Source organism: Dermacentor silvarum, chromosome 5 (genome assembly GCF_013339745.2).
Source record: "Dermacentor silvarum isolate Dsil-2018 chromosome 5, BIME_Dsil_1.4, whole genome shotgun sequence".
Lineage (NCBI taxonomy): Eukaryota > Metazoa > Arthropoda > Arachnida > Ixodida > Ixodidae > Dermacentor > Dermacentor silvarum.
Window position 1 is genome coordinate 176,871,421 of NC_051158.1, and position 72,089 is coordinate 176,943,509.

The window sequence follows — 72,089 nt, forward strand, 5'->3', positions numbered from 1 at the left end:
GACCAAGTTCCACATGTTGCAGACAGTTTCTTCGTCAGATGAAGAGACGGCGCTGCGCTGTACTGACTTGGGTGTGCAGTGGTGCGAGTCGTCAACTGCATGCACACGAACCTGCTTGTTAGCATTATTTTTCTTGAACTGTTGAGTGGACGCTCGGTGGTTCCTGCCAGCCTCTCTCGACTGACACACCTTTGCTAGGTGACCGACCCTTCTGCAGTAACTGCAAATTTTGCGAATGTGCGGACATTACGTGGCATAGTGGGCGTCGCCGCACCGATAGCAGCTCACATGTTTTTTATCCGACGTCACGAGCACATTTACATTCTCAGAAACAGTCGCTTCAGTTACGCAGAGCTCTGATGCGTCGTGCTTGGCAGACTCTATGGCGAGAGCAGTCGACACCGCGGTTTAGATTGTGAGGTTCGGCTGTTCTAGCAGGCGCGTCTGCATCTGCGTGTTCCTTATGCCGCATACGATACGGTCACGAAGCAGGTCCTTCAGAAATGTGCCGAACTCGCAGTGTTCTGAGAGCTTCTTGAGGGCGGCAACGAACTCGCTCACTGATTCACCCTCTTCCCGAACGCGACTATTGAACTTGAATCGACTCACCACTATCGACGGCTTTGGTGAGAAATGGTCGCTAAGCGTCTTCAGGCAGTTTTCAAGCGTAGTATCAGTCGGCTTATTCGGTGCAAGAAGGCTTCGCAGAATCGAGTAGGTGTGTGACCCGCAGCAACTGAGGAACACCGCGCGTTTCTTGACGTCCGGCAGCTCGTTCGCCGCGAAGAATTGCTGCATGCGTTCCAGGTACTCTTGCCAGGGACCACTGTCTGGATCGAACGGGTCAAGGGAACCGTACTTTGGCATCTTGTAATTATAGTTTTACCCTCGTCGCCAAATCTGTTACAATCTCAGCAAGAAATGAGACGCACAACCGTACTGCTGGCGTGGCGGTGAAATTCTGAGGGGCCCGCCTCGGCCCTACCTCTCTTTGTTGCGTGCACAAGGCTCGCGCTATAGGGGGGTGCCACCAATCGGTGTCCTATATGTAACACATCATCATCCTGCACTGCTTCTCGCGCGCAAAGATGGAGGCCGCCGACAACAACGACCCCACCACTCCCGGCAGTGGCCAAAGCGATTGAAATTTATTACCTTCTACCTTGATCTCCTTCTAAAAAGCACACTAATTCCCTATAAGATAAAATAAAATACGGCTCTAACATCAGTTAGTTTGATTGCATAATTTCAACCCACCTGTTTAACCGCCGGCTTCTTGGCCAATCCCCCGTGGTGGGTATGCGCCATGGCATAGGAAGCAAGCAAGCACGCAAGCAACATCGTCTCGTCCGCGGCAGCCCCGGAGGGGTCCACGCAGGACAAGAGACGCGGCCAAAAGAAACACCACAGGAAGGCGTCTGCCCACAAGGAGGAAGCACGGTGAGCCCCGCTGCGTCAGTTGGAAAGGCGCGTTGTAAAATGCTTCGATGCCTAAACACGAGAGGACCTACAAAAAGAGAGGCAGCACAAACCACACGCTTCAGTTGCGCGGTGTCCTGCACACACGGGGAGGCCTACAGCGGCCCGGAGCAGAGACCAGGCGGCTTTCCGGGGAAGGCTCAGCAAGATTCCTTTGTTTCGCCGCTTTATTAGGGGCGCGGAAGTATTTAAAAATTTCGAATATGAATCGAATGGCCTCTGAGACTACTCGATACGTATTCGCTTCAAGAATTTCCAATTCGGAATAATCCAATAGGTACTTGTTTCTTTCGGTTGTATATTGGAAGATAACATTTATTAGAGTCTCAAGGTAGAGAGAATGGCGGAACTGAGAAACGCTACATACTATTCTGCTGCAGGAAAAGTGCGGTTTCTGCGCACCTTAAAATAAATGGTCACATTAGGTCTGCTGAATAACTTCCAGTGATTCACAGTTATTAATTGTAGGTGGCTCACTCTTTTAGAAATTTGTTATCTCTATTTAATATTAGGCCAGCCTCACCATGTACACATCCCTTTAAACAGGATCCGGTGCCGTACTGCCACACTTCTCTCCTTCGACGAACACAACACTGTGAATGGATCTGGTCACGTGCTGTTCGCTTGTCACATTATTGTCATTGCCGTGGTGCCCCTGAATACTGAGAGGAGTTGTGTTTCTAATTTGCGAGCTGTTTGGCTGTCCAGACATAATGTTCCGAAAGGCATAGCATACACGCTTGAAATATTGTACTTAAGCCTCGTTTTCACACCAAACGGATTTTACGCGAGCCTCCCATTTTGCGATGCTTTAATTATAAGTAATAAATAATTGAATTTGATATTCTAAGGTACTTTTTCATGAATATTCCTATTTGATTTGATCCGGAAATTATACTATTCGAGCACCCCTAATTTTTCTCACACTATAATGAATTATAGGCGGACTCTGCAGCTGTGTATTTATCCGACTGACGAAACATGTGGGTCCATCCCGAAGGCGGCGCAGTTAACACAGTGTCTGAAAATGCTAGCTGTCATGCAGCAATATTGCGAGAAACTAGCACTTGACAAGTGAAAACCCGGGGTGTAATTTTTTTCATGTGGCACCTGACGTACGCGTGAGCCGTTTGAAACAGGCCCGTAGCCAGGTATTTTTTTCGGGGGGGGGGGACCCTATAGGTGCCCCCCCCCCTCCATTTGGCTATGGGCCAGGTTTGAAAAGGTCGACGTTGGCACGAGAGAAACACGCGTGCGATCATCGCCTATCGGCCTGCTGGAAGAGAGAAGTTCCGACGCGCGTTTCTCCACACCAGTATGGGCGCACTTCCCGCACTTTGGAGGAGTCTCACAGAAACCTCGAAAAACATTGAGCGTCGGCGAATCTGTCACAGTGCTCACGAAATCTCAAAGGAGATAGGAGGTGTATAAACATCACTTCGATAAATCAGAGTGAGCAAGATCACCGGTGACGCAGTCGCGCAACTGTTGAGACGTGACAGGGGTCGCAAATTAAGTATGCTATCGCGTATGCTGTCGCATTATGCTATGCATTGCTAAGTTTTGGACTGGTTTCTTTTTCAATATAGTGCACGGTGTCTGCCCGATGCACTCTGTATGCCTGTCATTGGCAGTGTCCCGTCGTATCTTTTGTTTCTGTTACTGCCTCTGTAGGAGCTACGTGAGACGCTCAGCAAGATTCAGGAATTCGTCCTTGTGCGCTTTCAAATAATAAAACAATTACTCACTGTCCCTCACGTCATCGATCCTCGATACAGGGACTTTTACCATCTACTTGGCACTTGTAGCGTTTTTTTTTTCAACAATGCCTGTTCACAGCTAGGCACGCTGTAGGAAGCTAACTGATCATCCACGGTTTTGTGAAAGTACACAACGTGCAGCGGTGCTTCTTTGCGGACACGTAGGTTCCGGAGAGAAGACAAACGTGACGCAGAACATTTACTTGGAAAGCAAGAAATAACGCAGCGCCGACCCGCGCAATGGCACGCCGCCAGGCATTTTTCTGCAAACCACCGCAGCAGCTTTCCGCGCGCCACAGTCGTCGCTCCTCTTCGTTCAGCGTTCGCGGCCTTTTATGGTGACATCGTTAGTGAAGCGCCAGCTGTTAACATTCCGTGAAAGCAATGCTTAGTACAACAGATGGCGTTACGCACCAGAAATTCCTACTGTAGCAAACAATCTCACATAGAAAGTGCCGACGAGAATTTCGTCACCCCCTACTAATTCGCATTCGAGTAAAAAGCAGTTGGGGTAGTCCGCTACAAACCGCCGTATGCGCTAAAATGGTTCAGTATCCTAAATCAGTAACTTTTAACTGTGTGCGTAACAGTAATTGTAGTTGGGCTAAGTGGTTCATGATATAAAGTGATATTACAAGAGCGCAACAAAAGACACGGACAAGAAGAGCACCCGCACTTGCGCTGTTCAGTCTTGTCCATAGCGTTGTGTCGCTTTTTTAATTTTGATTTACTCTATAAGCGTTTTCTTGTCCCTACAGAAGCTCGAAATTTGCAGAATAAATAAATAAATAAATAAATAAATAAATAAATAAATAAATAAATAAATAAATAAATAAATAAATAAATAAATTTTATAACATAAATGCGTTCACAATTACACAGATCAAGGTGAAACATTTTCAGCAGGAGGCCAAAAAGTTTTTTTTTTTAAAGGAGAAATGGAAATCAGAACAACTAGCAGCGTATCCTATCAGAATTGTTCATCCCGATCTGTCTGGGAACCTTCTCAAGTTTGAACACTGCGTCCAGGCCTGCAGAAAACACTGCCAACTCGGCCATCGACAAGGGAGCGCGGCGTCGAAGCGACGCAGGACCGGCCCTACCGGTGGTTCACACTTCGGGCCAGCTTCAGGATAAAACGCCTGCTGCTAAAACCTCGCTCCATACAGCGGTGAGTGTCTTTTTTTTTTGTCGCAGCCATGGTCGCGCACGATGGCCAATCAGTGCCGCTCAAATCACACGACAAACATTTCTTCTAGATGATTCGGCAACAGCTGGCTATTCTTTCTTCTTTTTTGATGTGAGAGGTGTCGTGCAACGAAAGAACGCTTGTAAAGCAACATGATTGAGCAGCTGGCCGTAAGATGTGCCATCACTCCTTGAAAAAAGAAGTTCGTGGAAATTTGGTGACGAATTCAGTTACTAACTTTATCTGCCATTGATAGTTCACTGTATCATATAACTATTTTCTACTAACTGTTAACTGCCTTCTAGAATTCAGACTAAGTAAGTGCTGTTTATACTAAGTAAGAGTTAGTGAATGATGTTTGTAAGGTGATGAACTGGGCAAGTGAGTGTTGATTTATTTCAAACTGCGCTGGAGAGACACTAATCATGGTATTTGACACAAACGTAGGAGATAGGACGAGAGAGCACAAACTGCCGGCTGATGTCGTTATTTCAGACGTCAAGTATTAAACACCCCCGTCATCTACAAGTATATGGACGCAAGCATTCCGATGCCGACAGCCTGTAAGCAAACGACACCTCCTTTAGAAAGAAATGAGTAATGTTCAAGTATATACTTTTTCGGTATTTCCGTGATGCACCTGTGCTACTATGTCAGCGATATGCTAAACCATGCTGAGAACCATCGGGAACTAACTGATCGCTTGCCGCTGAGTTGAAGTCCATATAGCGCTCTTGGGTCGGGGCTGGCACAGGTACTCCTTATTGAAAGAAGTGGCCGCTAGAATGCACTGTGGGCAATGTGCCAAGCTTGTTGGAAAGAAAAAGGTAATCCGAAAGGCTGGTGGAACAGGGACATACGGGAGGCTATCGACGAACGAAAGAAAGCATCACGAGAACACAGGCAGGCAAAAAATGCACAGTTGCTGCAGGATGAAAGAGACACAAAATGGGAGATATACCACGGGAAAAAAATTGGCCGCCATCCCGCCCTGCGAACGTGATTGTCAAGCCAAGCTTTATCAAACACGACACATGGTCGAGCATTGTATTCACGCTGTTCTTCTGGTGTCTTTAAATTGCGTGGTGACGTCATTAGTATATATATATATATATATATATATATATACATATATTGTGAAGAAGAAGACGTGCCTCCGTCCAGCGGCATCGCCAACGCTCGCCCCGCACGGCTCGCGCTGCTGGTGGCTGGTGTCTTTGGAGACGGTGCCCCCTCGCAGCCTCGCCATTCCTTGAACTCGTAGCGTCCTTGAGGGACACCACCAATAAACCTCTTCTCAATTGGTGGAGGTTGCTGGAATTCCCCCGTCGCTTTTGCACCCTGAAGCTTCGAACCCGAACGCTTCCGCCCATCACGGCCGACAACACAGACCCGCCTGCGCCTGCGCCCCAGTCCGGCATTTGCACCGGGGTGCCTCGGCAACGTGATCTGAAGGACTTCAGTGGTACAGATGGCACCGTTGGGGAGGACTGGTATACGTCATATGACCGGGTGGGCGCGTATGACAAGTGGGACGACGCCGCGAAGTTAACCAACGTCATATTTTATCTTACTGGCGTTGCCCAACTGTGGTTCCATAACCACGAAGTCTACATCCCGACAAGGTCAACTTTCAAGACGTTCCACTCAAGTGTTTGGTCGACCTGCTGTCTAGAAACTACGCGCTGAACAGCGCTTGCCAGCCCGTGCAGAGCAGACTGATGAAAATTTCACGAGCTACATTGAAGACGTCGTCGACCTTTGTAAACGTGTCAACGCCGCCATGCCCGAAGCTGATAAACCAGCACATCCTCAAAGGAATCGATGACGGTGCATTCCAGATGCTTTTGGCCAGGAATCCGTGCACCGTTTCTGAAGTGGTCACGTTATGTCAGAGCTACGAAGAGTTGAAGCAACGCACCCTGACTCGGCAGCCTCTGTTGATCGCCGACGCGCTATCGAGTCTCGTTGCCGCTTCCGACCACTCTCCACTGCTTCAGCAGATTCAAGACTTCGTTCGCGAGGAGGTTGCCCGTCAACTTTCCTTGGTCCTCTTCCCTCAGGAGCCGCCCTGTCGTCTGCCTTCAATGCTCCGCACTGTCATTGCCGAAGAGGTCGCTCAAGCTGTTCCCTTCGCTCACCACCAGCCACCTGTGGCCGCGCCTCTTACGTATTAAATTACGTATGCGCCGGCAATGCCGCCTGTTGCCGAGCCTCATACCTATGCGCAGGTAGTGCGTAGGCCTCCCCAGCCAGCTTTCTTCGATCTTGTAAGTCTGCACCACTCGTCGCTCCTACTGCTTCTTCGGCCGGGTCGAGAGTAAGCAATCCATGGCAGACGCCTGGCAATTGTCCCATTTGTTACGCCTGCTGCACGCCAGGACACGTCGCTGGCTATTGCCACCGTCGCCTTCAAACTTCCGACGACGCCGCCCGGCCGTTCTAGTATGGCAGTCAGCCCACGCGCCAATCAGCCCCGGGTCCCTCCCAGCGTTATGTTCCTTCTGACCTCCCTGAATTTCCGTCGCGCCGCTCCCCATCTCCTCGTCGACGATCGCTCTCCCCCATGCGTCGCCGGCCCAGCCCCTCAGACCAGGAAAACTAAGCGCCGTAGTTCACGAGGCAAGAACTGTGTCATCGTCGAACTGCCCAAGTCCTCGCTCTTCTCCTGCTAACATGATCGCCATATCTGTGGAAGGTATTTATACTTTTGCGCTTGTGGGCACCGGCGCCGCCGTTTCTGTCATAGCCGCCAAACTCTGCCGTTCGCGGCGCAAGGTGACCACGCCGGTCTCTGGACGGTCGCTTCACACTGCAAGCGCGCAGTACGTTACCCCTCTCACAGCCTCTACTGCCCATGTGCTTTTACAAGGCATTTTGCACATTGTCTAGATTATTGTTTTTCCTGCCTGCTCCCATGACGTAATCCTTGGGTGGGGCTTCTTGTGCCGTCATAATGCCGTGATCGACTGCGCACGAGCTGAAGTTGAATTTTCGCCACTGTGTGACGCACCATCCTACGACGCTCTTGATCAGCTGCCTAAACTGGTCGTGCGTTAGGACACCGACATTCAGCCTGGCTCTTTTGCCCTTGTCCCAGTCGTCTGCTGTGCCGTCACCGATGCTATGGTCTTCCTCACACCATCTGACATCTTGAGAGTCGCAAAGCCGCTACACTGCCTTTTGCAACGCTTGACATCGCCGCCGGAATCAGCAATATTTTTGTGTACAATCCCGTTTCTGCGTCTCTTACGTTGCTTGTCGGTGAATGTCTCAGCCACGTGAAACATCTTGACTCTTCGTTCTTTGTAGCCGTGCCAGACGAATATTTCCATCTTGACTCTGACGAACTCCTCGCCCTTTCAACGCTTGAAGAGTCGTCGCCGTGACAGGTTCCTCAGTTCCATCGCCACTACACTCACCCCTGCCGAACACTCCGAGCTCCTTCAGCTTCTACACCAATTTAGAAATTCTTTCGATGTTTCTCAGCCGCAACTGGGCCGAACGTCGGAAGTGCAGCACTAGATTGATATCGGCTTACACCAGCCGTTGCGTCAACGACGGTATCGATGTCTCTGCCGACGAGCGTCGCGTCATTAATGACCACGTCGACGACATGCTACGCCGTAGCGTTATTCAACCATCCCGCATTCCCTGGGCATCTTCTGTCGTTCTCGTTCGCAAGAAGGGCGGGTCTATTCGCTTGTGCCTTGACTACCGCCGATTAAATAAGGTCACGCGCAATGACGTATATCCTTTGCCGCTCATCGACGGCGCTCTTGACAGCCTTCAGGGCGCAGAATTCTTTTCATCCCTAGACTTGCGTTCTGACTGCTGGCAGGTTCCCATAGCTGAAGCCGATCGCCAGAAAACGGTATTTATTACACCTGACGGCATATACGAATTCAACGTGATGCCCTTTGGACTTCGCAATGCGCCTGCAAGGTTTGAACGACTCATGGACAATACGCTGCGTGGCCTCAAGTGGTCTATATGTCTTTGTTACCTCGACGATGTCGTGGTTTTCTCGCCTGATTTTCCGACCCACCTACTTCGCCTTAGACATGTTTTGACGTGTCTCACCAACGCTGGCCTGCAACTCAACCTCAAAAAGTTCTGCTTTGCCATGCGGGAGCTGACCATCTTAGGCAACACCATGTCCAAGCACGGCGTTCGACTGGGCCCCGCTAAACTTCGTGCAGTCGCTGAGTTCTCAAAGCCTGCTAACATCAAAGAAGTTTGAAGTTTTGTGGGCCTGTGCTCATATTTCCGGCGCTTTGTCCGTAATTTCGCATCGATCATATCGCCCTTGACCCAGCTCCTACGCGGTGGCGCGGACCTCTCCTCCTCGTCCCCTGCATGGGACGTCGCGTTTGCTACACTGCGTCGTCTTCTTACCTCTCCACCTATTCTTCCTCATTTCGACCCGACAGCTGGAACTGAGGTATATACAGACGCCAGCGGGGTCGGTCTTGGCGCCGTCCTAGCGCAACGAAAGCCCGGCTACTCCAAATACGTGCTCGCCTATGCGAGTCGTACGCTGACAAAAGCAGAGACCAATTACAGCGTAATTGAAAAAGAGTGCTTGGCTCTAGTATGGGTGCCTAGCGAGTTCCGCACATACATATATGGCCGCCCATTTGATCTAGTAACGGATCACCACGCGCTTTGTTGGCTCGACAAGTTGAAAGATCCATCTGGCCACTTAGCACGTAGGGCACTCCGAATCGAGGAGTACGATATTCGCGTCGTCTACCGCTGCGGACGCAAGCACACTGACGCAGACGCCCTGTCCCGCTCACCTCTACCTCCAGACTCGGCCTGCGGAACCACTTGCGCACACCTCCTGTCATCTCTTGACCTTGACTCGATTGGCAACGAACAACGTCGTGACCCATGGAGCGCTTCTCTTTTCGCTTATGTTTCTGGATCATCGACCACCGCTGTATCCCGATCCCTCCGACGCCAAGCTGTTCATTTCGCCATTCAAGATCAGCTGTTCCAAAGACGCAACTATGCTCCAAAAGGCCGTAGATGGCTACTAGTCATTCCCCGCAGCTTAATATCTCAAATATGTGCCTCTTTTCACGACGATCCTCAATGTGGCCACACCGGAGTATTTAAGACTTACGAACGTATTCGCCATCGCTACTACTGGCGGGGAATGTACACTTTTGTACGAAAGTTTGTTCAGTGCTGCCCTGACTGTCAACGTCGCAAATTACCACCTTTACGCGCGTCTGGCGCTATGAAGCCGCTTCCGTGCCCTGCCAAACCCTTCGATTGCTTCGGCATTGACCTCTACGGCCCGCTTCCCATGGTAATCGGTGGATAATCGTTACTGTGGACCATTTGACACGCTACGCCGAAACTGTTGCTTTACCGAATGCTACAGCGCAGGATATAGCCTCTTTCGTCCTACATCGCTTCATCCTTTGACATGGCGCACCTCGAGAACTCCTCAGTCATAGAGGTCGCACCTTCCTCTCCGAAGTAGTAGAAGCTCTGCTTTCCAAATGCCACATTATTAATCGAACGAGCATGGCATACCATCCGCAAACTAACGGGCTCACAGAACGGTTTAACCACACTCTCGGTGATATGCTCGCGATGTGCGTGGCATCTGATCATGGGAACTGGGACCGCGTACTTCCTTTTGTAACGTTCGCATGCAACACCGCCATACAAGCTACTACGGGATTTAAACCTTTCTTCCTCCTATATGGACGGGAGCCTTTGCATACCATCAACACTTTTTACTACTTTGGAATACTTGGATTGAAAGTTTAACAATGAGTTCGAATATCTATGGGAGTACTGCCAACCGATTTTGTTCGAAGACTAAGGAAATGTCTAGAAACTGTATTACGTGTCTTTGAGGAAATTCCTTGGTAAACTCTAATCCTCCTCCATTAAGTTTAAATGGCTCACTTACTGAGGTAGCAGTGGAATCAAATTCGTCCCTATTGCAGAAAATCAGGTAATCATCAGCGTAACGAAATACTTTAATAACACAATCGCTCAAGGGCAATTGTGTTATCTCTAAGCAGCTGTCAATCTTGTTCAGGTAAATATCACTAAGAATAGGGCAACCTTTGAACCAATACAAATTACTTATTTCTGCAGAAAAACTCCATCTCTCCACCCAACCAGCGTCGACTTTAAGTACATCGAAAGAATTTCTAGAAAAACAACCGCGGAAACGCCGTATTTGTCTACAAAAACCGACTCTTGCACTTGTTCTTTAATGCACTCATTTACGGAATTTAACAACCCGTCATTCGGCAAGGAGTAATACAAGTCCTCGATATCCATACTAAAAGATCTACAATCACCGGGATTCCTGAGAATTCCGCAAGCGAAAGGGTCCGAAAAAACTAGTGAATCTAAGCAGTTCTGCAGGTAACAAGCCACACAGACCTGCAATGTCCCGTTCTCTGACACTATAGCACGAAAAGGAATCTCTTGCTTATAGGTCTTCGCAGAGAAAAACAGTTGTAAGCTGAGCAATTTTGCTTTCTTGACATTAGAGACAATCCTATCTAGATTATACCTAGACAGGAGGTCGACCGCACGTTGCTTAACTGCCGAAGGCTTGAGTTTTACTGGCTGAAAATTATTTTCTATAGCTGATCTCGCTATAACTGAAAACATGTCATCTGGAATAATTACGAAATAACCTTCCTTGTCTGATATTACTGGTCTAAGTAATATCAGACAAGGATGAAGATACGTGTCTTATGGTCGAGGCTTGGTATATCAACAATGGTGGAAGTGTGTGGGTGAATCAGCCTTCGATTACCTTACATAAGGAAGATATCAAATGCCTTAACAGTTATCTCTCACGTATACCGGCACATGTACCCTACTGCCACGTAGTGCTAACATTCCAGAGCATGCGCAGATGAGTTTTGTGTCTTCTTTCTTCTTTCGCCTCATATCTTCCTTCAGTTGATAGTCGGCGTTCGTGTTGTCCGCTTCTCTTGTGTCCGTGTCGGCACGCCTTACCTTTTTGCATTATGAATCCTTACCAACTAGCTCATCTTTCTGTCGTTCTAAACGATACCATCGTCGCCGCGCGCCGCACGCTGTATGAGCGAGTGAAAGCTTTCGAGGGTCAGCCGACGATCGCGGCTGAATATACACTGCGTATAGTTGTCTACTAATTTGCTATCGCAATGGAGTCATCGCCTTTCAAGCGACGCTGTGACTTTTTTTTGTCATACCAACAAGCCTAAACAGTCACGATCGTCTAACAAGGCCAGTCGCAGTAATCTGGCGTCGATGGAAATTGAGTGCCCAAGAAACTTTATTTTGAGGGCACTGTCATTTTTGTAAAGGAGATATAAATGCGACTCGACGATGAGTGAGCACGTAAATTCTGGTGCCGTTTGCGCTTTGTGCTGAAAAAGTTTTCAGAAGCTTAAATGCTAGCATGTTAAAGGTATGTCTGTGCTTGAGCTACTAGCATCATGCTGGCTGCTTATGTATAGTGGCACCTTTCATGCGCAGTCATATCTGTTTCCGCAGCGGTAAGAACATACGCTTTAGCAAGGTAGTGCGTTGTGCGAGTTGGTGCATAGCTAAACAAATAAGTTGTGGCGCAAGGAAAGAAGAAGGAAAACCAAGGGGAGACAGGATAGGGCGCCAAACTTTCAACTAGTTTATTCCCAGCACATCACCCAAATATATACATTTCCAAGAATGCGCACAAAGACAAGGCGCAGCATGTGTCACAGGCTACCTCACTGCGCTATCTAAAAACAGACATTCACTTTTGTAGAGGGAAACAGAAGGCACGCTGACATCACCCTTCCTCCTTACGTGACACGCCTCGAGCAGTTCACGGGCTAACACTTCTCTGCTTCTTCCTATCACGCGCGTGACAGCCATGCGAGGCACAATGGAGCGGCAGGTGTGAACCCACACCATTTTTAATTGATAAAACATGCTACCTTAGGCGGTCATTAACACAGCGGCCTGTTTGGCCTATATATGACTTGCCGCAGCTCAACGGAATTTCGTAAACGACGCCCACCATGCAACGCAGTACCGGCTTACTGGCATGCTTCTTTCCGCATGAAAGCTTGGCCTTTTGAGATGAAATGCGGGCGCATAGCTTAGACAACCTGTTAGGGGCCGAGAAAACGACTGGAACGTCATGCCTGTTAGCAACTTTTTTCAAATTGTGGGCGATTTTGTGCATGTAAGGCAAGATCAGTGGTCTCTTCTTCTGCACGGCCTCAGGCTGTCTGCTGCACCCTTTCACTTTCTGGAGCAAAGATTCAGCCACACTGGTTGTGACAACAGAAGGAAACCCGGCTGCAACCAACCTCGAAACCTGTAGCTGAAAACTGTCGTCCATTCTGTGCTCGCAAGACTTCTTTAAGGCAGACCTAAGACACAGCGTCGCGATAGCTCTTTTCACAGTCTTTGAGTGAGTCTTTGAGTGAGTGAGTCAAAGCTGTGCGCCCGCATTTCATCTCAAAAGGCCAAGCTTTCATGCGGAAAGAAGCACGCCAGTAAGCCGGTACTGCGTTGCATGGTGGGCGTCGTTTACGAAATTCCGTTGAGCTGCGGCAAGTCATATATAGGCCAAACAGGCCGCTGTGTTAATGACCGCCTAAGGTAGCATGTTTTATCAATTAAAAATGGTGTGGGTTCACACCTGCCGCTCCATTGTGCCTCGCATGGCTGTCACGCGCGTGATAGGAAGAAGCAGAGAAGTGTTAGCCCGTGAACTGCTCGAGGCGTGTCACGTAAGGAGGAAGGGTGATGTCAGCGTGCCTTCGGTTTCCCTCTACAAAAGTGAATGTCTGTTTTTAGATAGCGCAGTGAGGTAGCCTGTGACACATGCTGCGCCTTGTCTTTGTGCGCATTTTTGGAAATGTATATATTTGGGTGATGTGCTGGGAATAAACTAGTTGAAAGTTTGGCGCCCTATCCTGTCTCCCCTTGGTTTTCCTTCTTCTTTCCTTGCGCCACAACTCATTTGTTTAGTTAAGAACATACGCTGCATGTTTTTTTTTTACAATTGAGGGAAGAGTGTGCGCTTCCCCATGGTGGGCACAAATGGCGCCCTGCTAATATTACCGCATTTGATTCTAAATGTTACAGTTCTAAGTGAATGAGTGAGCTTTCTTGTTCGTTTGCCGTTGTTATACTTACCTTTATGGCACAAACTTTGCGCAATTATGCATATCAGCACAAAAAATTTGCCTTTTGAAGCGTAAAATAGCGAAAGGAGGCAGAAAATAAGTTTGAGGCATCAGGCACCGAGAAGTTATCGCGCAACAAATGATGTATACTAATTGTACGTCTTATGCGGTTGCATGATAGTGGCAGATAGTTGCAAAGATTGTCCTGTATATTGTTTAAGACATTACATGTAATAATGTTGCTTTAGGTCACGTAACGCGATGCAAATATTTTCTGCGATGACCAGTTATTGTCACTTCAACACTTTGACAATGGCCATCTCCATTGGTAAAACGTTCGTTTTCGGGGAGCTGGTTATATGCATGACGGGAGGATGAGGAATTCTTGCGGAATCACCATGTTCAGACTCAAAGAAAACGTACTTGGTGAAAAAGCTGTGTAATTTCGCCATTAAAACGAGGTTGGTCCAAACTATCGCCACTACCCTTCTTTCCAAGCACAGTTTGTTTTCTGCCACTTCAGGAAATCACAATACCAGAACTCGCGGTCGCTGAAAGTTAGGTCCAAACAGCACTGTTATGCAAAGTGGCTGAACGTTTTCTGCCAACCAGCGCCCACACCGCCGGCGTGGCGTCCCGCCGTGACGTCCCGCCGTTTGCAAACAGGGAGACCGGTCTATGGAGCCAAGCAGCCTGCCCTTGCGAGCCAAGCACGGATTAATGCTTTGTTTCAGTCTTGAGTGTCTAGTTCCTGCACAGTGATAACACGCGTGCTGTAAATGAATAGCTAGGTCATTGAGAAAGTGCTCGCCGGTTTTACGCGGCACAACTCGGCTCGACACGACTTCACAGAACTGAAGACGCCCTGTAAATAAAATGAATGAATGAACGTTTTATTCGGTGGAAATATTTGTACAATAGAGTTGGACATTTCATCTGAGCCCTTTACACGACTGCTAGTCGTGGGCTCATGTAGTTAGTGTGCAGTGTTACCCACTGTATACAAGGCGGTATACAGATATGCTCCCTGTACTGTAATTCTGGTAAGAGAAAAAGTGATTAAGTGTACGTATAGTTTTGTGTTGAATTTCAAATTTCGCTGAGGTATATTTCATGTCAATATTCTTGTGTGCAATGTGCATAATATATATATATATATATATATATATATATATCTATATATATATATATATATTGTGAGCGCTAACTGTGCAGTTAATCATCGTCTTCATGTGTATATACCCATCCTCATAATCATCATCATTTTGTCGGGTTCGTGGGCTGTCTCGCGCTGTGTGACAATAGAAGAACTCTTCCTTCGTCCCGGGCGTCGTCTCACAAGTGGTGGAGCGTGCGTTGATATCCCCGTCCTTTTGCTCTACCGGTCACCCCTGGAGCTCCGCTCTGGTCGACGGTTGTGCTCGCCAACACCAGTCATGGCACAAACCACCGCATTCACTGCTGCTACCACCTCAGCTCCGCCAGCTGGGCCTATTTGGTCCGTCACCGCACCGCAACGCGACCCTCAGGTTTTTTCTGGCCTTCGCGGCGAAAACGTGGAAGACTGGCTTGGCCAGTACGACAGGGTGAGCGCTTGCAACCATTGGGATGAGTCAAACAAGCTCCGCAACGTTGCCTTCAACCTGAGGCAGGTCGCCCAAACTTGGTTTTTCAACCATGAGCGCGACTTCCCTGATTGGCCAGCATTTACTGCGCAGCTGCGACAGATATTTGGCACATCTGCTGGGCGCTCCGAAGTAGCGAAACAGAAGCTCGCTACCCACATCCAGGGAACCGAGGAATCCTATACCTGTTACATTGAAGACGTTCTGGCTCTCTGCCGTCGCGCTCAGAGTGACATGCCCGAAGGGGAACGTATCCGCCTTATCCTGAAGGGCATCAACTCCTTGCCTTTAACGCTCTTGTAGTCCAGAGCCCCACTTCAGTTACTGACATCATCCCGACATGCCAACGCCTTGCCACGATCTGCGCCTTTCGTCTTCCACGCGCCTCCTGCGACGCTCACCTTACCGACAACGACGAGTTGCGAGCGCTCATCCGCATCATTGTTCGAGAGGAGCTTCACGGCCATGGTCCAGCCAACACCGCCATTGCGTCTCTGCGCGCTCCTCCGCCCAATTTGCGCGAGATCATCAAAGAAGAACTGGCGTCCATGCCAACTGTCACACATGCCCGGTCCCCTGCACCTGTTTGTGCACCTACTTACGCCGAGATTGCTTCGCGGCCTGCGGTCCCAGTTCCATCTGCACCTGCCACCGTTGTCTGCGACCACCTGGCCTCGATGGCAGCGAACGCCCCCGTGCAACCATGCGACTCTACCTGGCGCCCTTCCCGCCCAGTATGTTTCTATTGTGGCATACGTGGTCATATCTCTCGGTTCTGCCGCCGGCGCCAGCATGATGAACGACGTGGCTATTCCGCCAATGAGAGAGACTATGTGCCCAGATCGGACTCCTACGTTCCAGGACCCTATATATCGTCGTCACGTCGCTCGCCCTCACCTCCGTTGTCCCAAAACATGTCCCAGTCTTCTCGCTCATCCCGTCGTCGTTCCCCGTCTCCGTTCCGCCGTACTTCATCGCCCCTGCGTCCTGCCTTCACTTCTTTCGACAACCATCCGGAAAACTAGATGCTGTAGTTTTTGGAGGAGAAAGTGCTCGTGTGCGAACTGTCCCAATTCCTCCTGCTCGCCCGACTAATTTACTCGCTGTTTGTGTGGAAGTTGTTTTTGTCGACGCTCTTATTGACACTGGCGCCGCCATTTCTGTTATTCATCGCGCACTATGCTTCCGTCTACGAAAAGTGCAAACCCCATATGTTGGTCCGGTCTTATGTGGCGCCAATGACAGTCCGATTTACCCTACCGGACAGTGTACTGCTCGTGTCCTCTTCGACGGAATTCGCCATCATATACAGTTTACTGTGCTTCCGTCGTGCGCTCATCCGATCATCTTAGGCTGGGATTTCTTGTCAGCTGCATCTGCTGTCATTTCGTGCGGATAATCACTTATACATATGACGGACAGCGAGCTCTGTGACGGTGCCGATTCCTCGCCGCCCCACCTTGTCACAGCGGCAGATTTTGTTCTTCCACCTGGCCAAGCCCGGATTCTCACCATTAGATCAAGCGAAAATATCGACGGCGACGCAGTGGTTTCCCCTTCTCAGCGCTGCATTTTTCGGGGAATCGCCATCGCTTCTTGTCTAGTGCGTTTCTCACGCGGCTGCGCCAGTCTGACCGCCTACAGCACGACGTCAGAGCCACTTCTGCTACCAGAGGGGTCCACTGTTGCCATGCTTATCGACGCAGCACCAGTATGTGTCGTGACTGCTTCGCCTGTTTCCTCCTTCGCCGAGTGTACGCCCACGGACGGTTCACCCAGTGCTCTCAGGGCCACTGTGAGTTCAGATCTGAGCCCAACTCAGACTGATGCCTTGCTGACCATCTTAAGGAAACACCAACCTTGCTTTGACGTGTGTTCGGAGGGCTTGGGTAAAACAACCGTGGCCGCCCATCACATCGAAACCGACAGATCCCGCGTCATTCGTCGCCGCCCTTACCGTGTATCGTCTGCTGAACGGAAAGTTATAGAAGACCAAGTCAACGACATGCTCGCACGGAACGTTATAAGGCCTTCAGCAAGCCCTTGTTCGTCTCCTGTTGTCCTAGTTAAAAAAAGGACGGTTCGGTACGCTTTTGCGTCGATTATAGGGCACTAAACGAAGACCAATTAAAAAAAACTAGAGGTTTTACAAAAGAGAGCTGTTCGTGCTCTTGAACGCGTCCTATTCAATGATACCACATCTCCATATAAAATAAGGTATAAATTAGTTCCACCAAATCATCTCTATACAGAGAAGCTCTCGCTTTATATGTTCAGGCAAATTAAAGAAAACTGGGCAAATGTTGAGTCTATCTATCTTCAAACGACCACAGACCGCAACTTTCGAGTGATTAACTATAAACTACCTAACATTAGAACTAATTATGGGATGCAAAGCTTGAGGTATAAAATTCCTAAGCTCCTCAATGAAAACAGGGAATTGTTAGACCTAACAAAGCAATCGTCTTCAATAAAATTGTATAGAAGAAATATATGTTACCGAACATAGCTCGTTGGTGTGATGTGCGGTTTTCATGTGGATTATGTGTGTTTTTTCGCTCTAAATGTTTATTCATGCCAGTTGGAGCCCAATGAATAGTACAGCGCTTTTATATGTAAGACACAGTAATGAACTATGGCTGTTTTTGTTTCCCTGTTTCCTATATTTGTTCCCGGATGCGTACTGCAGCAAATCGTGACGTCAAGAACTGGAACAGCAGTACTACAAATATGGTTAATTACGTTTCTTATTACTCGCCCAAACTGTGTTGCTCATGCTGTTTTTTTTAATGTTTGCACATGGTTGTGCTTGTTTTTCTTAAATTGCATGTATAATTTTTTCTCGAACTTGCCTGCTTAATTTGCTTGTTCACGTTTCCCCTACTCCCTTTTCGTTTATTCTTACACTGTCCTGATTGCGTCGCTGGAGCGCAGATTGTACAGGGGTCAGGGCCTCAGTCAGGCGCTTGCTAGCGCCTTTAGTCCTGACCCTTCTGGTTTTCTGTAAGCAAACTGGAGAAATTGTGAATAAAAAAAAAATTACCCGTAAGGACGTACATCCTATGCCCCGTATTGACGATGCTTTGGATACCTTACAAGGTGCCGAATACTTTTCGAGCCTCGACTTGCGTTCTGGATATTGGCAGATCCCGATGCATGAGCCCGACCAAGAGAAGACGGCATTAGCAACACCTGATGGCCTTTTCGAATTCAACCTAATGCCTTTTGGTCTGTGCAATGCACCAGCCACATTTGAACAAATGATCGACACCGTACTACGTGGCCTCAAATGGAAAACCTTCCTATATATGTTACCTGGACGACATTGTCATCTTTTCGTCAAGCTTCTCCCAACACCTAGAACGTTTAGACGACGTTCTCACGTGTCTAGCCAAGGCCGGTCTCCAGCTCAATACTAAGAAGTGTCGAATTGCGAGCCGCAGCATCAAAGTATTAAGTGACGTGGTCAGCAAGCACGGCATTGAGCCAGATCCCGACAAGGTCGCTGCTGTACAGCATTTCCCAACACCAACCACACCTAAAGACCTTCGCAGCTTTCTCGGATTAGCGTCGTACTTCCACCGCTTTGTTCGTGGCTTCGCGACTATCGCAGCTCCTCTTCATAAACTCCTCACCACAACCATACCCTTTACGTGGACGGATGAATGTGAAGCCGCCTTTCAGACCCTCAAGCGATGCCTCACACCAGGACCAGTGCTTCGTCACTTTGATCCCACGGCCTCTACTATCTTCCACACTGACGCAAGTGGGCATGGAATAGGCGCTGTCCTGCTGCAGCGGAACCACACGTCTGAAGAGCAAGTCGGGGCCTACGCGGGTCGTACTCTTTCTCCTGCTGAGCGAGACTATACTATCGCCGAACAAGAATGCCTCGCCATCGTATGGTCCATACAAAAGTTTCGCCCCTATTTATATGGCCGCCAATTCACAATTGTGACTGACCACCATGCTCTGTGCTGGTTGTCCTCCCTGAAGAATCTGTCCGGACGTCTCGGCCGTTGGGTTCTGCGTTTGTAGGAGTACAACTGCACAGCCACATATAGGTATGGCAGGCAACATCAAGATGCTGACGCTTTATCTCGTTGCCCGCTGTCGCCAAATGCCCCTGTCTCGCCTTCCCTCCGTTCGGCACCGCCCAGCCAACCGACCACAACCATGGCCCCGGTACGGTTCGTGACCTCGGTCGACATTCTGTCCTCAGAAGACCTCGCCTCCCTCCAACGTGCAGATACGTACTGCCGCACAATTATCGACCGGCTCACTGGCTTATCCCGTCCTCCCAACAGCCGCTTAAGACGACAACTGGCACGGTTTAAACTTCATGATGGCTCACTATTGCGGCAAGTTTACCACCCTACCCGTCACCGATGGGTCCCAGTCGTCCCTCGCTCACTTCGACTGCAAGTTTTACAAGCTTTTCACGACGACGCAACGGCTGGCCACTTAGGATTTTATAAAACCTACGACCGCATTAAGACTCGCTGTTTCTGGCCTGGCCTGTCTACTAGTGTTTCCAAGTATGTCAGTTCGTGTGCGTCATGCCAACATCGAAAACGTTCGACCTCTCTTCCCGCCCGCCCTTTACAACCATTGCCGTGCCCGTCCGTTCCTTTTGAATTCGTGGGCATCGACTTATACGGACCCCTTCCGCTTACACCCGCGGGTCACCCCTGGATTGTCACCGCCGTGGACCATCTCACTCGCTACGCTGAGACGGCAGCTCTTCCTTCTAGTGCGGCCTCTGAGGTCGCCGAGTTTGTCCTGCAAGCCATTATCTTGCGTCACGGTGCGCCTCGTGTTCTTCTAAGTGACAGTGGCAAGACATTTCTTTCCCATGTTCTTGCTGAAGTCTTGCAAGCCTCAAACACCATCCACAAGACCACATGTGCGTACCATCCCCTGACCAATGGTCTTACCGAGCGTTTCCATCGAACTCTGTCCGACATGATCTCCATGTATGTGGAACCCGACCACACAAACTGGGACACTATACTTCCTTTCGTCACGTTTGCATATAATACTGCCGTTCAACGCACAACAAACTACAGCCCCTTTTTCCTCGTGTACGGCCGTGCACTGTCTTTTGTTTTGGACACCACCTTTCTTTCTACGCCTTCTGTACCATCCACATCTCTACCAGAGGAGTTCGCCGCCCGCATCGCCCACTGCTGCGAAATTGCGCGCGCCCACACCGCGACCATTCAGGACAAGAGGAAGGTCCGTTGTGATGCGACCCGTCGTGTCATTTCGTTCTGACCAGGCGACGAAGAGCTCCTGTGGACACCTGTTCGAGTGCCAGGGCTCTGTGAAAAATTTCTTCACAGGTATCGCGGCCCATATACCGTGCTTGAAAGAACATCTGCCGCGAACTATCACGTAGCTCCTGTTACCTCGGTTACTGACCGCCGTTGCCGCAGCACTGAAATCGTTCACGTCTCTCACCTGAAGCCGTATCTTCAGCGTTCCGACCGTTTCTGACTCGCTGCCTTACCGGCCGCTTTCGTGAGGGGGGGAAGTAGTGTGAGCGCTCACTGTGCAGTTCATCATCGTCTTCATGTTTATATACCCAACCTCATAATCATCATCATTTTGTCGGGTTGGTGTTCGTGGGCTGTCTCGCGCTGTGTGACAATAGAAGAGGTCTGCCTTCGTCCCGAGCGTCGTCTCACAATATATATATATATATATATATATATATATATATATATGCAGATTAGCGAGAAGAAAGGACACCGAGGGGCCCGATCTGTATTAGTCACATTATAAGAAACGAACAAACGATGACACCAAGGACAGCATAAGGGAACTTATCTATATACCCAGGTCAAATGTAAAATCTACCCTTATATCAAACGCCAATAGGAACAAGAGCCTTTTCCAGGCTACGTGACATTTAGCTCCATCTCTCCCTTCTTGTATAAGAATAGAATAAACTGAACGAGGTTACTAACTCGTAGTATGCTAAGCATACTAACTCGCTATACTTTCGTTATAAAGATATAGATTTGATAAACAAAAAATTATAAACAATATCTTCATATTCACATTCCCACTTAGACTGCGAAATGCTAATGCGAAACCAGGTGCGCTCAATGTGTGTGGTAGATTTGTTAGCTTTAATTTTTTTTGCTAAAAGTGAACATTATTTTGCTGATAAACTTTGCACATTATTCGTCAAACAGGCTGACATGGCAACGGCCGCTCCCCAGGAAGCTTCTGGCGTTCCTGTCGCCGAACAAAGAGCGCCAAAAAGGTACACGTCAGCTGGCGGTGCCGGCGATATCGTATATCAAGAACGACTGAATGAATTCCGGGGTGTTACGGTCCAAAACCACGATTTTATTATGAGGCACGCCGTAGTGGGGGACTTCGGGTTCATTTGGACCACCAGAGGATTTTTAACGCACCCCCAACGCACGGGACACGGGTGTTTTTGCCTTTGGCCCCCATCGAAATGCGGCCGGGATTTGGTTCCGCGACCTCACGCTTAGCAATGCTGCACCATAGCCGCTGAGCCCCCGCGACGGGTATCAAGAAGGATTACAGTAGCAGAACCTCCTGATGGTGAACCTGCATATAGTGAACTAACGGCTGCAGTAAAGAGAAACGCCGGTACCCGCTATACTGCCGCAGGCGTTCACGTATATTTTAAATAATAGTGTACTTGTAGTGAGGATGTGCATTTTTAAAAGAAAAAAAAAAGGATTCCTTTGCTGTATCCGGAATAACGTGAATATCTGTCATCAAAAAATAATAACGATCATAACACAAAAGACGCAAAAGCTATGACTTCCTGACGACGACGGAGTAATCAATAATCTCACTCATCATGGGTTTAGCACATCGTTTCAGTAATTACGAGAATTTGTGCGCGGACTAGCTGCCTTGAATATTTATCTGGGCGGTCTTCATGTGTTCACACTAGAGAAACCGTGACAGCATTCATAGGGGTAATGACAGCATCCTGCGAATATGCGTTTCGATAAAGAGGAAGCTTGCACTCTTTCAGATCACAAACAATCATCTGTGCTTACAAAATGTTTACGATACTTAAAGAAAGGCAAAATAGGGAACTACGATTGCAGAGAACATACTTATACAGTGAAGATTATTTCCGGTCCCTACCACTTCACGATAAGGAGGTTCTACTGTCGTACAGGACGAACTGATTTATTTCCTTTTCATCGCAGGGCCACCATGTGTAATTTTCTCGGTGCAACTAGAAGCGCTGGAAAACGTTATGTGCGTCTTTTCACGGCATCCTGAAAGAAAGAAAAACTAGCTGATTCACCAAGTTTATATTTAAAGGAAATGTTGGGCATTTTAGGGGTTGATGTCCAGACACATTTTGAAGTGTTTCGAGTTAAATAGGGGCTAAATGTAAATTGCTAAACTCTCGTTCTTTGTACGTAAGACGCTGACGAAGTTTATCAGCTGCTCGAAAGAAGGAAAAGTGGCAGAATATATGAGAATAGGGGCAATGGTATGGGCGCATGACCAATGCGTTCGAAGTAGATAGGGTCTGAAGGGCAATTTTTCCAGAGATTTACAAGCGTGTTTTACGAGCTGCAAAAGAAAAGTTTACCCAGTGTTCGGAAAGAACTCAAGGTGCACAATCTTACCATTTCATGTAAATTAGAGCAATCCTGTGCGTGAATAATGTAAATAAGGATACACTCTGAGGTTATTAAATTACTGCAGAATGGCTAAATCCCCATATGTATAAACTACTCTATTTATATATTTCTCAGGGAATATTGCAAGGCCTTAACTACAGTGCATGTTTCTGTCTATTAATGCTCATCTACACTTTTATTCGAGAAACTTTCCAGAGTGTTAGGCATATTGAGAAGGTGTCAACATATACTACCTGTCCCCCAAAAGCTTTTAGTGTACAATTCCCTTTCTTCTTCTCATCTACATTATTGCTATCTAGTTTGGTCAACAGGCCCTAAAAAATCTTTAAATGCTTTAGTCACCCTGCAAAAAAATGCATTACGGTCTATTGAAGGCGTCTCTTATGCGCACACCCCTGAACTGTTTAAGAAGTTCGGAATTTTGAGAGTTGATTATTGCTATGAATACCAGCTCTTGTCGGCTTTTAAATCTGAAATACACAGAGGCAGTACGTATATACGTAATTTGGCTGCCTTGCAACCTAATACAGCCTGTCGTCCAACTCGACATACGGAGATTTGGTATGTACCACGTACTCGAACTAACTATGGAGTTCAAGCTCTTCGTTTCTGTCTTCCAAATGTACTAAATAGGTGGAAACTAACAATTGAGAACTTGAGTACTTTATCAAAAACAGAGTTATATAAAATTGTGTGTTTATTTCAACAATTATAGAGCATCTGGTTTTCGTGTTATGTAAATGTTTTATACGCAATTTCCTGTTAAAGACCACATATGTATATGTATTTTTATGTATCGTTGTTTTCTGCTGCCTGTGCTTGTTGTTTTTGTTTTGTTTTAGGGGTGATGGGGCTCGTCAAGCTACTTCTATGCAGCTTTTTTCCCGTCAGTACCCAACCAAAAATGCACAATATTCTCATGTACCATGCGGTTGAATAAACTCAAACTCAAAAGCTGACAAGCATACTTTCGGACTTAAGAAATACTTTAAAGAAATTTCTTTTTGAATTTAACTGTTAACAACACGAGTTGCATTTTCTTGCGGATTTATCTACTGAATATCGTTGGATCTTCAAAACTGTAGCTCGAACCTATCAAAACAAGCTGCATGTGTCGTCACGGTGTTCAATGACAATAAATAGCATGTGTGGTGTTTTCCTAAACTAACGGCTTCACGAAGCTGTAGACGTATGCTTACATCAATCATTTCTTTATCGAACCGTTGTAAATTACACAGCACGAAGGGCTGCGATGGCAGTTACATGCACTGCGTTCTTGTCCATGACGTGCCTTCAAGTTTGGGCCACAGAATCAGTGAACGCGTGTAAACGTGACCACGCAGCGTCGCCATGCCCATTGTGGCCGCAGTGGCAATTGTGGGGCTCATAGTGGCTGCTGTGGTGGCCGCGCTGTTGGTCAAAGCCCACGGCACTGCACGGGGCGGCGCCTCGCTGGAACCGAGCCCTATGGACTCGAACGCGACCACGGACACTGCCACGACCACGGACATGGCAACATCAGGGTGCCCACCAATCGCGAACCTGCCTCAAGGTGCCGTCGTGGTGAGTGTATCCAGGACAAGCGCTGCGATGGGGCTAGTTGCTACGGATTCGTAGCTTCGGATGGCGCTAGTTACACGATTGATGAAGAGCCAGCGTAGAATAACTTACGGCTCGCGTTGGGGCCAGTTGGAATGTCATTTTCGGATACAGCTCTGCAGTGGTATATAATGGGCACACGACTAGAACACGAGGAGCAAGCGCTTCCTCATTCAACGTTGTGTTCAATGTGTCTCTTATACCCCTGCGGCGCCGTGTCTAAATACTATATTGCAATTGTAGCTTGTTCTGATATGCCTTTGCAGATATGCCTGTGATATTGTTGCAGATATGCCTGTGTCGTTTTATGCGTCGTTGAATAAAGCATGCGTCGTTGCATAAAGCACAGGCTAAAGGTTGCCTGTGTCGTTTTATGCATTGAAACACAGAAGTAACAGGAACGCCAATGCATTTCTCCGCAAAGCTCGGGAATTAATATCTCGAAACTGGTATTTCCCTGAGAATTCATTCAAAGTGGATCCACCTTGCGAACTCCACGGCTACAATTTGTTATTTGTAATAAGGGCCATCAGGTAATTAGCTAAAACTTAATTAGTTATTTTTTGTTAATAAGTTGATTATGCATTTCGATTTCTTGTGCAACTAATGTCCACCTCTTCGAGTAGACCAGCCCATTAACTAGAGTTGTGCTATCTGCCACATGCAACCTTTAAAAACTTTTTTAAAGTGTTCGCTGAAACACCCTGTAGATTTACTATAATGTAGACGAACGACTTACGGTGAGGCAATTTAATCATTTGTAAGCAACATATTTTAACCATGAATATGCTTAACAACGGATAAAATATCACTTAGCCATCCTTGTGCTTTTGGAAATGTACCTACTAGCTCATAGGCCGAAGTAATTGGCGAAGTTGCGTGAGGGGGGGGGGGGGGGGGGGGGGGAGGCCTCAAAAATAAAAGTGGGCATTCACGACCCTAGGGGTGCGGTGGTAACATCCTGCATAGGAAAATTGGAAAAGTGTTGGTTGTCTGGAACACGCATTGAATTTGGTTTACAGTAAGCTTTATCTGCGTCTATACTGATCACGGGGAATAGATTAGAATAGAATCTTTATTGCAATGGAAAATATTTTAAGGAGGAGTGGTCGGAGCCTCTCAGTCCAGGGCCACACTGACCTCTGCCGCCTGCCTGACCTGGCTAATTAAGGATTTTTGTCTTGCCAGGTTGGAGCGGGCGAGCTGTGCCTCCCACTGCTCCATTGTGTTACTGGTATTTGGCCTATGAGGGTGCTTAGCGTACTCCCAGGTTACATGTATGAGGGTAGGTATGCCACCGCACCAAGGACTGTTGGCCCCATAACGAGTTGGATACATGGCGTTTAGAAATTTTAAATGGGGGAATACCTCGGTCTGTATTTTATGCCAATCCGCGGCCAATTCCATGCTAAGTTGTGGGCGAGGTGGCGGGTATTTTCTGCGGACTCTGCGCTGATGAGCAAGGATGTCTTTGAATTTTAAATTGGTGGAATTTTGTGAGGGATAGTACGAGTGATTGGGGTTAGAAGATGACGCCGTCGCTCGGTTTGTAAACCCTCGAGCTAACGCGTTAGCCTTTTCGTTCCACTGTACTCCCGCGTGGCCCGGGCACCCGTATAGGCAGTGACGGTGGGTGAAGGATTTGGGGATTATCGTGAGGCTAGCCGCAGTCACGTGCCCCTTGACAAACATGCGAAATGTCCCCTGGTAGTCCGTAACCACGACCTAGTCCCTTTGCGAACGCTCCGCGTGAGCGAGTGCGACCGCCACTGCTAATATTTCGGCCGAGGTGGGGGATCCCGCCGTGGCCAATGCGGTTATTTGCTGCTGGCAGATCACGTTCACCACTGCCAGGGCGTACCTCCTTTGGTAGCGCTGCCCGGTCACTTCTGCATACACAGATGCGTCCGTGTAGTACATGTTGTACCTGTGGTTATTAGAGTACGTTGATTGAATGCGTTGTGCGCGTGATTTGCGCTTTTCTTTGTTGTACTCGGGATGCATGTTCTTGGGAATCGGGGCTACTGTTATTTTAGATCTCACCGAAGGAGAGAGAGGTACCACTTGTTCGGTGAGATAAATGGGGTATGCTGGGATATTGAGTCTAGCCGATATTGCCCTACCAATTTTTATAAAGCTGAGGCGTTCACTTTGTCGCATCAGAGTGGCCTGCTTCAGTTCGTCGAAAGTGTTGTGCACTCCTATAGCTAACATGCGCTCCGTGGAGGTACATTTAGGCAGGCCAAGAGCAGCTTTGAAATCGGTTCGGATTATTGTGTTGGCCTGTCTTTCCTCCTCCCTGTTCAGGATTTGGTACGGTAAGCCATACGTAATTCGACTAACCACTAAGGCCTGTACGAGCCTTGGAGTATCGTCTTCTCCCATTCCCACTTTTAGATACGTCACGCGACGTATCATTTGGGCTATGTTGTGGGCTTGAGGGTTTTGAGTGCTCCACAGCCAGTGTGATTCTGTCGAAAGTGAAGTGACGCAACACAGTAGCGACAAGAATATTGAACAGTTTATTGCTCTGCACTTGAGAAGTAACTGAAAAGCACCTGAGTAGCGACACCCGCTGCAGCCGAGCATATCGCTTCTTGCTGGTAGCTGATAAGGAACTCGGGCGCACAAGTGTGCTTTATCGACGACGTTGCAGAAAGACAGAATCGTTATCAGAAGGATCAGGAAATTATAATTATTTTTTGCATTTATCCCCTTCGTCCAGCGCTCGTCCTGTATCGTCTGAGCGCAGCGAAAGATGAAAGAGCGAACGTGGAGCTCTGCGGGAGATGAAAGACGGCGAGAGCGAAGAAAGCGAGGACGAAAGCAGAGGAGAGTATGGCGAAAGGGTTAGGAGGAAAGCGTAGTGCCGCACGAGACATACCCAATGGCGGCGACCAGGCATGCGGCGAGCGCTGTGGAAACAAAACGATGGCATGGGCTACTTCGCCTGCGCCGTGCCGATGGAGAATGCGCTCCGCGCGTGCCACGCGTTCTCATGTTCGCGCTTTCTTTCTGAACAATACACAGTTTTAGAATAGCGTTTGTCACCGCACGTACGTTAAACGTAAGCACCTTTGCAGGACGTTATGGTGCGCGTCCTTTCAAGGCTTTTAGTTTACCGTATGGGAACGCAAACGTATGCAAGCCATTATAAAACAGGGCGCCGTCTGGTGCCCCATGCCAAACGTATCCATGCCAAGACAATCCATTAGTAGCCATCCTGTTGTTGCTATGCGGACGCGTATAGGACACGTCTACTTAGGCATACGGGCGTCGAAATCGCTGAATAATCTGAGAAATTGGGCACGCTAGGCGCTCATAACTAACGTTTCAGGTGAGTTTAGAGAAAGCGAAAGCGTATTTCAATAGTTACTGGCCATCGACGTGAGTGCGAGCGTAACCATCATGCGAATTCACACTGAAGCGGGTGACGCCATGTTCGACAACGCTATTTCTTAGCGTCCGTATGCATTACGAACGTTAAACTGGCGAAATAACGTACGTTATCATAGCGCACGTAAACCAGAGCAACCCAATGCCGTTAGGAGCATGCGCAGTGAGGACGACGCCATTTCTTTACGTACGTAATGCTTTTACGTTTAGTTGCGAGCGCTAAACTAAGACTGTCTAATGAGTGACGCAATGGGTGGAAATGCTTCGTCTGCCGCTGCTGCTAAACGAGCTGCCCGAGCAGACGCTCAGTGCCGCCGCCGAGAGGACCCTATCGTTCACAATCAATTCTTTGCCACGATATGTCGCGAATTCAAAACACCTAAACAGCTGCGCTCAAAATTCGCTTTAGGGAGTATTGTAATCGTCGGTGAATTTTTTAGCTATGAATCAGTACCAAGTAGCTCGAGTTCGGACCCTTCTAAATCTCCTGAAGTTCTCAATAGTTATTCTTCACCTATGCTTCACCACCAGGTCTGACACGGCGGATTCCTGCTAAGGGGAGGGAAGCGATCCGGCGCGAAGCGCAGGCGGGGGGAGGGGGAGGGGTAGATGCTGCTTTAGCGGCCGCAGACCACCGAATACTGACACGTTGTTGCTGCGATTTCGTTTACGGTAAATATTCGATTGCACATTGCACTAAAGTTCTTGTTCATATGGCTGGCTAGCGCATGCGCAGATCGTGCCCATGTGGCACGTACCCTTGCCTACGACCGTGGCTGGGCGTCGAAGACTCATTGCGAAGCAGCAGCCTTATGTTACGTGTGCCGCAGTGACAAGGGCCAACCTTTGACAAGAAACTGCCGCTTCGCCATTACAGACTCTGTATCGGTCTCTATGATCCCGTTTGGACGGTAGTTCAGGCGACCGACGAGGCAAAGCGCGACGTCCTTCTAAGTATTTAGGCAAATGCACATTTTGAGGCTTAAGAGAGGCAAGATTTCCCAGCAGCTAGTCCCCACATTTCACTGTGGGAACATTTTGGGTCGGGCAAACGTGAAAAAGAAGCTATCGTGCAGGACATGACTACGTATATGCGCTGTCAAATCTCAGAGGCCCTACATTATGAATGTTTGCTTTTTTCCATGATCGATAGAATGCGCCATAACTTTTCACAGCGGTGCACAGCGCACATTTGTTTGCATTTGCCGGCACTTGTCGTTCGCTTCCAATACAGGAAAACCATGCATCGCTGACCTAAAATATTGACGAAACGCTGCAACATCGTACAGATTTGCGCATACACTCAGCGTCGCATCACAGTGAGACAAGCTCATATGAGTGGCCGGGCTCCGCAGACGGCTCTCACTGCTTATTTTGGTAGCAGATTCTGGTTTTCTTCTGTGCCGTGTCGCCGGTTCCCTTCTTGTACGTGAACTGTACAAAGTCAACTCTTACAAAAAAAAATGTCGAGAAGTTATTGAAATGTCATTTGTCAACGTCAACAAATGTCATTGAAAGTACCTTGTGGTATTGCTGAAACATCATTGAGGTATTTCATTTTGGTAAACCATTGTATTAGTGAAACCATGTCATACTTCAATATTACAAGCCCATTGACCATAGTTGATTATGTTTTGAGTCTCAGCACTGTAAGCCCATCGAAATATTGTTGGAATGCATTGCATGTCAATATTGAAAGCCCTTGAAATATTGTTGGAGCTACATTGAACAGCAACATTGGAAGGATCTTGAAAGCCTATTGAATTATGTTCCGAATGTACAGGGTGTTTCACTTAACTTGGGCCAAACTTAAGAAATATCCAAATGCTACGTAGCTGGACAGAACTAAGGTAATGTTGTTTGCCGTCGCTTGGAGATGCTCACATAATTTTTCGCATTCGGCATAATTATATATTTAGTCTTAATAATCTCAATTATTATAATTAGATGAAAAGTGTGAATGAGAAAATTCCACAGCGACATCAAAAACTCCCGATACAGCTTTTTGTTGCCTAATATGTACTACGTAAAAGTGTTTTTCCGAGCGTGAAAGAAGCCGGCGAATACGCGCAAAATTGTCGAGCGACTGGCTGCTAAAGCACTTTGCGTAGATCCGCGGGCATCTCTAACGCTCGGGAAAACGCTTTTACGTAGCACATATTGAGCAACAAAAAGCTGTATCAGGAGTTTTTCATGCTGCTCGGCAATTTTCTCATTTACACTTTTCATCTAATTACAATAATTGAGAAGTTGATTAAGACTAATAATCTAATAGTGCGGAATGCAAAAAATAATGAGCGTATCTCCGAGCGATGGCAAACATAACCTTGGTTCTGTGCAGCTACGTATAATTGGCAGATTTTTAAAGTTTGGCCCAAGTTAGGTGAAACACCCTGTTTACTGAGCAGTGTTGAAAACTGCACTTTTCTTAAAATACTGCTGAGCTATCTTGTGTCACATAGGATTACCTTCGATGTCACGTTTATTTAGTCCTTGCGTATTATATGATAGGGACAAATTTAAATACAGGCGCTTCTGTATTGCAGGCCTGGGTTACCCTGGGCTCAAAGGCATGCTCTTAGCCTGGAATAAACCACATAGTAAATCTGCTATCACAACTGCTAGGCCAGTTATCAATTCACTTAGCACAGCAAAGTCAATGCACCTTCACTAAATCAAGAGCGCAAAATTGATGCAGACCAAAAACATTTTTCTAGGTGAAGTACTTATTTGTAACCAAACAGTTATGTAAACGTACAACCATTCGTAGCCTGCGAACATCAGAAACTTGTTTTAACAAGTATTGATAGCTTTCACGTGACGTCACGCACCCACCTTATCAGCATGTTGGTGCACCAACATGGCGACTACGAGCACTTCAGTCCAATCCATCTTATTGAGAGCTTTCACGTGACGTTGCGGACCCAGCTTATCATCGTGTCGGTGCACCAACATGGCGGCTACAATGACGTCAGTGCAAGCCATCTATTGGAAAGTAGAAACTGCCTGCAGCTTGACACCATAAGTTCAATATCGACAGATGTGAAGTCTGCGTGGCTCTAAAGTGAAACACATTTCCCTATAGAAATAAATAGCAATAAATAAGTGAATGAGCAAATAAATACATAAATAAATGTGCAAGCAGACTGACAGGACACTAAACAAGAACACTTAAATAAAGTACTTGCTTTCTTTATTAGGCAGCCAGTGACAGTAACCATGGCACAAGTCGCATAAGCCCACAGCAGGCACTGATAGACGAGGTGGTCATTTTAAAGGTTTACAAAATTTTTGAAGGTCTGCGTTTGCACATAACATAATTCTAATCCTTGAGCTGGATTAGCTACGATTAGCCATGAGTTCTGTCATGATTACTAGGTTCCTGAGCAGGTCATTCCATACCAAGTGACTTATTCATTTTTACTACTTCAGATTTTTGTATGAAAAACCGTCGCTATTATGACATGCTGGAAGACCTAAAAAATTATTCCTCGTATGAGTTCCACTTCAATTTGGCTCAGTTCCGCAAAAAAAGTTGGAATGAAAGCATTCACAAGAAATATGGTTTCATACATACATGAAAGGCACATCATTGCCATTACCAGACAGCCTTTGTTGCACTTTAAATTCAAGCTAACTTATACCTCTTAATTCTTACTCATGTATCGGGGTAGTAAAATAAACAATTTTTGCGAACTTATGTACAATGCATTTTTATTGAAATGATCCACTCTGACAATGGCACACACGCACTTGCAGGTTTATGTGTGAAACCAATGTTTTCAAAAAGTTCTCACTGTACCTAGTTTTGTTTATCAAACAAATTTTAAATGGTGTATCATCCTGAACAGCTTTTCAACTGGGTTTTGAAAACGTTTGAACTGGTTTTGAAAACAGTTTTTGAAAACTGGGTTTTTTTGGCATGAAATGATCCAAGATACCTATAAATAAATAAAATGAAGCTTTGGTGGAACTATATGAAAAATTAATATAGACGCGTAGTGAAAAATTACAAAGCACGACACTTCTATGCTGCTTTGAGCCACCCAACATGTGCTTGTAAGAAGACTAGCATAATTCACTTAAATATTATTGGAATGAAGAAGAGTAGCCTGCACCTCAGCAACATCGGCACCGTCATGAGCTCGCGGTTGCTGTGCTTGGCCTAATGCTTGTGACTGCTGCCCGTTCGCGTGCGTCCGCTGCTAATACGCCTCTTAGCAAGTGGTGGAGGTGCTGGGTTTCGACCAGCCAGGAACATTGAAGTCGAACTGTAGCCCCCATTATGCCCGACGACGCCAGCAGCACACCTCCAACGGGCACCGCCCACCCTGGTTTGTGCCGGTGCCTTGTGTCAGCGAGATCCCACTATCTTCTCCAGCAGAGATGACAAAGATGTTGGAGAAGGGACCAAGTTATCCCTTTCGTGACGTATGCATACAATACTGCTGCCCAAGCAACTACTGGATTTTCCGTACTTTCTCCTATACGGACGAGAGCCATCTAATACGTTCGATACAATCCTTTCATGTAAACCTGATACGACCGAATGTACTCCGCTGTCTGAAGCTTCTCGACATGCCGAGGAATGCCGCCAGCTTTCCGACTCTTTTTCCACCGAATACCAGTGGCAGCAGCAATCCCGTCATCCTGACAACCCTTCTGCACCAACTTTCCCCCCTGGCTTTCTGGTCAGGTTTCGGGTATCCGATACAACACCCAGTCGTTCCGCAAAACTTGTCGCAAAATACCTCGGACCCTATCGCGTTCTGGAGCAAACATCCTCCATCAATTACCTCGAGGAGCCCCTCACGCCACCGACTGACCCGCACCATCGCGGCCGCGAACTTGTCCACGTCTGTCGCATTAAGCCGCACTCAACAATAGCGTCAATTCGCCTTAAGCCGCAAGGATGGCGCCTTTTTCTGCGGAGGGCAATGGTAATGCAGAAGAGTAGCCTGCGAATCAGCAGCATGAGCTCGTGGTTGCTCTGCTTGGCTGAACGCTTGTGACTCCTACCCATTCGCCTGTGTCCGCTGCTAATGAACCTCTTAGCAATATTCAAATACCATGGTCGAGACGGCGCTTTATTCCAAGAAGCAAGAATGTCACCGACGCAAAAACGAACACGAGCCGATGATTGATGATTTGTACAGATGAAGATGAAATCCGCATAAATGCTTACGCTAATTTCTCCCGTGGACGGAAGCGGCCACCCTGGCCGCACATTAGACAGTGGAACGGAGATGAAAGGGCTTCTGTTCCGCGGCAGCGTCGGTCAGTTGGGGAATCAACAGGTGCAACGCGATAGATCACCGGCGAGGTCTGCTCTATGACTTTGTAGGGGCCAATATAGCGAGACTCAAGCTTCTCACATAAACCGGGCGTTCGTGCAAGTGTTCATAGGAGCAAATCGTCACCAGGGCGGTAGGAAACGACGGCGGTGAGAGGCATGGTACCGATGTCTGCGATCGTCTTCGCTTGCTTTGGTGTTCATACGGGCGCGTCGACGACACTGGGCAAGACGAGACACAAATTGGTCGCAAATGAATGTTGACGCGTTGATGGAGCCAGAGAAGAAAGAAACGTCGAGTGATGAGGTTGGGTGGCGGCCGTATACTAAAAAAACGGAGAGTATCCGGTGGTCCGTTGAACAGACGTATTATATGCAAATGTTACAAATGGGAGAATCGCATCCCAGTTACGATGGTCAGATTGAATATACATGGATAACATGTCGCACAGCGTGCGATGAAATCGCTCTGTTAGGCCATTGATTTCAGGGTGGTAGCTAGACGTTCTGTTGTGCACGGTGTTGGACGCTTGCAGAACTTCATTAAGAGTGCTTGAATGAAATGCCTTGCCTCGGTCGCTCAAAAGAACGTTAGGCGCCCCGTGACGTAATTAGATAGCCTGCAAGAAGAGGGCCGCTACTTCTGAGGCAGCTCGTGAACGTATTGGGGCTGTTTCAGCGTACCGCGTCAAGTAGTCAACAGCAGTTACGATCCATCTGTTGCCGCCGAGACTAGTTGGGAATGACCCGAAAAGGTCAATGCGACGACAGAGAATGGTTCTGCTGGACAAGGAAGTGGTTGTAGCGTCCCGACCGGAGCAGTAGTAGGTCGCTTACGCTGTTGGCAAAGCGTACACGAAGCAACATATCTAGCTATGCTCATGGAAAGACCTGGCCAAAACAATCGGCTGCGTATACACCTGTGTGTTTTATGGTAACCCAAATGGCATGACGTAGGGTCATCGTGTGAGGCCTGCAGAACTTCAACGCGAAGAGAGCGCGGAGAACGGGAACCCATCGATGGCCTTTCGGGGGAAAAATGTAACGGTACAGCACGTCGTCTTCGAACTTGAATAGTTTGAGCTGTTTCCGTAGCCTGGCATTGGGTGGAGATGAAACACCGGTAAGGCAATTGATGATACCATGGCAATAAGAATCGGCGCGCTGGTGAGTGGAAAGTACTGAAGGGTGGTTTGATGGAGTGAAAGAGGAAATCGGTGTAAGAGACGAGGCGTCCTCCGTGCGGCCAATTTGACAAGGTGATGTGATGTGCTCCGATGATGGTGGTAATGGGCATCGTGAAAGAGCATCGGCATCTTGGTGCTTCCTTCCGGACTTGTGAATGACATCGAAATCGTATGCTTGTAATCGGAGTATCCAGCGGCCAAGACGTCCAGACCAATGTTTGATTGTCGACAACCAACTTAGGGCATGGTGGTCGGTCACAACCGTGAAATGTCGACCGTAGAGGTATGGACGAAATTTCTGAATGGACTAGACAACAGCCAAACATTCTTGCTCGGTTATCGAGTACTTCTTTTCCGCGGAAGTCAGAACGCGGCTTGCATATGAAACAACCTTTTCGCGAAATTTGTGGTCGCGCTGCAGCAGTACGGCACCAATTCCTTCACCACTAGCGTCAGTATGCAGTAATGTGGGCGTCTTGTCATCAAAATGACAAATAACAGGTGGGGATGTTAGTGCGCGCTTGAGTTCGTGGAACGCGGCTTCACACTGATCGTTCCAGTCGAGGGAACTGAACGAGCAAGGAGCTTGTGGAGGGGCGAAGCAATGCTGGCGATGTTCCGGATAAAAAGTCGAATGTATGAGGCGAGCTGCGCAGTTCTTTTGTGCGAAGTGGGCGTGGAAAGATGAGCACTGCAGAAATTTTGTCTGGATCAGGCTGGATGCCGTCTTTGCTAATGAGATGACCCAGGACTTTAATCGTTGTGCTAGCGAAACAGCTCTTCTTCGTGTTGAGTTGAAGTCCGGCATTAGAAAGGTATGTGAGCACTTCATCTAAGCGTTGCGGATGGTCAGTGAAAGTCGAAGAAAACAGGATGATGTCGCCGAGGTAACATAGACACGTTTTCCACTTGAGGCCGCGAAGAACAGTGCCGATCATTCCTTCAAATGTGGCGGGAGCATTGCATAGGCTGAAAGGCATTACGTTAAACTCGTAAAGGCCGTCCGGAGTAGGAAAGGTGGTCTTTTCTTCGTCCACTTCGTGCATTGGAATTTGCCAATATCCGGAGCGAAGATCAAGGCTAGGAAAGTATTGCGCGCCTTGCAAAGAATCAAGGGCGTCATTGATATGGGGCATTGGATATTCATCCTTAAGGGTGATCTTGTTTCGCGCATGGTAGTCAACACCAAATCGTACCGATCCAGCCTTATTCTGCACTAAAACAACGGGTGATGACCAAGAACTGGAGGAGGGACGTATGATGTTTCTTTTCAGCATATCGGCGACGTTCTCCTCGATGATTTTGTGTTCGGGACGACGGCGTACAATAGTCTGGCAATCGGTGTCGATACGATGGGAGGCAACGGAGGTCTGTCCGAGTGACGAAGTATTCATATCAAAGGACGCCTGATGCTTCGTGAGCAATTGTAGCAACGCTTCACTCTGAGCAGCAGTAAGGTCAGGACTTATCACGGAAGCAAGGGCAGATGAAGCAGACTTGCCATGTTGTGGAGGAGCTTGCGAGGCGGCAAGAGGAAGCAGGGAGACTGGCTGGGTGTCCACATAACAGATCACTGCAGATCCTTGAGGTAGGAGGAGTGTCTCAGTGGTCGTATTTAAGGCGATGATTATTGCACAGCTTTCTTTGAACCGCACCAGGCAGGAAGCGAAGACAATCCCACGATCAAGACAGCGGCCGTAAGCAGTGATGAACACGTCGCCATTGGTGATGTCCGCAGAAGAGAGAGTTATGATTTTCTCGTGGCTGGGAGGCAGTACAGAATCGACAGCACTGAGAAAACGCAGTCGTGGCTCATCGGCACTCCCGCTGAAATGAACTGTCTCGGTCATATGGACTACACGTTGACGGCAAGAGATTAAAGCGGACGCTGACGAGAGGAAGTCCCAACCTAAAATGAGTTCATGAGCGCACGGGAATAAAATCGCGAACTTAATGTGATGACGGATACCATCAATGAAGACGCGTGCTGTACATTGGGCTGATGGTCGAATGATTGCTCCATTAGCCCCAATCAAGGATGATCCAACATAAGGCGTCTTCACTTTCCTCAGACGAGAGCACAGGTCCGCACGCATAACAGATATAGCAGCTGCCGTGTCAATCAGAACCAACAAACGCACACCCTCCACAAACACCAATAACATGTTCGACGGACGTTCATGAGGACTTGTAGCACTTGGCGGCGATGCAGTTTTCCCTCCAAAAGCTGCACTTGTTAGTTTTCCGGTCACTGGACATGGCGTTGAGGGACAGGCCGATGTGGCCAAACAGAACTTCGGAACGGCGATTGGGAGCGGCGTCTCGATGCATGTGTGTTGTGGGCGGTGTTGGAGAAGGCTGGGAAGGGAGATCGGTGAGCGGGACGATTATCGTCATAAGTACGGTAGACGCGAGTAGCCTTTTTTTTTTGCAACTTCTGAACGAACCGTGGGTGTGCCAAAAATCCGCGGTAGCTGCTCCTTGAAGGATGACCAATCACGGAAGTCTCTCTCGTGATTCAGGAACCGTGTCTTGGCTACTTGAGAGATCTAAAATGGGCGTAACTACGGCGGTTTTTTAACCTCTATGTCTCGTTCCAGTTGTTGTACTCGCTGACACGATCGTAGTTGTCGAGCCAGTCTTCAACGTCCTCGCCAGGTAAGCCAGAGAAGATATCAGGATCGCGGTACCGGTTGTTGGCAAAGCTGGGAGTGGGGGTGGCTGGCACTTGAACCGAGCTGGTGGACGCCGCGGGCTAGTCTTGTGACATGGTGGCCTCTTGCCGTAAGCGGCGTCCCGAACGTAGCTCCAGGAGAGATTTTGAAGAGGATTGAGGACGAAGGGATCTTAAAGCGCCTCCACCACTTGAAATACTACGGTCGAGGCGATGCTTTATTTCAAGAAGGAAAAATGGCGCCGACGCAAAAACGAACACAAGCCGATGATTGATGATGGCTTTGTACATATGAAGGTGAAGTCCGCATAAATGCTTCCAATATTAACAAAAAATTACTAAAAATTACAAGGCATAACACTTGTATTCTGGTTTGAGCCCTCCAACACGGGCTCTTCAGGACACCAGCATCATTAACATAAATAGAATTAACATAAATACGTCAAGAGTTACAGAAGCACATCTGTAGGCTCGTTTAAGAACTCCGAATTGGGCTGTTCAGTTGGCTAACATAACAACCGTAAATTAACGTAAAAATGTCGAGATTTACACATGCACAATACTCGTGTTTTGGTTTGAGCTGTCGACATTGGGCTCTTCAGGAGGTCCCATGCGAGAAGCGAGGCCAGGGTGTTCTTTCCATAGGGCATGTTGGTGCCAGCAAATCTGCAACAGCGAAACCTGCAAATACACAAAACCATTACTTTTAACAACCAAGTTCCATATGCAAGAGTATGCCCTCGTTATAACAAAATTGATTTATTTGTGTTGCTTTATTCAAACTTCTCGCGGGTAAGACTGCAGATCATGACCAGTTCATTTTATTCAAAGTTAAGTGGCACTAGACTCCACTAAGCACAAATGTAGAAGAGGGCAAAAAGGAACAGCACACTGTGGCAGAATAACTTTATGCATATTCTCGATGTCAGAAGTCTTAACTTTGCTTGCTTAGAACCAAAATAGTGAAAAAAACTTCATGTTGTTCATGAAGGAACCTATGGGTTGACTACTGGCAACTAAAACCATTTCTTTTAACTTTCATAATTAAAATGGGCAGCACTTTATGGTGTTCTTTCATGCTCGAAATACAATACTGTCATGTCACTAAAAATGAGTGTGGCTTGATCTGAAATGGCCTCATATGCAATTGAACTGCACTTTTCGCCTTACAATGGCTGTTCTAAGGACTTTCTACTTTAAAGAACATACTACTCATAGCGAAGTGTGTTTCCTGCTTCAATGACTGTTACAACGGGGATTCTCTGTAGTTGTGCGCCAATCTGGTTACACTAACAGATGCAGAACTTGACAGCTATATGAAGAAATCCTCAGTCTTCTAAGAGCCATATGCAGTGGACCGGCTTTTTTAACCCTTTGAGGGTCACCCGCCGTAAATGAGGGTCACCCGCCGTAGATGTGTGACGGCAACGGAACATAAAAAAAAGAAACGCACCATTTCACAACGAAACGTCGCCTACCATCACGCTGGAGGTGCTGCAACCTTCTGAGACTTCTTCAAAAATCCTTACTGTGCTGTCACCCTTTGCTTTCTCCAAAACGGATTTTTCTTTTAGCTTTATGGGGCTGTCACTGCAGTAGTTGGGAGTATTCTCGATTAACCTAGTTTACTAAGATAAGCTTTGTAAATTTGATTAGTTTAAAGATAATTATGTAGCTTTATCCTGCATTCAACAATAACCCATGTGTTAAAACTGCGTATACTAACAAAGTTTTGTCGCTTTATTTTCACTTAATATGTTATTTGCCAATTTTTTCTCGAGAAGTCACTCTGAAGCACTTAAATCTGGAACAAATATATTAGTGGTGTGTGAATAATGATTTTTGAGACCGAATCGAATACGAATAGAATAATGCCCCAAGCGCATCGAATAGCTAGGAAATAGTTTTCGAATAATGAACAGCCGTCACAACAATTATTATAAAATGATGTTCCATCCTAGTGATGATGATGATATATGTTGTTCCATCCTAGTGTTCTTAAGTTTAGCAAGTTTTTGTCACTGCACATTACGTTAATAAGCGCTGTTTATTAAAAGCGCAAATGGAACAGCAAGCAAGTAGTTTCGTCACATGCACAGAACTTTTCAGTTAGCATGAATGATTGCTGTATAGCATGTAAAGTAGGGCTACCTAAGCGATGTAACCTGCTCTACTAAGCAAGTTCTCATGTGCCTGTTGGAGTGAACATTTACCGTACTTTTTCTCCAATTTTGTGTTTAATTCGGGTTTTAAAATATCTGAAAAGCATTCGAAAAGTATTTACATTTACAAATAGTGATTATTCGATTCAAAGACCAAATAGAATAGGACACAATTTAATTTGTTATTGAAAAGTTTCAAATATTCGCACACCCCTAAAAAATATATGACCAAAATTGAGTATTTCCCAAAAAATGTGATCGTCAACGGCTTGAACAAGAGCAACTTGAGAGCCCATTCATCTTTTCGACAAATTTATACCCATAGGCTACTCTTGCAAGGGTTTATAATAACCCTATAAGCAGGTAAGTGCTTCTTGAAATAAGAAAACAGGATAAACTTCCAACAATTTCAGAATAAGAGTTGTGGACATGGTCTGTAAGAAGCTTTAGACAGTAGTCGTTAAGGGCATATTCATTGGTGCTCAATTTATTTAAACATGGGGGTAAATGCCACATAAATGTATTTTTTTACCATATCTTAAAATACAAAGTGATAAAGTGCATGCTAATAAATAGGTTAGGTGCTTAGCTCTTTCCCTATCATAAGGAAAATAGGTGTTTTTTGTATGCTACGGCAGATGTTTTTTATGAAGGTACTACTGCACTAAATATTTAATGTAATGCATACACAGAAAATGAAATGAATGCACTTTTCACACATAAAAGTTTTATTAACGAGATTTACGTCGTGAAAATGATATAAATTGTTAAAATTAAGACTTTGCGATAAAATTGAACAACGTTTGTAAAGACGCGCTTGGTATCTACTAAGAAAAAAAATTTAAGAAAAATTATGAGATATCCAAAACATGTTGCCGCCTATTAGGCACTTTCTCCGAAAAAATCAAAAATTTTAATTGGACAGGTATTTCGCTACAAAAATTTAACGGCAAGCACTACAGTTGGGCGTGCTGGGCTGCGGCCGCCGATGTTCCGGGCTGGTTTGCGTCGTCGTCGCTTTCAGACTCGAAGTACAACGAAAAGTCAACGTCCTCTGACTCGATGCTATTCGTTTTAACGATAAAATCAGCTGCAGAGGCAGCGGAATCGCGATATTTCCGATCTCCCGAAGAGCGCGCGCCGTTTTCGGAGCCGGAGATTTTTGCGTTCTGCGTTGACGATCGCGAAGCTTCAGAGCGCGTTTAAAAATCACCGCTTGGCGGGAAAAAAGCGAACTACGTAGAAAATAAAAACATAATTTCTCCTCTTTCATGTCCGATGGCGTAGTGTGTCCGTGAGCGGCACAGAAGGTCTCGAAAGCGGCGTTTCAAACCATCGATAGAGGGCTAACCATGACGAATGGGCTCGGTACGGAAAGAGTTAAATGAATCAGCATTCGCTAAACCTATCATTATTTACAGTGATGCTTGCAACTTTGTCCCTATTATAATGAAGAAATGAAGAGAATGACATCCCGGCGATCATCATCACGAGGAGAAGGCACGAGATCGGCGTTCGGACACCACCATCTTGTTCTCCCTGCCTACTGTTCCGAGCTACCGCCTGTTTGTTGGACTCGCCCAATAAACCTTTTTACATTTGGTGGAGCAGCTAGGTACGCACATCGCCGGCACCCTGGAACTCCGATCCTGCACGTTGCACTCGACCATGCCAGCTGACGCTACCCAACCGCCGCCACCTCTCCCGGCCGCTGTTTGCCCCGGCCCGGTTCGCCAGCGAGACCCCCTGGTATTTTCGGGTACGGAAGAGCAGGACGTCGAGGACTCGCTGTGGTTCTACGAAAAAGTTAGTGGACCCAACAAGTGGGATGACGCTGCTAAGTTGAGTACCGCGAACTTTTACCTGGCTGGCGTGGCGAAGCTGTGGTATACGAACCACGAATCAGAATTTGAGAACTGGTCCGCTTTCAGGGAGGCAATATCTGTCCGTTTTGGGTCACCCTGCCGTGCGGAAGTTACGCGCCGAACAACGGCTGCGCACACGGGCACAGGAACCCAATGAAACTTTTACCGCCTATATTGAGGACATAATCGATCTCTGCAGGCGCGTCGATGCCTCAATGAGCGAAAGTGCCAAAATACAGCATATTATGAAGGGTGTCGACGACGATGTCTTTCAAATGCTTCTTGCGAAGTCTCCTGGCACTGTGTCTGAGGTGGTAACCCTGTGCCACAGCTATGACGAATTGAGAAGGCAGCGAGCTCTCACCCGACGTTCACCTCAGACGTACAACCAACCACTCGCTGCCCTGGACGTTGTGCCTGATCAGTCATACCTTCTCGCACAAATGAAAGACTTTGTGCGTGAGGAGGTGGCCCGTCAGTTGTCTCTCCTGCCGTTTGCTCAGCGTCAGGAGCTCCCACAGCAGCAGCAACTGCAGCAACCAATCCCGTTGGCTCCCGTGCTTCGACATGTCATTCAAGAACAGATTTCCGAGGCCACGCCGGTGCCCATTCAGCAGCACCCTGTCGCCGCGCCTCTTAGTTACGCTGAGGTAGTAAAGCGGCAGCAGCTACAACAGCGCTCACCGTTCCATGGTGTGTCGTATGCTGCTGCCCCGACTCAGTCGTCCGTGACATGGGCTGCTCCCATCAATGCAAATCCCTGGCGAACGCGCGACAACCGGCCGATCTGTTTTGCATGCGGCGGCCCTGGTCATATCGCCCGACACTGCCGTCGTCGCGCCCCAGGATACTCAGACGCCCGTTCACCGAACTACATGGATCGTCCCCGCTCTAGTTATGAAAGTCCAGATCCCCAAACAAGCACGTCTTCACGTGACTATCCGCAACCCACGTCTCGTCGCTGAAAATGAGGGAAACTATCCCCCGCAGTTCAAGAGGCAAGAACTGCGCTGTCGAAATGCTCAAGTCCTAGAACTTTGCCGTCGAATATTGTCGAAGTTTTTGTTGAAGGCACCCATGCGTATGCTCTTGTCGATACCGGTGCTGCCGTTTCTGTTATAGATTATAGATGCCAAACTTTGCCGCAAGCTGCGAAAAGTGACTACGCCTCTTGAGATGATGCCCTTACGTACAGCGAATGGAGACCCTGTTCGGCCTATAGCCGCCTGCACTGCTCGACTTATCATTGCTAAAGAACACTATATTGTTGAGTTTATCGTCCTTTCATTCTGCTCGCACGACATCATACTTGGCTGGGACTTTCTATCGTGTAATCACGCCGTTATTGATTGTGCCAGATCTGAACTTGAGCTCTTCCCCTTGTGTGACCCGCCCTACAACCACATTCATCAAGCCGCCCACAAACTAGTCGTAACAGAGGACACAGAAATTCCGCCGACATCAGCTGTTTTGCTCCCAGTGTTTTGCAACAGCATATGTGACGAAGCTGCATTCTTTGAACCATCACGCCTCCTTTTCAGTCGGAAGCCACTTCTTCTGCCTTATTCGACCCTGTCTATTTCGAATGGAACAAGCGCTCTCTGCCTCACAAATCCTCTTCCGTATCCGATCCAACTGCTTGAAGGTGAATCCCTTGGATGCGTGCAACCCATTGATATCGGAGAGATTTTTCCCGTGTAGCAAGATTCCGCTCGACGCGACCTCGACGCCGTCAGTGCTCTTAACCCTTCTGATATACCAGCTGCCGACCTATTCAATTCGTCGATCGCAGACGGACTGTTGCCATCTGAACGCTCTGCTCTTCTCCAGCTGCTTTACCAGTTCCGCGAGTCTTTCGATGTTGCCCAACGTGCCCTTGGCCGAACTTCTACCATTGTTCACTACATCGACACCGGCTCCAACTCGCCAGTGCGACAACGTCCGTACCGTGTCTCCACCGCGGAACGTCAAGTTATTACCGACCAGGTTGACGATATGCTTAAACGCGACGTTATTCGCCCTTCACAAAGTCCGTGGGCATCGCCTGTGGTTCTCGTTAAAAAAAAAGATGGCTCGATTCGCTTCTGCGTGGATTACCGGCGCCTAAACAAGGTCACTCGGAAAGACGTGTACCCTTTACCCAGAATTGACGATGCCCTTGATTGCTTACAAGGTGCCGATTTTTTTTTCATCGTTAGATTTGCGTTCCGGGTATTGGCAGGTGCCTTTAGCAGAGGCCGACCGTTCAAAAACAGCCTTCGTCACGCCTGACGATCTAAATGAATTTAATGTCATGCCCTTCGGCCTCTGCAATGCGCCTGCCACCTTCGAGCGCATGATGGACTCGGTTCTGCGGGGTTTGAAGTGGCACATATGTCTGTGCTACCTCGACGACATTGTTGTCTTTGCGCCAGATTTCGCAACCCATCTCGAACGCCTCAACCATGTCCTGACTTGTCTGAAGAACGCTCAGCTCCAACTCAATCTGAAGAAGTGCCGTTTTGCTGCGCGAAAACTTACAATTCTCGGTCACGTCGTATCAAAGGACGGTGCACTTCCGGACCCGGCTAAACTACGTGCCGTCACCGACTTTCCCAAACCGACGACTATAAAGCAGTTAAGAAGCTTCGTAGGGTTATGCTCTTACTTTCGCCGGTTTGTGCGCAACTTTGCCTCTATAATTGCGCCTTTGACTCAACTTTTAAGCGGCGCCACCAGTCTCTCGTCGTGATCTTCTGAGTGTGGACCAAGCCTTCTCCACGCTCCGCCGTCTCCTGACGTCACCACCTATACTGCGCCACTACGATCCTAAGGCCGCAACTGAGGTTCACACAGACGCCAGCGGTGTCGGCCTGGGTGCTGTTCTCGCACAACGAAAGCCTGGGTTCGCAGAGTATGTCGTCGCATACGCCAGCAGAACGCTCACCAAGGCTGAGTCAGACTATAGCGTCACCGAGAAAGAATGCTTGGCAATAGTCTGGGCGCTTGTAAAGTTCCGCCCATACTTATATGGCCGCACGTTTGATGTAGTTACGGACCATCATGCATTATGTTGGTTGTCTTCGCTGAAGGATCCGTCAGGTCGCCTTGCCCGCTGGGTTCTTCGACTTCAAGAGTTTGATATCCATGTTATATATCGTTCCGGACGCAAGCATGCCGATGCTGATGCACTGTCGCGGTCACCGCTATCCACCGAAACTGCGTCCATATCCACTATAGACCAACCACTGTCAGCTCTTGACGTCGCCGCCATGTCCTCTGCACAGCGCCACGATCCATGGATCGCTTCGCTTCTTGAAGTTTTATCCGAGGCACCCATCCTTTCACCCACTCGAACACTGCGACGCCAAGCTTCGCACTTCAGCATTCGTGATGGCCTCTTGTACCGGCGGAACTACTCGCCAGATGGTAGGAAGTGGCTCCTAGTGATCCCCCGAACGCTGCGCTCTACAATCTGCGCGTCCTTTCACTCCGACCCACAGTGTGCTCACGGCGGTGTCTTCAAGACATATGAACGTTTACGCAAAAGATACTACTGGCGCGGAATGTTTCGCTTTGTCCGCAAGTTCATTCGCGGCTGCCACGAGTGTCAGCGACGCAAAAAACCACCGCATCCTGCAGCAGGTTCATTACAGCCCTTGCGTGCCCAGACGGCCCATTCGACCGCGTTGGAATTGACCTATATGGACCTTTACCTTTGACCACAGCGGGAAACCGATGGGCTATCGTTGCTGTCGACCACCTTACACGATACGCCGAAACCACTGCTCTTCCTACGGCGACAGCACAGGACGTCGCCTCCTTCATCCTCAATCGTTTTGTGCTGCGACACGGCCCTCCAAGTGAACTCCTCAGTGACCGTGGCCGCGTATTTCTCTCTGATGTAATTCAAGCACTTCTCCACCAGTGCAATATTGTACATCGGACGTGTACTGCCTACCACCCTCAAACGAACGGTCTGACTGAGCGGTTTAATCGGACACTGGGCGACATGCTTGCGGCACATGTCGCATCTGATGAAACAAACTGGGACCTGGTTCTTGCATTTGCGACATACGCGTATAACACCGCTACGCAAGTCACAACCGGATTTTCCCCTTTCTTCCTTCTGTACGGTCGCCAGCCGTCACACACAATCGACACGTTGCTGCCACACGCACCAGATGCCTCAGAGTACACGCCCGTGTCGGAAGCCGCCCGTTACGCTGAAGATTGCCGACAACTAGCCAAGCGCTTTACTACGGCCGACCAACAACATCAGAAAAACGCCCGCGATGACGACCGCCATCCTGTCGCACCATTCGCTCCTGGAGCACTTGTCTGGTTTCATGTACCGCCCTGCGCTCCTGGCTTGTCATCCAAACTGATTTCCAATTATCATGGTCCCTACCGCGTCGTCGAGCGTACCTCCCCCGTAAACTACGTCATTGAACCTCTTACGCCGCCCGGCGACCGTCGTCGACGTGGACGTGATGTTGTTCACATAGACCGCCTCAAGCCGTACTTCGACCCTCTTGTCCCCACCTGTTAGATCGCCAGGATGGCTCCACCTTTCTCGACGGGGGCAATTATAATGAAGAAATGAAGAGAATGACATCCCGGCGATCATCATCACGAGGAGAAGGCACGAGATCGGCGTTCGGACACCACGATCTTGTTCTCCCTGCCTACTGTTCCGAGCTACCGCCTGTTTGTTGGACTCGCCCAATAAACCTCTTTACACTATTATTTCTTTGATCGAAACAACCAAACAAAAATGCCACACAACTTATTTTCGCTCTGCTGAAAGGCTGCTGTCAGGCACCACGTGCAACCTCTTCAAGACAGGAGCAACTTTATTTCAACATGGTCTGTTAAAATAGATGAAAACTCGGTGTTGTGCTTTACAGACAGAACCTGGAGGGCCATTTTGATTGCTGAAACTTGGTGGAAGTGCTGTCCGTCGAGTAGAGCAGTAACTGCACTTGAGCATAACTGCTCCACAATTCTTATATTATAACAATACTTTCAGTCTACTTAAGCACATCCTCCATGCCACAAGGTTGGTAGCGTGCTTCACAGACAATTATTCATTGCAATGATAGTCAAGTAGTGCAACTAATGCGCAAATGCACTGAATTTTGTGTGGTGGAGCCACCAAAATCTTCTGGCAGTGAGGCTGCTTTTGAAATTCAGAAGGATTTTAGTAAGGAGGCGCTAGTTCCTTAAGATCATATGAACAGTCATTCCAAATTGCAGGCTATTGCAGCACGCCGGTGCAGACACAGGCTACTGGAAAATCATTGAATGTGCTAATGGGAAGTTGGTAATTTAAGTACAAAATGTGAATGCAAAAATCCAACTGGAAAGGATGTACGGTACTTGCCTGTAACAGCGTTAACCTTGATGGGGTCTGGAGCCTTTTTTTGCCCCTTGGTGTGGTTGTTTACAAAGTCTGAGTGGCCCATGAGGTTTTCCTCTGTAAAAAAAAAAAAAAAAAAAAAAAACCGGTGATACAAGGCCCATTGTAAGCCTACCTGGTCCAGCATCATCTGAATGAGCACTTCTGCAACCAATGTGAGACTGCACGTATAATTAAATGTTAGCAAGGTGGTTTTCAGGCTTTTACGCACATTTACACAACAGCCATACTCCAAAGAAATCACAACAAAAGTGTCGGTTGCTCTACTAGGATGCTGATCTTACTTGACAAATTTCATGACATCTTATGCTGTTTGGATGCTATTTGCTTCAGAAAAACAAGGATTCATCCAGCACAAAATAAAATGTTAAGAAACCAAACTATCGAAAACATTCAGAATTTTTAAATGCAAAATGTAGTTCAACTAGCGACAAGACGAGCTTCCCGTCCTGCCCAGTACTATGCGCAGGTCAACGCGAAGTCGGCGGAGTGGGAACTAATGGAATAAGCGAACTAATTAGGCAAGCGATAAGATAAACAATTAGATAAACATAAGAGAATAATTAGATAAACAATGACAGCAGAAATTAGAGAAAGTAGGCTCACGCAAAATACGGTTTCACTTCGTGGAACAATCGTTGTTTTTTTCGTTCCGGTTTTTGTCATAATTCAGCAAAAGTGCTTCAGGTCTGGCGAAATTCTGGACTAAGAAATAACGGTTCAAACCGGTTTCGATAAAGTTAACACTGTATGCATAGCCTAATAATTATTACAGCAAAACAGCAGTTTATTTTTCTAAAACATTCGAAGTTGTTATTCAGCTGGCGTTTTTTTGTTCCTTTTTGGGGGCGGGTTCAATTTACCGTTCAGTTCCAGTTCGGTACCTTGGAAGAGAGGTCAAGTGCCCAACGACGCCATATTGGCTTCTGTTTTCCGCTTCGGCCCGTTTTTATATTGTGGACAGTTGTAGACTAATAAGGTGGCTTTATAATCGAAATTTTGAATACGCATCGAATCGAAGGCTGTACACTAAGTATTTCACTTGATATTCGAAAAGGAACTCTTCAGTATTTGCGAACATTTGGGCAGAAAGACTCAAGAATACGTACGCCGAGCTGTTCTTCAGGGCTCAAGTAGATCAGTGTATCGTAACTAAGACGACATTCCTACCGCACATGCCTATGCGATCAAAAGCGACAACCCAGTTACTAAGCGCTTCTTTATTGCAGTGGTGACGATGTCCGCGAATGTATTAATGTATTCGCGAGCAACTTTATGTGGCAATGGAGGAACAGATGCGGGGGCGCCGCTTCGGCACAAGTGTTACGGTGCCAGATATTCCGGCAGCGCTTTGGTTTCTTGGACGGGGGGAATCAGCGTATCTTCCTCATGGTGCAACGGTTTCGCGTTTTTCCGAACACGGATGAGAGCAGTAAAAAAAAAAAAAAAGTCAAATTCTTAACTTTGTAGTGCAACTTGTATTCTTTTGTCGTCGCAGTAAATATTTTGTTCTCTTCTCAGGATTAAGCTAACATAAGCGAGAATGTGGGACTATTTTCAGAAGCACCACTGTAACTAGTGCGTGCTTTGCCTCCATTGCTTTTTCTCGGATGTCACAGAATATACAATGCCTGCCTGGAAATGGCGACACGTTTGAAGGCGCATTAAAACGCCGCCATTTCTAAAATGACAGCAAGCTTGTCTGTATATTATTGCGGCAGCAGTTATATGGACACTCCAGGCCCATTCTTGCCGTCCCCGTGATGTTTCGTATAAAGTCCAAGGGCGGTAACGCCATTAGCGCGCCGTAAGCTGTATGTGGCAGCCGGTTTATGGAAGTTCGGTTTACGGTTCAGTTCCGGTTCGGTACACTGCAGGAGAGGTCGCGTGCACTACGACGCCGTCTTCGTTTCTCTATTGCCTGTCTGCCCGCTGATATACTGTGAATAGTTGTGAATTTACTAAAGTGGCTGTATAATCGAAATTTCAAATATGAATGGAATGGAATATTCCAAATACAACTTTACGATATTTTCGCCCCCATTCTAAGCTTAACCAAATACTTCGCAACCATCAAAGCGCAACGGCCTCGTATGCAGGAAGTGCAGCTAGTTCAAATCCCGGTGCCGCCGGAAACTCACCGTTTTTTTTTTCTAGTGGGTAGAGGTGTAACCTGGCCTGGTTGGTGCTCGGCTCTCGTGGGGGCTCACATCTCGAAAGAGGGCCCATAGAGATTTGAGGACTTGTCTCTGGGCGCCTCTTGTCCAACCACAGACGGCCTTGTTGACGAGCATCCGCCGCGGCTGTGGGAGGCAAGTGCCGCCGCCGGGTACCTACGGGTAGAATAGCTACAAGCGCGCTCCTCGCCTGGTTCTCGACCATTATGGAACCTCAACGCTTGGAAAAGGGAGTTTTTGTCTCCATCTCGAAGGCGTCCCCACCTCACATGGGGCGCCACATGGCAAATGGCTGCCATGGGAGCGGCCCAGACATCACATATTTTGTGCTCTAGAGGGTTTCAACGGGAATTTACGGTGCAGGCTCCTTTCATAAGCCAAACACCCATGAAGGAGGCCGAACGCCAGGTGTACGCTTGTGCCCATCTGAACCAGCGGGTGCCCGGCGGCGGTGGGAATCGAACCTGCAGTCGAGGTGGGCGCACTACCACTAAGCCACGGCTGCGGTTACAGGTCATACGGTTGTGGTTATACGCAGGTCTAGTTGCTATTCTCTGTTTGCTAAAAAAGCCTCTATAATCAGAAGTGTGACAAAGACAGACTTCAAGCAATGGAGAAACAAAAGGGGTTGTGCAAGCTTTGTTTTCGGTATCGCGGCGTAAACGTATAGGTGGCAACCATTTATTTTCTGCTTGTAGGGCATGAATTATTCTTTCTTGCAGTGTATTCATGTAGCAGCCCCAAGTTTTACGACACAAACGTGATGTTTTCCTGGCGACGGGCCCTTTCACGTGTGTCTACGGCACGCAAGTGCTTTAGCAGCAGCAGCGTGTTGATATGGGCTGGTTGGCACACAACTGAACTTGAAGAAAACAGCGCTAAAACAGGACGGTGACGAGGTCAACAGTTCCTTCATGTCTGTGGCATAGCCAGGGGGCAGGCACATCGGGCACACATATACCCCGTACGATATTTCTGCGTTGATCGCCGCCGAAAAAGAAACATAAAAAAAAAGAAACACGGTTGTTGCCTTGAAGGCCATGCGCCCTTTTTGAAACGTTGACTATAGCTTCATCGCTTGTTCGACCATTGCAATAGTGTCGTATGTATAGTGTCATTTTGATCCCGGCCACGGCGGCCGCATTTCGGTGGGGGCGAAATGCGAAAACACTCGTGTACTTAGATTTAGGTGCACGTTAAAGAACCCCAGGTGGCCCAAATTTCTGGAGTCCCCCACTACGGCGTGCCTCATAATCAAATCGTGCTTTTGGCACGTAAAACCGCATAATTGTTTTAATAGTGTCATTTTGATAGCATACCACACGTGCCCAATCTCGCGCACAGATAACTACGTCGGTGGGTCGAGTGGTTGGCAGCACGGTGACAGCTGCGGGAGATGTGGCTTTACATCGCTGGCTGGGTGTGCCATACGCCTCGAGTCCGGAGGGCGAGCGGCGGTTCGCGAAACCTGAGCCACTCAACGCGTCCGATCCCTGCGAGGTAGTCATGGCCGTCGAGCCGCGTCCCCCGTGCGCCCAGTGGAACAGAAGCAGTGGAGGAGTCGTCGGCAGCGAGGCCTGCCTGCACGTCAACGTCTGGGCACCCGCTGAAACCAGTGCCAACCGCACCAAGAGGCCGCTGGTGCTGGCCGCGACGGGGGACTGGTTCCAGAGGGCCACCAATAACTTGCCAGAGTGGGAAGACCTGGCGGCACAGGGTAACACGCGACCATGAGCTGACAAAAAAAAAAAGAAACAGCATGATATTTACGTTTAGGAGTGGTGTGAAAGATACCATTTTGATTCATATGCCGTCGACCATTAGGACACATATTTCTTCTCGCCACCTACTAATTTTGCACCCGTAGGTTCCTCTCATTGATTGCCGCCGTATACAAAATGATTCAAGCTTTCTTTCTTCCCACAGAGACTGTTTGATGGCACTGCTACCTTGTACACGCGGCTGCGCAACCACATGGCATTTTAAAAATTTCCCATACCTACCTTCTTGCAAAAAAAAAAAAAAAAAACAGTACGGGCGAAACTCCCTTAAGGGGAAGTAACAGGGTGTGAAGTATTATTTAGTGGCTCCTACTTTACGCATTTGCAAGCTGAACGTTCTTGCTGCTCTTCCTGCAACGCTCACCTTTGGTCGAGGCATGTTTGCAGTCCTCGCGAGAGCAGAAGCAGCTGTGAATAGCGGGCCTCGATAGTACCGCTTGTCGCCGTTTATTAGGTTAGTGGCGCGTTTGCCATTGTGGTGCACCCAAGATACACCCACTGTATAGCCGTTTCGGATATTTGAAGCCGCAGGAATTTCCTTTCCTTGACTCTTGAAAAAGTGCCATGCTAGCTAGAAGCCGGCCACAGTTCAACTGCTTTTGCTATGTAAAATTAAACTGTAGGCTTATGAAAAAATGAAAACTCGTTATTTCGGGGTAAGGCAGGGGTAACTGGAGATCGCAGGGAGAGGACTTTGTCCCGCAGTGGACATAAAAAAAACACTTAACCTTGCACTCGGCCGTGCAACGCTTGAAACAGCGAAGCTGGGTGATCGTAGCCCAGCATTTTCCGGAAGTGCGCGCGAACTTTTCATCTTATTACTCATGATGATGATAATTTATTTTTGCGCGTCTCGGACTTACGGCCGTCACTGCGCGTTGCGTAGCGCAGCGTGCAACACCGACACCGCGTTGCAATGACGACAATGCGTTCCAGCAGACCCGATTCGTGAAAGCGTCTCTCGCTCTCATAGCGCGCAAAACCTCTTCTTCACGTCGCAGAGCACGAGCGTGCGAACGCGCTAGCGGTGGACGAAGACGACGACGCCCGAACGCGATCATACAGTTCGCATAAATGCATGTTCTGCAAGCGTGGCTGTATAGCCTAGTGGTTACGACGGTCGCCTTGGGACCGGGGGTACGCGGATTCGAATCCCGCCTTGGCAAGAAAGTTTCTTTCTTCGTAGTTTATTGATACGCACCACGAGCCACAAATTACGGTTGGGTTAAACAGCTTCGCCTATAATATAGGCTGATGATGATGATATTATTGATGAGATGGTAGTATTTCTGGTAGATAATACCATACTATTAGCAGAGGTGCTGAAGTAAGCTTCATTCGAAAACCAGTGGCACAAAGAGACATGTCGAGCAGTATGTCGGTCGCCATGGTGATTCACAATGTCGCAGGCCGCTCATAGGGCTTCACCACCCTGAACGGAGGCTCTGCTATCGAGGTGCCCTCGAGAGGGTTAAAGATACAGGATATGTATACAAAAATGCTAGATAAAAACATGTATAGCATACTTGATTAAATCAAGCAGGCTAGATGACTATTTGTCACCGTCCCGTTTTAAAGGGGATGCCATTGAATCATCATCATCACCTAGTTGTGGATAGTGGCGCCCGGTGTCTAATCATTGCACCAATGACCGTGCACCTCGGCGACCTCAGTTGCGCGGTAGCTGCAGCACCTCTAGCGCATGGAGATAAATACTGATAGGTATATATCGCGACTATTGCGGGTGATCTTGCCTTTAGGACCCATGACACCCAAACTATCGTTTGGTCTAGTGACTACCTCCAATGAACTCCTACGACCAAGATAATACAGAAAGAATATTTTCAAACTCCTAAGTTATATTATCATTCCACACTGCTTACAAAACTAAGAAATTCAAATTTGTTTTATATTTAAATAATTAACTAATGCATATATCCTTTGATTTTTGAATATTATAAATATTATTAGGTCTATTTGAAGACTGTAGCATTACATGGCAGGATTTGTAAGCGAAAGGTAGAGCTTTAAGGTGAACCGAAAAATTGATAATGATCTTGCGTGACCTTGCTGAGAGATCGTATTCAAAGCTTCGCCTTAAAAAGTTAGCGCGCCATCTGCACTTTGCTGAAAACGTCTCACTTAGACGTCTGTTACGATTTCTTTACAACTCCTTATTTGACATCTTAACAATTAGAACAACGAAATAGTTAGCTTTTCAATTACTTAGTTGGCTGTCAAGTACTCCAAAATCATTGGTGGTTCCTCAAGAAGATTCGAAGCAACATACACTTCGTCATATTCACGTAGAATAATTCGTCTTTCTCGACAGCTGGGTGCATAATAACTGGGACAACCTGTATATGTTGTTGCCGCTCCACGCTCGCTCGAACCACGGCATTATCGGTGTCGCGTACATGTGATTTCACGAAATGTTATATGAGATCAAAATAGGACGGTTCGCATCCAACTCGAGAGAAAGGTTTACCATTGCCATGAAGCTACCCGGATGGTGATCTAACAAGTCGCGACTTGTTGGCTTGACGCAGTACAAGAGGCAACTGCTGCTGCGCAGGAGAAAGAGCGTGTTGGCGGCTACTGGCGTTGCCCGATGCTGGTGTGATAAGGAACGCTTCTCACTTTGATGGTGCACGAAATGAGGCCAAAGGATCAGCGCTTGTAGCTCGAAGTATATTGTACAGCCGCGTGTAGTATGAGCTGCAACATGGTGCCTGTAGTCAAAAGGGCGCCAAGACCACGTGGCCACACTTCTTCTTTGTGGAGTTGTACGTGCCAAAACAAGTTCTAATTAAGAGGCATGCAGTAGTGGCGGGCTCTGGATTAATTTGGACCACCTGGGGTTCTTTAACGTGCACTACAACGCAAGAACAAGGGCGTTTTTGCATTTCGCCTCCATCGAAATGCGACCGCCGCGGCCGGGATTCGATCCCGCGAGCTCGGGCTCAACAGCGCAACGCCTCAGCTGACTGAGCCACCGCGGCAGGTACACTTGCATACGAATCAGGGAACATCGTTCCAATTACTGGTATTTCTGACAGCCAATTTGTCTTATGTCGGCAACGCCCGGCAGTCTTGAAAAGCCCCTTCGATCACTGGCCTTCTATTTTGTGGGACTGATGATGTCAGTTGAAGATTGGTTGGCGATCTGCGAACGTGCAAGCAAGAACAAGTGATGAGATGATACTCGTACGGTCATGTTGGCCAACATCATATTTTATCTTCACGAATGTGGCTCCAGAATCACCAAGATGAAATCGGAAGCTGGGATACTTGAAAACAAGAGGTGCATGCTCTGTTCCGCAAGTCTCTTGGGCGAAAGATTGCGGCAGAGATGGAGCATCAGGTGCCCAAAACATCGACGGAATCCCACCTGTCTCAAATCCAGGATGTGCTGGCCCTTTGCCACAGAGCGGACGACGGTATGACCGAGTCTGACATCTCAAATCCAGGATGTGCTGGCCCTTTGCCACAGAGCGGACGACGGTATGACCGAGTCTGACATAGTGGAACACGTCCTGAAAGGGATAACAGATGGCGCGTTTAATCTGCCGATTTGCAAAGACTGTGACACAGTCTATGCCATCGTTCAGGAATGTAAGTGTTTTGAGAACGCGAAAGCTCGACGGAATGCCCATCAGTTTGTTCGACTTCCCCACGCTGCAGCAACATCGCCGTACCTACGCTACAGCTGCCGTTAACAACGGAACACGTGACGAAGATTACACGGCGTGAACTTGAGGCTATGTCTCCTGCTTCCCCGTGCTCCCGCACTGGTATTCCAGCTCTCCCATGATTCCACTTGTCTAAGCCATTCTTCGTCAGGAGCTTTCCAATGTTGGCTAGGACTGTGTATGCGCCGTCGCTTCCTCCCACCCGACTGACCGTTTCCTGCAGTTTCGTATGCCCAAGGCCAGAGGCTCCCGCTACGTCCCCGCAATCCGGCCAAGTGGAGGACTGCTAACGGCTGGCCCATTTGCCTTAATTCCCGTCGTATTTGTCCTGTAGCCCACTATCGCACCTACCGGTGGTCTTGGCTTCAAGCACCCTATGCTTATAACCTTCACGCTGAGACCAATGCTGGCCGCTTTTAACCTTACCACAGGTCACCTGAGGCCAATGGTCTTAACATTCCGACCATGCAGTAGCATGGCTCACCATTTCCGAGTGGCCAGCAGTCCCGTTCGCCGTTGTCTCGTCGCCCATCATCTCGCTCCCCACAATTCGCTGCCCTGCGTCGCCGATTGGATGCGAAGCTGCATTGACGACTTGCCTGCAAGATCCTCTGACCACAGTGCCGACTTGACGCAACTTAATTCTCGTTAAGGTGGACGCTGCCCTTGTTGCACTCGTTGACAGGGTGGCAGATATATCAATGATGCATTTGGAGCTTCGCCTCGATTTCAGAAGGTCATCGTGCCACCCACGTTACCGCTAAACTGAGTCGCCGACGGGGGGAACGCTTCCCGTCCTTGGTTTGTGCTCCGCACTAATAATTATCGTTTGCCGATGTATGACTGCATTACTAGCTATACTCGAGCACTGCACCCATAACTCATCCTCGGCATGGACTTTTTCTATCTGCCCAGTCCACCATTATTGATTGTGGAACCGACTTGCTTCCGCTTGACCTACCTTGCTACTATGGCGATCCGGCCACACGCCAGCCGCGTTCATGTTCCATGGATTACATCACTAGCACCTCAAGCCGTTGCGTTTGTGAACATAATGTTTCTCATCTATTATCCGATGAAGAGTATGTCCTGACTCCTATTACTTACGTTCTATTGGCCAGAAATGCCGCCGTTCCCCATACCGTTCTCACCGTTGCTCATAACCGCACGTCCTTTCCCATCTTCAACTTCAGCCTGCGCCCGCAACTTATCCAGACGGCATGGCGCTCGCTAACATATCTTCTATCGATGAGTGTGCCGTTTCTGCATTAGTTGCCGGCGATCCTTCGTTCCTCGCTGCATTCCCGACCTAGGGATGGTCGAGAAATTTTTTTTATTCGATGAACGAATATTTCATTGTTGTAGCCTTTAATCGAATAATCGCTTTAGATGCAGGGTTTTATATCGATTATTTGACTAATTGCAAGTTTTGCCGGGCACTATTAAAAGGCTGAAACACAGTTATCTACTTTTGTAGATTTTATAGTGTGAGAGGTGGAACCAAGTTAGAAATAATGTGCATTAGCCCCGAGATCTTTGAGTGGCGCCCTCTGACGTGTGACGCCATAAGGGGAACTCCGCTGCCGCGCCACGCGCGCACTCGCTAGGTCAAGGCAACCTCGCGCGGTCGGCCGACCTGCTCTGCTCGAGTTTTTGAAATGCAAGTCTGCAGCTTTGTAGAACAGTATGTACGGAATCAAGAGAAAACGTAGTCAAGAGGAAACAGGCCGGCCTAGACGCAGTAAGGGTGAAAGCAGACCAATTCAGGCTGGTGCTTGCAAACAAATATGCAGCTTTAGAACAGGAAGATGAAGATAACATAGAGGTAATGAATGAAACCGTAACTAGGCTGATCTCAGAAGCAGCAATTCAAGTGGCAGGTAAGGCACCAAGGCAACCAGTAGGGAAGCTCTCCCAAGAAACAAAGGACCTAATAAAGAAACGTCAAAACATGAAAGTGCCCAACTCAAGAGATCAGATAGAATTCGCGGAACTGTCGAAACTGATCAAGAAGAAGTATGTAAGGGATATTCGAAATTATAACGTGGGAAAAATTGAGGAAGCCGTAAAATATGGACAAAGCATGAAATCAGTAAGAAGAAAGCTTGGCATAGGACAAGGCAAGATGTATGCACTGAAAGATAAGCATGGTAATATCATCAGCAATTTCGATGACATAGTAAAAGCGGCGGAAGAAATCTATACTGACCTGTACAGTACACAAAACAGCCAAACTACTTCCATTCGAAATAGTGATGAACCGGATACAGAGGCTCATGCGCATCCTCCTCCCCCTCCTCTCCTCTCGGCATTCCTCCTCTCTTCTCCGACGATCCTCTCCTCTCAGGATTGCGCAACCAATGGCAACACCTGCGGCTCCGCGCGCGATAATGCGAAGCAGCTTAGGTTAGAGGCGCGATGGTAGGCGCCCCAGAGGCACCGGCAACAGTCACCAACGCCGCGCGCGTTCGGTGCGAACGCGGGCCAAACGGCGACGGCGTCGACAACAGTTCTGCGCGTTGCTGATGCTGCTTCATGTCCAATTTTATACAGCTGATAAAACTACCTTAACTCGACCTGATGGCTGCTTCGCATACTACTCAGGGTTCCCCTACGGGAAGATGGTGTAATTTTTGTTTCTATAACAGTATATTTTACGCTGATGAAGTGATGTCTTCCGAGTGGTCTCCGGTACGGAAAGTGCGTTGAACAGAAATAGTCCTAGTCTAATCTAAACAAACAGTATTTTTGCATTAGACAGCGGCCATTAGATTTACTTGATATACGCTTGATTATTGCTAAACATGATAGAGCACGGTGCAACTAAGGTTCGAGATAGGGCTTCTCACTGAAAAAAAAAAATGTGATTTTTCCAGTTTTATATATGAAACAGCAAGTGACTAGATCTGTGAGCGAAATTAAAAAAAATTGCACTATCTCCCGCTAAAGGGAACCATGTGTGGATAACAAGCAGCGGGGAGATGGTTAGGTTGAGCGGGAGATGGTTTCGCGGCAGCGGCCCGAGCGCTCATCGCGGCGATGCACAGGAAAGAGAATGAGGCGTGCGCGCTCCGTCATTTTCATACTACGGAACAACCGTGGCACCCCCAGCGGAGTATGCAGCTGTCGCACTACCTGCCGTGCGCGCCGCTCCGGATTCCTAGAGCAGATTAAGGGGGGGGGGGGAGCGTAGGAGAGGAGAGAGAGGGGGATGGGACGCGCATGCGCTGTGATGTTGTGGCACGCGAGCGCCGCTCCGTAGAGGATTCCTAGAGGAGAGAAAGGGGGGAGCGTAGAAGAGGAGAGAGAGGGGGAGGGGACGCGAAAGCGCTGTGGGGGTGTGGGACGCGGGACGGACGGACAGAGCCGCCGGCAAGAAATGCTTCGCATTTAAAATATGTAATCCACTGCAATGCCACTTAGCCGACGCGAAATTTTGTGAATGAGTCTTGCGATCGTGCTTCATTACAAAAGCTGTGTAGACTCTCATCTACTCACTCGGCGCGTTGTTTCATGACTGAGTCACGAGATCTTGTCCCTACCCGCGAGTTCTGTAATCATATGAAAATGTTGTTAGTAGAAAAATGAAATTCTGGAATTTCTCGTGCTCAAACCACCATATGATAACGAGGCACGCTGTAATGTAGGACTGCATATTCACTTTGACCACTTGTGGTTTTTTAATGAACACCTAAATAAGCGCAAACGTTTTCGAATTTCGCCCCCCATCGAATTGTGGCCGCCGCAGCCGGGCTCGAATCAGCGACGCCGAGATTAGCAGCGGAACGCCATTGGCTAATGCCGCATGGGGGCGAAATGCGAAAGCACCCGTGTCCTGTACATTGGGGGCATGTTACCCTGCTGGTGAAAATTAATCCCGAGTCCCCCACTACGGCGTTCATCATAATCAAATGGTGGTTTTGGCACGTAAAACCCCAGTATTACTGTAATAAGTTGTCTCCATGATGCTGTCATTTATAGAACTAAAATTAGAAAAAGCCGGCAGATCCCACGCCCTGTGGGAATCGATGTTATGCGAAGCAGTGCGCTGGGAGCCTACCAAGTTAACGAAATGACCATGAGAGCACCAAGACGTAGGCGGCTCTTTTATGACCTACATGACACGCATGTCATGACATTCATGTCATAAGCCCCCAGGAGTCCCTTTAGCTCCACCTAAGGTGCCCTCAGTCCCCAGTGGCTGCGGAGCACCTGGCCAAGGCGGCGTTCAGACCTGCTACGCGGCAGAGGGTGCTAAGAATCTCTGGGACCGGACAGGCCGCCAATGGAAACTGAACCTTGCAACGTTCAACACGCGCACCCTCTCGAGTGAGGCTAGCTTAGCAGGACTATTTGAAGAATTGACAGGCATTGCCTGGGATATTATTGGCCTTAGTGAGGTTAGAAGAACTGGTGAGGCTTACACAGTGCTGACTAACGGCCACGTCCTCTGCTACAGAGGTCTTCCAGATAAGAGAGAATCCGGGGTAGGATTTCTAGTCCATAACAACATAGCGGGCAACATTGATGAATTCTACAGCATTACTGAGAGGGTAGCAGTCGTCGTAATAAAGCTGAATAGGAGGTACAAAATGAAGGTAGTACAAGCCTACGCCCCAACCTCAAGTCACGATGATGAAGAAATAGAAGAGTTTTATGAAGATATTGAATTAGCAATGAGAAAGGCGCAAACTCAGTATACTGTAGTCATGGGCGACTTCATTGGCAAAAGTGGGGAAAAAGCAGGTTGGTGAGCAAGCAATTGGCAACTACGGCATTGATTATAGGAATGCAAGAGGAGAGATGGTAGAATTCGCGGAAAGGAATAGGCTCCGAATAATGAATACCTTCTTCAGGAAGCGCAGCAACAGGAAGTGGAGCTGGAAAAGCCCTAATGGAGAAACAAGGAATGAAATAGATTTCATCCTCTCTGCCCATCCAAGCATAGTGAAGGATGTAGAAGTGTTAGGTAAGGTAAAGTGCAGTGACCATAGGTTAGTGAGGTCCAGGATTTCTCTCAATTTGAAGAGAGAAAGAGTAAAAGTAGTCAAGAGGAAACAGGCCAACCTAGAGGCAGTAAGGGTAAAAGCAGACCAATTCAGGCTGGTGCTCGCAAACAAATATGCAGCTTTAGCTTTAGAACTGGAAGATAAAGACAACATAGAGGTAATGAATGAAACCGTAACTAGGTTGATCTCAGAAGCAGCAATTGAAGTGGGAGGTAAGGCACCAAGGCAATCAGTAGGTAAGCTCTCCCAAGAAACAAAGGACCTAATAAAGAAACGACAAAACATGAAAATGTCCAACTCAAGAGATCAGATAGAATTCGCTGAACTGTCAAAACTGATCAACAAGAAGAAAGTAAGGGATATTCGAAATTATAACGTGGGGAAGATTGAGGAAGCCGTAAAATATGGACGCAGCATTAAATCAGTAAGAAGAAAGCTTGGCATAGGACAAGGCAAGATGTATGCACTGAAAGACAAGCATGGTAATATCATCAGCAATTTCGATGGCATAGTAAAAGCGGCGGAAGAAATCTATACTGACCTGTACAGTACCCAAAACAGCCAAACTACTTGCATTCGAAATAGTGATGAACCGGATACAGAGGCTCCTTCTATAACTAGCGATGAAGTTAGAAGGGCCATGAAAGACATGTCCAGGGGAAAAGCTGCTGGAGAAGATGGAATAACAGTCGATTTAATCAAGGATGGTGGAGATATCATAATTGAAAAGCTTGCGACCCTTTATACGCAATGCCTCACAACTTCAAGTGTACCAGAGAGCTGGAAGAACGCCAAAATTATACTAATCCATAAGAAGGGAGACGTATTAGCTTGCTTTCAGTACTGTATGAAATATTCACCAAGATAATTTCTATTAGAATCAGGGCAACACTTGACTTCAGCCAAACAAGTGAACAGGCTGGCTTAAGGAATGGATATTCTACGATGGATCATATCCATGTCATCAATCAGGTAATCGAGAAATCTGCGGAGTACAATCAACCTCTATATATGGCTTTCATAGATTATGAAAAGGCATTTGATTCAGTAGAGATACCAGCAGTCATAGAGGCATTGCGTAATCAAGGAGTACAACAGGCATACGTGAATATCTTACAAACATCTACAAGGATTCCACAGCTACCTTGGTTCTCCACAAGAAAAGTAGAAAGTTACCTATCAAGAAAGGGGTCAGGCAAGGAGACACAATATCTTCAATGCTATTCACTGCATGCCTAGAAGAAGTATTCAAGCTCTTAGACTGGGAAAGCTTAGGAGTGAGGATCAATGGTGAATATCTCAGCAACCTCCGATTTTCTGATGACATTGTCCTATTCAGCAACAATGGAGACGAATTACAGCAAATGATTGAGGACCTTAACCGAGAAAGTGTAAGAGTGGGGTTGAAGATTAATATGCAGAAGACAAAGATAATGTTCAATAGCCTGGCAAGGGAACAAGAATTCAGGATCGCCAGTCAGCCTCTAGAGTCTGTGAAGGAGTACATTTATCTAGGTCAATTACTCATAGGGGACCCTGATCACGAGAAAGAAATTTACAGAAGAATAAAATTGGGTTGGAGTGCATACGGCAGGCATTGTCAAATCCTAACTGGGAGCTTACCACTCTCGTTGAAAAGAAAAGTGTACAATCATTGCATTCTACCGGTGCTAACATACGGGGCAGAAACTTGGAGGTTAACAAAGAAGCTCGAGAACAAGTTAAGGACCGCACAACGAGCAATGGAACGAAAAATGTTAGGCCTGACATTAAGAGACAGGAAGAGAGTGGTGTGGATCAGAGAACAAACGGGGATAGCCGATATTCTAGTTGACATTAAGCGGAAGAAATGGACCTGGGCAGGCCATGTAATGCGTAGAATGGATAACCGGTGGACCATTAGGGTTACAGAATGGATACCTAGAGAAGGGAAGCGCAGTCGAGGTCGGCAGAAAACCAGATGGGATGATGAAGTTAGGAAATTTGCAGGCGCAAGTTGGAATACGCTAGCGCAAGACAGGGGTAATTGGAGATCGCAGGGAGAGGCCTTCGTCCTGCAGTGGAAATAAAATTGGCTGATGATGATGATGAAGCGATCATAAGGCGAGAGCCTTAGTCATGCTCATGACTATGACTTCGACCATCAACATTTAGCTTTTTCCTTCACTTAGTACCACATCTGAACCCATTACATTGGTTTTTGAGTGTTAATCGTTTTTCGCCGAGTCATTTTCATTGTTTCTAAATCATGCTCACGAATATGACTTCTACCGCCACCCTTTAGTGTTTCCTTCACTTAGTACCGACGTCCGAACCCATTTAGGTGGTTTTTGAGTGTTAATCTTTTTTTGCTGAGTCATTGTGATCTTTGCTCAGTCACGGTCATGACTGACTTCGAGAAACAATATTAGCCTTTTCCTTCACCTAGTACCTTATATGAACCCATTCCATTGGTTTTTGAATGGTAATATTTTTTTGCTGAGTCATTGTCATATTCGTTGAGTCATGCTCATGACTCATCCATCATCCCTTAGTGTTTCGTTCACTTAGCACACAGGTCAGAAACCATTTCAGTGGTTTTTGAGTGTCAATAATTTTTTGATGAGTCATTGTCGTTTTTGCTGAGTCATGCTCATGACCATGACTTCTACCAGCATCCTTTAGTGTTTTCTTTACGAAGTGCCCACGTTCGAACCCATTCCAGTGGTTCTTGAGTGTTAATGTTTTTTTGCTGAGTCATTGTAATTTTTGCTGATTATGACCTTTTCCAGCATCTTTTAGTGTTTGCTTAACTTAGTGCCCACGTCCGAACCCATTTCAGTGGTTTTTGAGTGTTCATCTGTTTTCGCCGAGTCATTGCCATTTTTGTTCAGTCATGCTCATGACTGTGATTTCTACCATCATCATTGAGTGTTTCCTTCACTTAGTACCCACGTCCGAACCCATTTCAGCGGTTTTTTAGTGTTAATGTTTTTGCTGGGTCATTGTAATGACCTACATGGCACACATGTCATGACATTTAAGTCATGACCTATCACTTATGTTCGTCATACACTCCTGTCAGACTATGCCAATTTTGGTACCTACCAAGTTAAGGAAACGACCATGGGAGCACCAAGACGTAGGCGGCTGTTTCATGACCTACAAGACAGGCATGTCATGACATATCATTTATGTTCGTCATGTACTCTTGTCATAGTATGCCAATTTTAGTACATACCAAGTTAACGAAACGACCTTGAGAGCACAAAGTCCTAGGCGGCTAGATAGATAGATAGACACTGTCAAAGTAGCAAATGTTTGATAAGAAATGCTTCGCATTAAAGAAAAAACCAAAAAACATTACAGTCAGTAATTGGAGAGCGCTGTGCTACGCGAGACGCAGACAGAGCGCGAGCAGACCCGTGAAAATGGAGAGATTCTATAGGCGGAGCGTAGCAGACGACAGATGTTGGTCCCCCGACTGACGTCACCGGTCGCACACGAAGCTAATAAAGTGTGATAAAGAATAATCTTTAATTAATAAACACTAGACAGAGTTGGCAGTAGTGGCCTTTGCAAATAAAAACAATATATCTTATAAAATGACAATAAGAGCTTAATTAACCAAGTTACAAGGCACTAGTGAATCCCTGTACTGCACAGTTAAACAAGAAATAAGAAAAATGGAAGAAGTGAAAGGTGAAGTTGAACTAAAATATGCAAGAAATTGCAATATGCACAGGGGAAAAGAAAATCACTGGTTGAGAATTTTAAGCCACATGCTTCGTCGTCAGTCGAGTCGCGTATAGCATCCCGTACTTAAACACCACCGCACAAGAGATTAAACAGTTGGACATTATAATAACGACAAGCATATAAGGTTGTCCTTGGGCTCACTCAAAGCACCAGCACGGAACGGATGGAGAAGCTAGGGGTGTACAACACCTTCCAAGCGCACGCAGCGGCCGTTTTTGTGTCTCAGAGAGAGAGGTTAGGCAAAACCAAACAAGGGAGAACTGTTCAAAACAGACTCGCCCGTTTTATAGCGCAGACGATACATTACTTCTAGATAGGGAAACTCGGGCGCGTATATGCGTGACACGAATCCCCAAAAATATGAACCCTGAGTACCACAGGGGAAGACGAAAGGTGCGGATGCGAGCCTTGCGAAGGAGTTTCGAAGGCAAGCCGGACGTCGACTACACAGACGCAAGTTACTCTGGATGTGACATACACATCGCCGTCGCCACGTGTCAGGAACGGGTAGTAGGGGCGTCAGTGAAAACCGAATGCACGGCAACGGCTGAGGCGACCGCGGTAGCTTTAGCTTTGAAGGACGCCGAATCCATAGGGACTTCCGCGGCTGTCCTCGCCGACTCACAGGCGGCGTGTCGCCTTTTCCTTTCAGGACCGGTACCTCGAGCGGTGATTAGGATGATAGGCAATAAGCTCTCTAATTTACGTGGTGCCCGGCACACGAAGGCGTGGAGGGAAATACGAGGGTGAACCAAATAGCTCGAGTACTAAAAGATTGTCACAGTTTCGCCCTAAGGGCGAAGCAATGAATGCGATAGCATCACATAGCAATGTCATACGAAGTAAGGTGAGCGGCTTTCGTAGCAACATGAATTGTAGTAAACATGATCTTAGTAAGTAAGCAGGTGTGGTGCGGCGTAGGCAGACCGACATGAAGAGAGATTCGATGACCACGACAAGGCGCGTGTGAAACGCCTGCGCACGATGCTCACATCGGCAGCGGAACGAAGAACGCTCCGCTATGAAGCCGTTTGAGCGGAGCGTTAGGTGCGGCGTCTACGCTTGCTTTGCCGTTTTACAGCCACGCTGAGAGCGCGTGGCCGGCGTCTCTGGAAGACGCGCGTGTCAAACAGTTTCACCCGAAAGACGAAGCATCAATTGCAATGGCAAATTAGTAGAGAGCTATATGAAGTAAGGATAGTAGTTTTATCAGCTGTATAAACTTGGACATGCACCAGCACCAGCAATGCTCCCCTCCTTCCCTACCGTCCCCCCACGGCCTTTCGCGTGCAGGAAGTCGCGTTTGCTCTATATACAGGGTGTTTCATTTTAGCTGCACCAAATTTTTAAAAATTGCCTGTGGCAGATAGCACAATTATAATCCTTGATCTAAACTACTCGATGAGGCGGCCATTACTTCCACAAGAAATCAAAACGCCTAATTGAGTAATTAGCATAATTACGCTAGTTAACTTTTTAATTATTGATTTTACGTTATGAATTTACGTTTATGAATTATGAAAATTAATGAATTAAACATTGAAAGATGTGCCATCTTTCAATCTACGAATTATAGCCGCTGAGTTCGCAAGGCGTATACGCTTGGAACGAATTCTCAGGACTGAACCAGTTGCGAGATAATAATTTTTATCGTGTCCGACGAAATGTATGGGCGTTCCAGTTAACTTTTGAGGAAAACGCTGTTTTATGCATTGAAGCACAAAGTTAACTGGAACGCTCATGCATTTCGTCGGACACTGAAAATTATTATCTCGAAACTGGCTAGGTCCTGAGAATTCGTTCCAAGTGGATACGCCTTGCGAACTCAGCGGCTATAATTCGTAGATTGAAAGATGTGCCGTAAAATCATAAATTAAAAAGTTAATTAGCGTAATTATGCTAATTACTCAATTAGGCGTTTTGATTTCTCGTGGAAGTAATGGCCACCTCATCGCGTAGTTTAGATCAAGGATTATAATTGTGCTATCTGCCACAGGCTATTCTTAAAGATTTGGTGCAGCTAGCTAAAATGAAACACCCTGTATATGGTGATTGTAAAAGAGGAAAGAGACGCTTAATTCTGCTGCCCTTTAGGGAGCACGGCGTAGAACGCGCGTTTGCTCTCCGCCGTGCGTTCACTCCCCGTGAAAGCGCGCGTCTCTCACGCCCTTTCACTCGCACATACAGCATATGGCGCACGGCGACGATTTCATCGCCGTTGACGTCATACGGAACCTCACGGCGATGACGACGTCGACGCCGATGGCAGAAATCCGCTTTGGAGTGTGCATATAATTGCTATCGCAATAATATCCGAGCGTCGGACCAGCCAGGTAGGGACTTTCCAACGACTGCAATAGATATTGCCACAAGACAGTCGGTCGGACGAAGACGACGGCGACGAAGTAGCCAGAGGCGCGCGACAGCCTTGCATCCGTGGCCGCTGCCTGTCCAAACCTTGTATATAGCCATACTCACTCCCTAAATAAACGTTATCCCCGTAACATCTTTGGTGGAAGTGCTGGGTAAACCTGCCAACGTGCCGGCTCCGTCAACCAAGCACGGAACTTCGAAGCGGTCGCCGTCTTGGTTGCTCCGCGATGACCAGTGAAGTGCCGACGGTGCAGCAGCCACCGGCTCCTGTGATTCTTTTGCACTCACAAGACCCGGGAACCTTTTCTGGCACAGATGGCTTGGATGTCGAAGACCGGATCGACATGTACGAACGCGTCAGCAACCGCAACAGGTGGGACTACACGGTTATGTTAGCCAACGCGATATTCTATCTGAAAGGAACGGCACGCGTGTGGTATCGGACGCATGAAGAAGATCTTACAAGTTGGGACGCTTGCAAGGCGAAGCTGCTTCAGTTGTTCGGCAGATCATTTGGCCGACAGCAGGCTGCTAAAAAGGACTTGGGATCTCGTGTCCAGACGACCACTGAATCGTACATTTCGTACATACAGGATGTACTGGGACTTTGTCGAAAAGTTCACGCAAAAATGGCCGAAGATGACAAGATATCGCATATTTTGAAAGGAATAGCCGAAGACGCGTTTAATCTACTTGTATGTAAGGACTGTACGACGGTCGACGCCATAGTTCAGGAATGCCAGCGATTTGAACAAGCGAAGAGTCGCCGCATCCCCCGCCAGTTCCTTCGGCTACCTAACACCACCGCCACATCATCATGCGAAGACCCACCGACGCCTGTACAGGCTACAGCGTCAGAAGATGTAACGCGCATTGTCCGCCGCGAACTCGAAGCACTAGCTCCTACGGCCGTTCTTCCAGACGTTCAGTCAGCCAACCTGCCAACCGTGTCGCTCATACAAGCAGTCGTCCACCAGAAGTTCGCGCACATGGGATTATCATCGGCCCTCTGTTCCATTCGTACATCCGAGCGTACCCCTGCAAATGTCACCCAGAACCAGGTGTACCCTTCGTGCTTCAGAAACCCGGCTGACTGGAGGACGGCAGACGACCGACCCTTATGTTTCAAGTGCTCTCGCATTGGACACATTGCCCGTCACTGCCGCAGTAGCTGGTCTTCGCCTTCAAACTGGAGCACTGGATCTTGGCGTGTTCCTTAAGGCAACGCTCGACGGTTTTTCCCTCACTCTGATCCACATGCTTCCGATGCCGCCGTTCCACACTCCAGGTTTAGCCGCTCACCGTCCCCACAAGGCCGTCGATCTCGATCGCCACGACCATACCGGTCATCGTCCCCTGGACGGCCTGGCACCTACGCTTCGGAAAACGGAGCCGTGCAGCTCCAGGAGGTGACGTTGGATCAGTGACCCGATATGCAAATCCTCTACTGACTGTACCTGCGCGCCGAAACCTCCTGGACATTCAAGTGGACGACGTCACCGTTACGGCCCTCATAGACACCGGAGCGCAGATTTCAATAATGAGCTCTGCTCTCCGTACTCAGCTCCGCAAAGTGATTACGCCTGCAATTCAGAGCACAGTACGGGTCGCTGATAGCAGCTCGTCTGCCGTTCTTGGAATGTGCACTGCTCGAGTGTGCATTGCTGGCCGTCAGCCCATTGGTTTGTTTGCCGTGCTTGCGCAGTGTCCCCACGGCGTGATGCTCGCCCTAGACTTTCTCTCGACGCACTCAGCCCTGATCGACTGCTCCACAGGTGTCCTTCAACTGGAACTCCCTTTTGACGCCCACGTACTATCGGACACTCCCAGCCGCTTAAGTTCTGTCGAGTTCCTCCACCTGCCACCGCAAGCCTCCACCTACGTCCCATTAAGTCCCTCTCCTCATGTGTGCGATGGTGAATACGTTGTTTCCCCGGTTCTCGACGTGGTCCTGATGCACTCTGTCGTCCTCCCTGCACACTGTGGTTACCGTACGCGACAACAAAACCTGCCTGCCTCTTTTGAACTTTGGTCTTTCTACCCACGTGCTACCTGCTGGCATCGCGCCTGCCACCGTGTCGTCGTTGGAGGAATGCGCGATTTCTGTGTTAGCCGTCGACTGCCCTCGAACTGTTTCCGGCTCTCTCACGGCCACCTCGTCGCTATGTGCCAATTTCGAATAAATGATATCAGCCGACCTCCCGCATACGCAAGCAGAAGATCTTCGTCGGGTCTTGCTGTCGTATTCCGATATCTTTGATCTCGAAAATTGCCCTTTAGGCCTGACAGCAGTTGTTCAGCAGTCCATCCACACCGGTGATGCTCAACCGGTTCACCGGCGCCCTTATCGTGTTTCCGCTGCGGAACGCGCCATAATCCAAAAAGAAGTCGACAAAATGCTGCCCAAGAACATTATCGAACCGTCCTCGAGTCCTTGGGCCGCTCCTGTTGTGATCAAGAAAAAGGACAATACCTGGCGATTTTATGTTGATTATCGACACCCTAACAAGATCACGAAAAAGGACGTTTATCCCTTGCCCCGTATCGACGACACACTCGACTGTCTTCACGGCGCCCAATATTTCTCGTCTATTGACCTTCGCTCATGTCATTGTCAGATTGCTGTTGACCCACTGGACCGCGAAAAAACTGCATTCGTAACTCCCGATGGCCTCTATCGCTTTAAAGTGATACCTTTCGGTCTTTGCAATGCGCCGGCCTAATTCGAGCGCATGATGGATTCGCTTCTTTGTGACTTGAAATGGACAACCTGCTTGGGCTACCGACGATGTCATTGTTTTTTAGCCAACATTTGACAGCCATCTTCAGCGCCTCTCCACCATTCTCGAGGTATTCCGCAATGCCGGTCTCAAACTGAACGCCTCCAAATGCCGTTTCGGATGCCGTGAAATAACCTTACTTGGCCACCTCGTCAGCGCGACAGGTGTCCAGCTCGATCCTGAAAAAGTTCGCGCTGTGAAGCCTTTTCCTGTACCTTGTTCGGCTAAAGACGTACGCAATTTCATAGTATTGTGCTCCTATTTCCGACATTTTAGTCGTAATTTCACCGACATTGCACGCCCCCTTACTGCGCTCCTTAAGAAAGACGTTGCTTTTATATGGGGCTCACCCCAAGCTGCTGCCTTTTCGGCGCTTATCGATGCCCTCACGACTTCCCCTATTTTAGCACATTTTCATCCGACTGCACCGACGGAACTTCGCACAGATGCCAGCGGCCATAGAATCGGTGCCGTCCTCGCTCAGCGTCAGAGCGGCCACGACTGTGTTATGGCGTACGGTAGCCGCCTCCTGTCCTATTTTGCTCTTGTCTGGGCTGTCGCCAAATTTCTTCCCTACCTGTTTGGCCGCACCTTTACCGTCGTAACTGATCATCATGCCCTCTGTTGGCTTTCTTCGCTCAAAGACCCTACAGGCAGCCTTGGTCGTTGGGCTCTCCGCCTCCAAGAATACTCGTTTTCAGTAGTGAACAAGTCCGGTCAGCTTCATCAAGATGCCGACTGTCTATCACGGCATCCCGTGGATTCCCCTGACGTCACCGAGCAAGACACCGACGCCTGCGTCTTGTCTATCTCGGACGTCGTTAATATATGGGACGAACAACGCCGCGACTCGGCTTTACGGTCTATAATCGACATTCTCAACTCCGCCACACCCGACCCTTCACTCCACTTGTTCTTCCTTCAGGGGCACCTTATACCGCCATAATATGCATCCTGAGGGCCCTGAACGCCTCCTTGTCGTGCCTGCCCATCTGTAGTCAGCTGTCCTTCGCCAGCTTCACGATGAGCCCACTGCTGGCCACCTTGATGTCACCCGCACTTATGATCGCGTCCGGCTCCGTTTCTTCTGGCCTGGTCTCTATCGCTCCGTCCAGCAATATGTCGCTAGCTGCGACAGGGGCACGACGCCGCTGAAGGGATGGGACGCTTACCGCTGCTGTATTTCCAGATTGCGTTCCTCGGTGCCGTATCTCCGTGGATTCTCGAACCTCGGCCGCGCAGTTCTGGTCAAGCATTTCCGTTCCTGATTCCAAAAGTGCAAGGATGGCCAAGCTTGGTTCCTTCGGCTACTGGCGGTTGGCAACAAGGCTCATTCACTGACGCCCCCGCAAGATATGAAGCGGGATATATAGACCAGCCAGGCACCACTTCGGTTGGGCACGACGCCGCTGAAGGGATGGGAAGCTTACCGCTGCTGTATTTCCAGGTTGGTTACTTCAAAGATGCTTCCTGTCTAAAAAGCAGCCATTACTGCCTTGTAGCGGTGTCGTGCCCGACCGATTTGCGTGATATGATGCGTCGTTTATTGCTGTTCTTTTCATGCTTGCGCAAGAAATCTGCATGTCTGTTGTTGTTGCTTTCGGGTGACATTGATTCAAATCCCGGACCTAGCGTGGAACAAACACTTGAACTTGTCCTTGAAACTGTGCGTAGGCTAGAAGTGGGTCAGAATACATTAATCGGTGAAATTAAGTGGCTGAGAGAAAAGCAAGATGCAACCGAGAAAGAAATTAATGGCTTGACCGAGAGAGTGGTCACATTGGAAGCAAAGCTTGTTTCATATGTCCCTACACTATCCAACTTCTCGGATCATGCTGCTGGTTCATTTGCGAATCAACTTCAGGCAGTTGTGTCAAGGTGTGATGAAGCTGAGAGCAGAATGCGACGGTGCAATCTGTTGTTCTTTGGAATTCCCGACGAGGATAAAGAGAGCTGGGCAACTACAGAGGGAAAAGTTATTGCCCTGTGCACAGATAAGTAGGAAACGACAACTACTAGTTCTCAGTTTGAACGTGTACACCGGCTGGGAAATTTTGCTTCAAATAAATGTAGGCCAATAATTGCTAAGTTTACGTTTTTTAAGGACAAGCAGGAAATTCTCACCCGTGCACATAAGCAGAAAAATTCTGGGATCTCTATTAGAGAAGATTTTTCGCTGGCTACACGACAGGCACGCAGGAAACTGCTTCAATTTGCCAGAGAACAGAATTGCCCTTATAAATTGAATGTCGACAAACTTCGTATTGATAATATTACATATACTTACGACAGTGTTTCTGACTCTGTAGTAACTGCTCGATAGCTAGTTGCCGATGTGTGCAGTGCGAAAGTGCAGCGGCCATCAACTTCACGTGCACCTTCATTTTCAGTATCATTTACTAACATCCGCAGTGTGTTGCCAAAACGTGTCCTGCTTGAATCATATCTTGAAGATAGTAAGCCCGATGTTGTATTGCTGACCGAGACTTGGCTTCACGGCAATGTATGTGACTCCGAGTTATATCATACTTCTAACCAGTATGCCATTTATCGCCATGATCGTGCACATAAAAAAGGTGGCGGCGTGTTGATAGCCATCAATAAAACTATACCTTCCTTTCTTGTTGACACTGACTCTGCTCTTGAAGTAGTCTGGGTAGCTTGTCCTACGTTATTCGGAAAGTTATTGATGGGTGTATGTTACCGCCCACCTGCCTCTGACCGCCTGTTTGTATCTGATCTTCACAAAACTATTTCCAGGGCTCTTGAACAGTTTCCCACTAACAAAATCTACCTATTTGGTGATTTTAATTTTCCTGATATTAATTGGTCTCGCTTGTCGTCATCGAGCAGTGAATCAAGTGATTTTATTGAGCTGTGTTTAGAGTTTAATCTTACCCATATTGTTACAGAGCCCACTCGCGGCACTAATATATTAGATCTTATCCTCACAACAGAGCCACATAGCATTAGCCCTGTCGTGCAGCTTGACGGCTTTAGCGACCATAACTTACTGCAATTCTCAATTAATATTCCACGGAATTTTGCTGGTGTTGAACGTAAGGTAATTAGGGATTATAATAGGGCAAATTATGATCAAATGAACACTGAACTTGAGGTTTTTTTTCATAAAACATTTCTTCCATCATTCACCAACAGGTCTGTTGAAGAAAATTGGAATTCATTTAAAAATATTATAACACTTCTAGTAGATAAGTACGTGCCATTAGTCGCAATATCTAACGACAAACATAACCCATGGTTTAATAAATCGCTTAGATCACTCAGAAATAAAAAGAAAAGATTATGCGCTTCTGCTAAACGGCTATCATGTCCTTCATCATGGTCTAAATATAAAGATTGTTTAAAGACTTACAGTCTTGCAATATCTGAAGCGAAAAATAAGTATTTTTCCACCGATCTGTCCTCACTTTTACGCACTAAACCTAGAAAGTTTTGGCGAGCTGTTTCTCCAGACCGTGGGTGTAATACTGTTACATTACATAACGCCGACAATGTTCCTGTCTTTGCATCTGAGTGTGCTTCTACTTTCAATTCGTTTTTTTGATGTTTTCAGTAATGAAGACTGCTCCTCCATTCCCTGCGTCTCTGGCCTTAATTATCGCTTCATGTCTCCTATAAGTATTAGTGTTGATGGCATCTCGAAATTAATACGCGATTCGAAAGTGTCTACATCGTGCGGTGTTGATAATATTAATTCTAAAGTCCTAAAAAACACGTCAGCTTTGTCCAGTCAGATTTTATACCACATTTTTTAGCAGTCTTTATCAACTGGTCTTCTTCCTGCTGACTGGAAGATATCCAAAGTCATTCCGATTTTCAAAGATGGAAACAGGCACTCTCCTGGTAACTACCGCCCCATTTCGCTAACATGCATTTGTTGTAAGTTTCTCGAGCACATCATTGCCTCCAATATTTTCAACCATCTTGAATCTAATAACTTTTTCTTTCAAAATCAACATGGTTTCCGTAAAGCGTTGTTTTGTGACACTCAACTATTGCAATTTACGTCAGATCTACATAATGGCATGAATAATAGCAAACTTATTGACTGCATTTTCCTTGACTATGC

General features: G+C 47.6%; 1 protein-coding gene across 1 annotated transcript; it reads left to right on the forward strand.

Moving 5' to 3' along the window:
- Window positions 1-921: 921 nt before the first annotated feature.
- Window positions 922-50,357, forward strand: LOC125945820 (uncharacterized). The gene is made up of 6 exons (XM_049668118.1): window positions 922-936; window positions 1,316-1,440; window positions 4,269-4,410; window positions 21,415-21,485; window positions 24,213-24,432; window positions 49,968-50,357. The coding sequence occupies exons 1-6, from the start codon at window positions 922-924 to the stop codon at window positions 50,355-50,357; spliced, it is 963 nt and encodes a 320-aa protein (XP_049524075.1).
- The last annotated feature ends 21,732 nt before the right edge of the window (window positions 50,358-72,089 follow it).

Coding starts and splice junctions, on each gene's coding strand:
- LOC125945820 (XM_049668118.1), top strand. Junction 1,441..4,268: donor GCCCACAAGGAGGAAGCACG/GTGAGCCCCGCT, acceptor CACTGCGTCCAG/GCCTGCAGAAAACACTGCCA. Junction 24,433..49,967: donor TGCCTCAAGGTGCCGTCGTG/GTGAGTGTATCC, acceptor TCTCGCGCACAG/ATAACTACGTCGGTGGGTCG.